Consider the following 67,785-nt stretch of genomic DNA (forward strand, 5'->3'; position numbering starts at 1 on the left):
CTGCTCTAAAATTAAAATAGTATTACTAGTTTAGTTCTTCATTCTATCCATGAATCAGCTGAACAGTTGTGCTCTTTCTGTGATTGGATAATTATTAAAAAGTATTTGAAAGTTTTATACAAATATCTTTGCTGATAAACTCATTGTTTTGACTAGACTTTAAACTCGGGCTTGTCTTGTGGGTTTATTATGTTTTACACAGTTGTCCTAGTTTCAGCTGGGATAGAGTTAACTGTCTTCCTAGTAGCTGGTACGGTGCTATGTTTTGAGTTCAGTATGAGAAGAATGTTGATAACACTGATGTTTTCAGTTGCTGCTAGTAGTGTTTAGACTAAAGTCAAGGATTTTTCAGCTTCTCATGCCCAGCCAGCGAGAAAGCGGGAGGGGCACAAGAAGTTGGCACAGGACACAGCCAGGGCAGCTGACCCAAACTGGCCAACAGGGTATTACCATACCATATGACGTCCCATCTAGTTTAGGAACTGGGAAGTGGGGGCAGGGAATCACCGCTGGGGGACTAGCTGGGTGCTGGTCGGCGGGTGGTGAGCAATTGCACTGCGCATCATTTGTACATTCCAATCCTTTCATTATTGCTGTTGTCATTTTATTAGTGTTATCATTATCATTATTCGTTTCTTCTTTTCTGTTCTATTAAACTGTTCTTATCTCAACCCGTGGGTTTTGCTTCTTTTTCCCGATTTTCTCCCCCATCCCACTGGGTGGGGGGGAGTGAGTGAGCGGCTGCGTGGTGCTTAGTTGCTGGCTGGGGTTAAACCACGACAACAGTAATGTGTACACATGTGTAAATATCATACAGATATTTCAGTGATAGACGTTTCTTCGAGGTATCAATGAGCAGATCCTGTTCCTTACTCCTGAGAAACTAAATCCAAAGGTAAGAGAATGGTTGCTAAGAGCAGCCTTAGGTCTCTAATGACTGGAGTGAAAGACTAGATTTTCTTCTGAGATGTGATGTGACTATGGACTAGGATTCTGTCCCATCTTCTGATGCTATTCAACCACTTTAGATAACCACTGATGCTTATCTAGTGCACTGGAAATCCTGTAGTAAAATAATGCTAATATAGCAGTGGTTCTTAAGCCACTTCTGGAGCTGTTATTAAGGATGCAGGCAGAGGAATGAAGGTATCACCATACTTGTTGACCTTTGCCTGCCATCTAGGTCTACATCTCCACAGAAAGAGTTAAGCTGCTTTAGTTAACAGTAAGGAAAGAACAAAAGCAGTTTTAACACCGGTAGTGTTACTATGTTGTAGGTACTCATCTAAGCATTACGTTACACAGTGTAATTGCAGGCTGAATTAGGTCACACTTTGTCACATGGCTTATTCCAAATTGAAGTTCCTTCTGTTTTTGTCCTTCCAGCAGCAGCAGCAATGTACTTTAATAAATGAACAAGCTTGGGCAACATTTCCAGAAATGTCTAAAACTACAAAATTAGTCAATAGCAATTCATGCAGCACATGACAGAAGTGCTATTATTGTCAGGGAAACTATAGAGCCTGTGACTACAACTCATGATTTAATCTGAACAGTCAGTTGAACATAGAACAGTTGTAATAATATTTAAAGCATAATATCCGATATATGTAAGAGAGAGAGTCCAGATTCGGATGACTAACAGGAAAAAATAACTACTAGGACATTAGGGACATGAATTACTTTTAACAAATTTTGTAGGCAGTTCTTAAAACTTGCTTGTACACAAATCCCTTTCTCCTGCGGGGGATCCAGTTACTCAGTTTAGATTCTAGGCAAAGAGCTTACAAACTGTCTACAAACAGGTCCTCAGGTGATAAAGCATGGAAAAAGAGCAGTGACTTAGTCCAAGTGCTTTGTAGCGGTTTGAAGAAACTACTGTGAATCCCAGAAGCAGCTAGTGGAGCACGGTGCTTAAACTAATATGCTGTACAAAATTAGTTTGGGTGCAAGTTACAAGGATGCAGCTACACTGCCACTGGCTTCAGACATACTTCATTTGCAGTTAACTGAGCCATATTTGGACTGTTTTCCACTGCACAGCATACAGCAAGTCCTATGTTTGCACAGTCCTTAGCAAAATGGGACCCTACTCTTGATTGGCCTCTATACCGCACAATGATACTAATAATAAATACCAGAGAAATAAATGATCATTTAACGCATTTTATATATTTCCTCCAACATGCAACAGCAATACTGATATGCACATCAGCACAACACAAGCAGATTCTGATGCATGCTATATATTTTTAACACAATGGCCTTGATCCAGACATTTCTGGCACCATCTTCTACTGTCTTTCATCATTTTGCAGTGAAGTTATGTAGGGTACTCTAGATTTGAGGTAGCTGTAGAATTAAAATTAATGTAGGATAGAAATCTAGTTTATTAGCACCCATTAGATAACTGCTGTGCAAACAACTGTTAAAAAAAAATAAATCACTGAATAGATGGAACAAATAATTTTTGTCCCAGTCTTCATAGGCTGTGCTGCAAAACAAATGCAAATCTGGGAGAGAAATCTACTTCCTCTGCTGCCTGCTTTTTTATGCTTTAAGTTTATAAATAATTGATTTTGAAAAACTAATGTCACAAAATAAGAATAATTAGAATTCTATTAATGTCATTCTTATGATAAAGTACTTGAGTTCTTCTGCAAAAAACAGGTGAAGTAAATTCAGATGTGGTAGAGGTCTCACCAAAAATTAAACACTGGTACTGAATAGAGCAACATTTCTTATGACCTCACCTGAAGGGGACAGAAAATAATGAGATTGGTGAAGGAAAACTACTGTTAACTCCATTTAGCTGAGATCTGGTCAACCTTTTAAATTGTCCCCATTCTTATTGTGTCTTAAAATGGTGCTGAGTAGTCCCAACCAGGACTTGGCATTAGAGAGACACTAAGATTGTCTCCTACAATTTTACAGACGTCAGAGCAGGAATAGAGAGAAAGGAATGGACTGGGGAGAACTTTTACAATGGGTCATAAAACTGCTGTTAAATCTGTGGGTGGCATTTGCTAACAGCGTAGCCTGAAGTGACAAAAGAAAGGGAGAACTGATGAAGAAGGGGTATGAAGAGAAAAAAAGAGCAAGGACAGAGAGAAGGAAGTGCGTGTGCCAGGCAGTGAAGTGAAGCTGAAGTGACTGTAAACAACCAATCATCAAAAAGAAAACAATGTTCAAAGTAAAACTACTGGGGGAAAAGATCATATGCTGATATCGTCAGTGGGTGCCTGATAATTCTTGCTGAAGCTGCTTCAGTAGCTTCATGTGCCAGCCTTGAGCTTCAGACAGAAGAATGACTGCCTGTTACAACAAGGTGAACCGTGTGTGTACTTTCAGGATGTTTTATCTTCACCTGCCTTCAAATACAAAAGAAAGATGGTGTCAACTTCTGTGCCAGCTTAAAATGATTCCTATTGATAAACTTCTATTAGTCATCTTCAGATAAGAGTAAAAAAAACCCCACTAAACAAAAAAACAGAGTCATGATTATAATTTCATGCATATAAAGCTATGTCTATGATTTACTACATACTTTTCAGGTATAAGAGAAACAATATTCTCCTCCCCAAACATCTAAGAGATTAAGACAGACAGCAGACAGCTCTCGGCAGAGGCCAACAGAAGGAGCAGCAAAAAAAAAACAAACCCAGGAGCAAGACTTTTTACTTGGGTAACTTTGCTAGGAAAGAAGTTTTTTGAAATACTTTGAAGTTCACAGATTTGGTGAAGAATCATGGGAAGATGTTGCTTGACATCCCGAGTGTCTTACCTGGACTACTAACACATTTTCTTCCCTGGACTTAGAAGATCCAGCTCAACTCCTATGCAGGCAAACTGCTCCTGCAGAGTTTTTTTTCTCTAGATCATTACTTCAGTCTCAAATTTTGCTTGCCAAGCTCATTTAGTACTGAGGCAGGACTGTTTTGCATATCATCCTTCACACTGTGTCTTTGAGAACGTTGAAATTAAGCCCATGATGCCAGGGGTTGATGCTTTGCTCTCTGCTGCCATGAACGATCAACCTGGGTACATGGTAAAGGGTAGCCACTTGTTTGTGCAAGTGATTGAAAGCAGTTTCACAAACAGAGATATCTGGGTTGTCTGGAATAGCATTTAATATGAAAAGATAATTACTGTTGTCTTCTTTGTTATGCAACTAAAATCTATGGAAAGAGAATCATATCACATCTCTCAATAACGTACAACTGGGTGGTAGAAACTGTGTTGACCTAGACGGACAAAAATAACTTTGGGAGGAATGGAGGAAGGCTATGGATCATGTGCTGATTTGTTTAATGTTGACCTATCTCTATGGCAGAGAGTTTAACAGGTTCCAGTAAGGACTTGCACCCAGCATGTACAGCTGTAATTACTGTGGGAGGGTTAGAAGTCCCTGTGTGTTCATAGGCTTTGTGTGGTGTCTGTTCATAAAAGCAGTAAAGCTTCTCTCAGTAGCTACAGACCACACTTCCTAAGCATCCTTCCAGTGCCACATTTAATAATTAAAAACAAAAAGAGGAATGGGATACACGGGGTGGAAAATAGGGCATCTGAGGTTTCACTGAAGAAGTTGGTTAGACTTGCGAGTAGAAAGAAACCAAAAAGGTTGTTGGCTAGGATGCTGTGAATGCTTTACTTATTTGTATAAACCTGTAAGTGAAGGGTGTTTTCTTCCTTAAAGTGTTAATTTTGTAGGCATACTCATGGCTTCCAAGAGGTGAAGTCACATGCCTCATAGGTTCAAACTGTGACTGGACAATTTTACTAAATACTAATCCATCGAGGATTATTAAACTCAGTGATACCATCTCTAGTACAGGGTGTTCCTGGGCCACAACTTCTCAGAGCTGGAGAGCATTCATGCTTGTCTGGTTTACTATCCTTCTTTGGTGACTATTATTAATGCTGCATCTTCATCCAGATACTCACCCTTAAATAAACCTCCCCTCCCTCTCAAAAGAGACATCCCCCCAATATACTTCTCTTCCTTCCCAAATAGATGGGGATTGGGAAATAAATGTGGGAGAAATCAGAGAACAACAAATGAAAGGAAACGGTCTCAAGCTGAGCCAGGGGAGGTTTAGGTTGGGCATTAGGAAAAATTTCTTCACCGAAAGGATTGTCAAGCACTGGAACAGGCTGCCCAGGGAAGTGGTTGAGTCGCCATCCCTGGAGGTATTTAAAAGACTTGTAGATGTGGCACTTAGGGACATGGTTTAGTGGTGGACTTGGCAGTGCTAGGTTAACAGTTGGACTCGATGATCTTAAGGGTCTTTTCCAACCTAAATGATTCTACGAAAAGAGAGAGGAATGAGGAGAAATAGGGTAGTGCACTCCCCATAGCAATCACCATTTTTGGAGCAAGAACTTTGGCCTGATCCAACACATCTGTTCTCCTGGCGTAGATACAAAGCCCTACCAACATAAATTAACTTTTGTTTTTCTCAGGAATGGTAGTATTTCGTTTTTCCAAGTCGATCAGTTGATCTAGTACAACAGAGGTGATACACTTCCAGTCTGCAACAGGCACTGCAAAATTCAAGATAAATATAGATGTTGCGCTCTGAATCCCACTTGCTTTTGACACCCAGTTAAACAATTGAGAGCAATAGATAATTGTGCAACAGGAAAATGGTGTCATTAAAGGGTGAAAGACAGGCAAGCGTAATTGAACAGGAAGCGTCAGAAGGAATTTCTACGTGGTCCATAATTTTGGATGCCATGCATCCACAGCAGTTACGCTTTTTGCTCCCACGGTAGTTTTTCGGTCTCACCGGTGAAATGCAAATTCGGAGGTCAGAAACACACCGGCCGCCAGCTTTATAGATTGGGTTTGATTTCACACACAGAGCTTTCTTCAAGGTAGAGTGCCAGGGCACCCAAATACCCGTTCGGTTATTCTGCCGGGAATCCAGGCTGCTCTGCCGCCGTACTGACGGTAAGATTCACCCTCCCTCCCCGCTCTGAACCCTTCTCCTCAGAGGACACCTCCTCGGGTCAGCGACACGGCGGCGCGGGGGGACAGGCCGGCCTCGGCCTCGGCCTCGGCGGGTGGCGGCTCCCGGGACGGGGCGGGCCGGGCGCTGCCAAGGGCGGGCCGAAACCCGGCGGCGGCGACGACGAAGGAGGGGGGGGAGGAGGAGGAGGAGAAGGAGGAGGAGGGAGAGGGAGGCGGCGGAGGGGCGGCGCCGCGCCGGAGCGTGGCGGCCCGGGCCCTCCCCCGCCTTCTGGGGGCCGCTGCTCCGCTCCGCTCCGCCCCGCCCCGCCCGCTCGCTCGCCCGCCCGCCCGGCCCGCGGCTGCCGGGAGCGACTCCATGCGCTCGGGCCGCCAGTGCGCAGCCGCGGCGGAGCCCAGCCGGGGAGGAGGAAGCGGCGCGGCGCGAGGGGAAGGAGGCCGAGGCCGGTGGAGGTGGCGGCTCATGGCGCCGCGGGCGGGCGGATGAGGCGCGGGTGTGCGGGCCGCTAGCGCTCCCCGAGGCGGCAGCTCCGGTGGGCGAGGCGCGGCCGGGCCCCTCTTGCGGCGGCAGCAGCTCCGGCGGTGGCAGGTCCGGCTCCTCGTCGCCTCCCTGCGGGCTGGTGTTATGGCCCCTTGGGGGAGCGCAGAAGGCTCCCCGGCTTGGAGGTCAGCGCAGCTCTTGCTTCTCGTCGTTTCCTGCTGCGGTAGGTACCGGGGCAGTGACGCCACCCGTCCGCCTCCGTCTCCGGGGCCGGGAGGCGGCCGCCCGCCGCGGGGGAGGGGGACCACAGGCGGCCTTTCTCCCGGCGGCGCGGCGGCCCCGGCCGCCGGCGGGGGGGGCTCGGCCCGCCGCGGGCCCTGGCGCCTTCCCGGGACCGCCGCCGCCGCCGCCTTCCCCGCGGCGGCCCTGCTGGTGTCCCCAAACTTCCCCGCCCGCAGCCCCATTCTTCCCCCCCGAGCCCGGCTGCTCCAGGACTCGCTCCGGGTTTGTTTTTTCGTGTCCGTGGGGGTGGGCGGAAATCTCCTCAGGGAAGTCCTTAAAACAGAGGCTGGGATTTGGCCCAGCTGCCCTCGGCTTTCTCTCTCGCAGATGTGTGTTGCCGGGAACTCCGGAGTTGGCGTGGGGCCGCGTAAACAAACCAACCCCAAATCCTCTGAGTCACGAATAATCGCTGTCTGTGGATAATGGGGATGCTTGGGAGATGTTCCACGTCCGGCCGGGCCGGGCCGGAGGCGGCCTGGTGTCCGGGGGCAGGACGTGCCCCTCAGGGGGCGGAGGGGCGGCTGGCGCCGGGTGATGAGTTTGTGACACATCAGCGCAGGCCTGGAAGCCCTTCCAGGGACCTTTGCTTCTGCTCAGCCTGCTTCCAGTTCGTTCCCGAACGGCATTTCATCTGTGGTTATAAACCCGTCTTTACACAGAACTGCTAGTGAAAAATACTTGTGTAAATGTGTTAGGGGGTTGGTTTGTACGGTACGCAGGTGGCCCGGTAATACAGGATAGATCAAAATGCAGGTACTTGACAATGAGAGTCGTCGCATGTTTTCTCACGGAGTTGTGTTTGTTTTATGAACTTGAGCGTAGGTTGTGTCCGTGGGCCCCTGACGTGGGAAGCAGCCTTTGGCACGGAGCTGGGCGTGTGCCTTGCTCTCAGGAGGACAGCAACAGGGCCCCGATTTAGCAGTTTCTTAAGTAGGTGCCTTTGCTTTAAACATGTGATTGAGCATATGAAAAATTTTGGGGTTGTCTGTGCAAAGGCTTTGTCCAGCCCATGCCTGTGCTGCAGAGATTAGTGCAAACTCTTAAGTGCAGATGTACCAGAAAAATTTGTAAGAACATTTCGTATTTATATGAGTAGAAGGTAGGCTTCTTCAAACAGAACTACAGTTATGCCAGTACCTGTAACTGAACAGTTACACTGGTATAAGTTAATTTTTGAGAGGGCCTACTCACATGAACTGAGGTACTGACCGGTCTTTTAAATGCACACAAAGTCAAGGAAAATAGTTTTAATATCTATATAGGCTGTTAAAAATTTGATATGTCTTAAAATGAAAGTACAGCTGGAAAGGAGTTCGCTTATGGTAGAGCAGGAACTGGTAGGGAAAATCTCAAGTCTGGATATATCAAGTTGTCCTTATGTTTGTATACTTAATGTACTTCATAAATTTAACTTCTATGTGAAGGTTTTTAACAAACTTTGTATTTGTTTATTATATTCATGACAGAATTGAAGTAAAAAGTAAAAATTATAATTGTCGTGATAGACCTCATCAGCCTGACTTGAGTAGACAGATTCAGATTGCGATGCTGTAATTTGGGCAGTATTGTCAGCATTTCCACTACAAAAATTTAAACTACAAGCACAATCTTTAGTTAGAGAAAAAACAACCAAATAAAATTCTTGCTAACATTTTTCATAGAACTTTAATCAAAGCTTTCGTAAGTTCAACCAAGAATGAAGGCTCCATAAGTTTCTTTTGCCTTGCTGAGAAATACATCACCATCTGTTATTGCCACTGCTGGAAAGAAGCTGCTTCCAATTTGGTCAGTGTGCTGCCTCATCCTCATGAGGGATTCGTTTCTCCTAACAGTTTTTGTTACAGATGTCTGAAGTTCTGACCAGTTTCACTGCTCAAAGGAGAGGAACTTTCTCTTCCCCGGGCTAGAGCATCCTAAACAAAAGCAAGCATTTGCTGTGTAGTGTAGCCCTATCTCAAGCTGTCATTTTGGTTTGTCCTGTTTGTTCCTTTTGGGAGAAGGAAGTGGGAGTGGGAACTATTCCCTAATAAAGCGTTTTACCTTCCCGTGCAACTGCTTTTGGCTCTGCCAAACTAAACTAATTTAATATTGGCATGAATTTGATCAAGGTACTGCTGACAGCAGAGCTCTGAACTGTGGTATTGATCCTGAGTGGAGCTTTGTAGATAAGCATTATGTTACTGCATGTTAAGGCTTTGAATACAGCAGGCAGTACTCAAGGTAAATGCACATTTGGAAAAGCAGTGGTGCATCACTTTGGTTGCCTTCCGTTATTCGGTTGCACAGCTGAAATATCTAGAATTTTCCACTAATTAAAATGCTAAATTCGCTAAGGTTGATATGTGGGCATTGAGCTCTCCAGAGAATGTTTCTCTGTTTCCCTGTAGTTAGTGAATTTTTCAGACCTTCCTTCTGATGATGACTATAATTATAAAAATTTGAGAAGGAGGAATACTGATGAGTGAAATATTGGAATAGCACTGACTAACGAGAATTATAGCTTGGTAGGGTGTTGGGCAATGGTATTTGTTTTTAGTATGTCTGTCCTTCCTGTTGGCTTGAGAGTTTTATATCCAAGAAATAATTGATTGTATGTGTCTATATAATCCTGGCATGGCTTTTACTGGGACAAATATGAAGGCATTTCTGCATATTTCAAAGGCCATAAAAGTTATCTGAATTCAAAACAGAACCATATGTGGCACAAAATAGGTTTTTTAGGTAAAAAAATGTCGCTTGAGAAATTGGTCCTGTTCTTGAGGGCAGTGTTTTTCAAACCAAAGTTTGATGGTTGATCAACTAGAAATCAAAGGAATCTTAGAATCATAGAACCATAGAATAGAATCATAGAATCATTTAGGTTGGAAAAGACCCTTAAGGTCAAGTCCAACTGTAAACCTAGCACTGCCAAGTCCACTACTAAACCATGTCCCTAAGTGCCACCTCTACATGTCTTTTAAATACCTCCAGGGATGGTGATCTTACTTGTTTTCTTGTTAAAACAGGAGCTTGGATTAGAGAACTGAATTCCTAATGTTACCATTTTGTTTGATTTTTATTTAACCCTTGGCAGGATGATGGCTTATATCTTACCGGTACTGTGATGCAGCATTTTCAGGACCATTTTAGGGAGGGATTGGTGTTCTAGAGCAGAGGTTGAGTTATGAAAAGTCTCTGAGGTGGCACAGTGCAAAAGCTAGGACATGCCTTCCTTTGGAATGGAGTTTGGAAGCACGGGTACTTGGCTTCTTCAGATTTCTGGGAAGTCGATTTTTTTTGTAGTCTTAACTATACTTGTCACCCTGATATATTAATTTGAATTTCTGTCCCACTGAACATTAAGACTACAGGAAACTTTTATAGTGTTCTGTACAGTTGGTAGTAGTCAATGCAGTAGTACAGTACGTAAATTTCTCTGCTTCTGGCTTCACCAGATGTAAGGAGTATCAAAGAAAAATATTTACAGTAGTAGGACAGCGAGACTAAAACAGTTAAGAGGTAGAAGTGGGAGCAGATAGAGATCAGTCTTCATTCTCATTATTTCCAGAATGGGTTTGGCTTTAGTGACTACTTCTTGAAGTACTAATGGCTGAGAAACATTAGCAGAGGTCAGAAAATGATTATTCCCCAAAACTGTAGTTGAAACAGTGTTGTATGTTACTACTGAGACTGCAGTGCTATTGACATTATTCTGTCCCATTAAAGAAAGACATATTACAGTTTCCTAAGCTATGAAACACTTAGTTTGGGGTTAGAACCATTCCAGGTTTCTGTGGTGCAAATGTTGCTTGAGATTACAATGAGACTGTATATAATTCATTGTTCACTTGGTTTTCAGATAAGGCAGGTAAATTGTCATAAAAGTTCCCTGGTCAGGACCCAAATTTTACTTACATGTCAGTTTGCTAATGATGGTATGAGGAACAATAAATAATTCTTAAGGTTCATTCACCTTGTTTGAAAGAATAGCTTGAATCATGTAAGCAAATAAACTCTGCCAGACAGTTTATTTAATTTTCTAAAGAAGTTGAACTATAAAGCCAGAACGGACTGTCCTAAAGGAATGGCTTGGCTTAATAAATTATTGTACCTTAAACTCCTGAATGTCACTCTTTAGTGATACTTTTGTGATACACTGAACAGATATATTTTGCTAAGCTGTAAATTGTATTATTGGCAAAACCGCTGCATTTAGTTTATTAGAATGGTTTTGTAGTCCTTGAAGTGAAAATGTCCTAATTCTAGTGGCATAAAAATTTATATTGTCTAATAAGCTGATGATATGTCAAGTTGTGCAAGTACATACATATTCAGCTGGCTGTTCAGAGCAACAGTTAGGTCTGTGGTCAAAGTATCTGTGAGGTCACGTGGACAATATTTATAGTGTTCGTTCGAGGGGAGAAGAAAAAAACCACACCCTAGACAACCTCATAGCAAAAAAAGTTTGAAAATTTAATCTAAGGTAGTTGGTGTGATTGTTATTATGTGGTAAATGAGAACATTGTCAGCCAGAGGAAGAGCACAGAGGTACTTGTAACCAGAGTCGGGACAGAAGCAATCTGACTCCATTCCTGTCATCAGAGCAAAGCATGTAATTAGCATGGCTTTTTCATCTGTTTCTGTCATTGCTAGGAGAGGAAGAGCTCTGCTGGGTTAGTGTTGAAATGGCCCTACAGGTGAATCTGTTTGAATTCTTTGCTTTAGTCTCTCCTATTTTAATATCAAATAGATGTAAACTGTATGGGTATTGTTTTCAACTAAGCCCTAAATATATTGTTTTATACTTGTCCTGGCTAAAACTTGCAATTATGATCAGTCTTGTGGTTTGTTAACAGATCTCAAATTTGTAAACTTAGTGTCTTTATGTTAGGTACATCCCCCCCCCCATCATTTATCTTTTACCATATGCCTCCATTTCCCAGGCTGTAGACATTCTTTTCATACTTAAGTATAAATTACTAATTTCCTTACAGTTTTTTAAAAATTCCTGAGTATTGTTTGTACTGTGTAAATAGTGTAGTTTTGCTTTCCTAGATGTCTCTGCATTTTCTAGTTTTAGTGTTCCACTGATATTGTCCCAGATAGTTAATGATGTTAGATACTGGAACAGCTGAGGTATCTAGCTAGGCATTAATTGAAAGAGTGTGATTTGTCAACAACCTGGGATTTTTTGGCTTATATGCATTTCAGAATTACTAGCTGTAACATTTTGCAGTACTGGTTATTACCGAGGTGTCAGTTGGTCGGCAAGGTTCAGCCTGCTTAGTTTACGTGGTTATAAGAAGCTCTGGGTACCAATCCATTTGATATACTATGGAAGTTGGTTGTAGATCCGTGTTCCTGTGTTTATCCCCTCAGTAGAAATAAATGCTCGAAGTGGTTTATAGCAGGCTATATGATACCATACTCTGAAGAATTGTGTTGTTGTTAATACATTTTTTTGTTGTTTTCTACACTTGATTTTTTGCTGCCCTTGTTACTTTACTAATGCTTTATTACATGAAGGTTTACAGTTGCATTGAAATATATAGTATTGATTCTTGTGAGGATCTAAGTTTAAACTACTAAATTTAGCGTAATTGACAGATCAGTGCAAATACTTTCAAAAGCACTGTTCTAAATTGTGGTTCTGACTTGTTTCTCTGAACAGATGCTTTAAACTTGGATACACCATAATTTTTGCTACATTGTTAACATGTTGATGATGTCTTTTTAGCAAGGCAAGCATGTTTAGTAGCTATCTGCTAGATTTTTTTTCCTGCTATTCTATTTGACACTGAGTTTTAGGTTATGAGGGAATTCCTGTATAACTTTCTCATCTGTTTTGCGAGGAACAACTTTCTGGAACTAGTCAGGAAAAAAGAGTTTAGAATCTTCTCCTCCGCCCCCCCCCCCCCCCCCCCCAGCTTAATTGTTACTGGATCAAAAGTAAATTAGCAAGCAAGAATAAGAGCCCCCCAAAATTGTAAGAAAGCTTACAAGTAGTGTGTACTTTGAAGGGGGTGGGGGGGGCAAAGTCACATGAAAACATTTGGTTTAGTAGCTTGAGTTGTCGTAAGATGGTCTCTCTTTTCATTTAAGCATCTAGTGACTTGTCAGTACTTTCCCAGATACCTTTAGTTGGTTGTGGAATTTTTTGATGTGCAAGAAAGCTGAACTTGCTCACTCTTGGTGAACTATAAGATTTCCGCAAAGCAATGAAAGAGAAGCAGTTGTGTTTCTCTGCAAGTAGAAAGTACACTTAACTGTGTATTAGGATGTGAACTGCATCTTTTCACCCATCTGATTGTGTGTCTGTAATTCATGACTACCCTTCCCTTAACCTCTGTTTCCTCCACTAAGTGGAAGCCCCCGGGACTGACTCTGGGTAATCAGAGCAGACTTTTTAAGCCAGTTGCAGCCAGAAAACAGTAGAGTGATCCTCTAACAAGCAGTGCGAGCACACTTAGGCATGTGGTGGAAGGCTATAATGAAGTTGCTTGTGTTTAAAAGTTGGGAAAAAATGACTCTGCTAGAGGCTCCTGTAACTTGGTTTCATTACTCCAGCTTTGCATGAACTTACTGGGAGATATAGATAGGTCCCTCTGAAAGTACACATTGTGAGAGTAGTTCTTCCATGAGAAAAAAAAAAAAAAAAGGATTTTGTTTTTCCTCTAATATATACAGTGTTACCAGTAATAAGTTTGTTCTAGTCAATGATGTCTCTTAAAAATTTAGTGATCTTACTCATTGAAGGAACTGCTGGCTCCTTTAGAAAGAACTTTTTAGTAACTGAAGGTGAGCAGTTCAGAACAGAAAATGGAAGTCTTGTTGATGAGTCTTGAAGAGGGAAGGCATGCGCTTACATTCATGTGCTCTGGCTTCTAGATTTTAGCTGCATATGAGTTTTCATAAGGCTTTGGTTAGTGCTTTTTTTTTCCTACACTTTATAAAGGGTATTAGAATCCAGTGAATTAGTGCACCCTGTTAGGGTGTTTTCTTTCTATTAAATTGTATTTTGAGTATCTCAAGTAAAAGAAAGTAAAAGCTTCAGTTAGGGATATTGTAGTAACTGGGACTGAGACAGATAATGAATAGGTCACATGCAGTAAACAAATCCATATACATGTTTTCCTCTTATCTCATAGTTTTAAGTGGAGGCTTTAACTCTCCCCTCTTTTTTTTCCTGCACTTCGGACTCAACAGAGTAATTTCCAAAGAGGGAATGATTCTAGAGTCCTAATTAACATGCTGTTTTATTCATAATACTGTTGTATTTACTCCAGTCTGCTCTTCATATGACTAAGCAATTACATTTTTCCATTTGCTCTCTTCTAAAGAAGTGCTCAGAGAGAGTGCACAGGGATTTAACTCAAAATGCACGTCTAAACTGTATGGAAATGTTTGTAACTGGACTTGGGAGAGTACATATTTTATTTTTTTTCCACAGTTGATAATTTTTTTAAAAGTATGGAGAAAGAACATTGCTCCTTTCCATGATGTAAATATTAGTTTAAATATTCTGAAAGAGATGCCTGTTGGTGAGTCAGGAAGATGAATGATAAAATAATCAGTCACATGTCTCTTGATCACAGCGACATACAGCTGAAGTACTGACTGGGATAGATTTGGGTAGTTGTGTAATTAGTAGAAATGGCTTCCCTCGTCAGAGCACCTTCCATTGTTCATGTTTCCTATCTAAAGGTACTGAAAGAGCAATCAGTTCCATGGGTAGAGTTCAGCTGATGTCTCTGGCTAGAGATATTCATGAAGACTCGATTGCTGGCATGGCAAGGGAGGGAAAGATTGGGACATCTTGGGAGGGCATGTTCATGGCTAAAAGAGGCAGAAGCGTTCCTCAGTATGGAAGAGGGAGGCAAGCTGTCTGGGAGAGCAGCTATTGTTTAAGGCTGTGCAAGTGGAAGAGAGGAAGTGAACCAGCCTTTTTATTTTAAGGGATGTTATGGTGGCTTGGTGAGCATCTAATCAGTCTAAGAGATCACTCTTACAAGTTAACAGCAAGCAAGAAAAGGTATTTGAGTGCAGGAGGAAGTCGGGAATCGCATGAGTTCTCACTCTCAGGCCTTCCAAGTATTCTCAGGCATGGGGATGTTACAGAAACATTAGATTCTTGCATTTTATGTGTGCTTTAGAAAGTAAGTAGATGAACAAACAGATTTTTGAGCATTTTGTAACTCAGTGTATGGCTTTCATCAATGTTTTGAAACATCCTTTTTTGTCACCCTGGTGTGCGTTCCACTTTCTGGCTGATACTGGCATTTGGCAATTGTGTGCTCTTTAGCCGTTTTACTGCTGGATGTACCTGGGAGCTCTATGTTTCTAGAGTCTAGTTACTACTGACCTCCCTGTTGCTGCTGATCCAGCTAACGCTGTTTCCAGTGCTTGTTGCCTAGGTGTTGTCTAGCTTGTCTCATTTCAGTCCCCAATTTCAAGTTATCTGTTGTGTCTGTCATCTGTGCACACTGTAACAAAGCTTCAGTGGTATCACAGTTCTCATGTAAATAGCAATCCAATATACCAAAGCTGAGCGATAATGTTACTAATCTCTTGCTAAGTCCACAATACTAGCTTTCTGGTTTTCTTCATCCATTGTGGAAATCTGGGACAGTACTGCCTGTACAGCCCTTTTGCCTTTATGCTGTAGATGAATAAGGCTTGGGAGAAGGACTGTAGCTTTATCCTCTTGCCTTAGGAACACAGTCAGCTTTCCCCATTATCAGTTGGAACCACGCAGCTTGTGTGTGGTGCCTTTGGGAGGCACCGCACATTGCTTTGGGAGGGTCCATGAGGAGTTTTCCTGGAATAAGAGATCCTGTGTTCTAAGTGTGCAGATTAGGAGTAGCAGTGCTGCTAACTGTCCTATGCAATGAAATCTCCTAGGGATGACTCCCTTGCAAGTCAGATCTGTCCAGAGTGAAAAGTTAAGGTCATGGCTGGGGAGTTGAGAGACCCTCCTCTGCACTCCTAACTAACAGAAAGTTCTAGTTGTGCTTGATAGTGACTTTTTGGAATGAGTATACTCAGCTGTACGTCTCTCTTAAAACGTTAATTAAAAGCATGGAGGCCAGGGAGATGTATGTGGGAATCAAGTGAGTAAGTCTACGTTTGAATCTTCCACCAGTTTTCTGGAGTTGTCCCTAGTTTGTGCCTTTACAAAGGAGGTGGATTTGAACTCTGGATGTAGCCATTTAGAATGTTCGACATGAAGGAATTCAGCATAAAATGCAATAGCTTTCCGAAATTATTAATGGCCAAAATAACACTGAGTTTAAATTTTTAATCTGAGATCCTGCTTGCTGACCGTACTGCACATTTGGGAGCCAATGAAGTGCTCAAAGCACCTAATTTGAAATAAGCATGCGCAGTTTCTCAGGCATGTGTGTGTTATTCGAGTAAAGTGATCACAACAAACAGGTTTTTTCAAGGGAAACGAGTTACTGTGATGGGAAGGAGGTCTGAACTAGCTTCTAAACTTGTGAGTTGTTGAACATAGTTTATAAATTATTGCTATGAACGTAAGAATTATGACATCAGATTCTTGCTAAGCAACTCCTTCATGCCTGTACTGAAATACTGTGTACTTTGATGTATTTTTGAAGTGTCTGAATATATTTTAATTTATTTAGACATGTAATCAGAGTTTGTGTTTTGCAGTTTATGGAATTTTATTGTTCTGGGTCTACTTTTCTCCCTATATCTGGAAATCTGCTATTAAACAGGAAGGACGCGTACTTAAATGAGCGATATACTTCATTATATAAAAGCAGATAAATAGAAATGCGAACATGTAGGCATTATGTCTGACATTGATCTTGTACTTGTCACCATGCTATGTCACATTTTTGCTATTTTAAAACTCAGTGCCTCCCTTTAAAAAGGGTGTAGGAGCAAGTGCTGAATTTTGTTAGCAGGTTGGCTTTTAATAGAGTAGAATGTCTGCCTCTATATGTAATTTTTTACCTTTTATTTTACAGCTGAATTAGTGCATTGAAGCCTAATTTACCCATTTTCCTATTCAAGCTGCATTCCTTAAAAAGGAAACCCATAGCTCTTTGAGCCTTAGAACCTTTCTGTGGCAGTATAGAGCGAAGCATCCCCTGTTGTAGCATGGTCATGATTGTTTTTTTAAAACAATATTGCCAAGTACTGTATTCTTCAGTTAAATTTCTCAAGAGATAGGATTTGTGTATTTGTGTAGGGCAGGCTAAGAATTTCTGTCTTTAATCTACAACTTTGTTTCCTAAGCCAAGACTAACTCTCTGTGCTTAAGGTTGTCTCCTGTTAGTTTTGTTGACCGTTGCCTTAGCCCTCCCTTAGTGACATTAGTCACTGACTTCATCCATAATTCTGCGTCAGCAGAAGTTGACAAAATCAAGGTAAATCTTTGGTTTTCCAATGTGCACAGCATATGATTTTGTGTAAGTACTACTAAGTCCTGCGGTTGCTTTGAATATGTATGTACATATTTGGAAGGGGGAGGATGTGGAATTTTAATCCATGCTCAGCCTTGATTTTGCTGTGCTTTGTTGTGATCAGTTTAAATTTTACTGCTGGCATCAATAAGATCAAAGTCAAATCAAACTGAACTGCTTTTCAAAATGTAAAATTGTTACCTGCAGTTTGGTAATTATAAGCAATGAAGTTAACCTTAGACCTTAGGAACTTTCAGTGGTGTGTTTATTAATTCAAAATTATCTTTATAAAAAGCTGCATTTGAAAGTTTCACCCACCCAAGGATTATTGTAGGACATTTATCTCTGTTGTAGGTGGTCCACCTTAGAAACCTATACAATTTGTTTTGCTTTGAGAGGACAAAGACCAACAGGAATGCCATCTGTACCATAACTTTTAGCCACAGCAAGCCTAACAGTTACCTTCTGGGAACTGAACCAGCTAAAATACTTCGAGTGAAGTATTTTACAGCTCTCTTGAGAAATCATGTTGTCTTGGTGCCCCAACGCTGGTAATAACTGAATCCATGTAAAAGTTGTCTTGTAATGTCAATGCTGAGCCTCTGAGTACTTTTGCAGACAATCCAGAAAGGAAAATCAAGTAAATAGTCAAGTGGATAACAATCAGTGGTGAAGTATAAACAGTGTAAGAATTTGCAAGTATTCTGTCTTCACTGTATCTACTTTATCACAAATAAGCCTTGCTCTTCAGTTTTGCAATCTACGGCAACTTGAAAGTACTCCCTAATTTTAGAAAGTAGTATATGTATATAATATCAATAAAAGATGAGGAATGGGAAACTCAGATACCATGAAATATTCCAGACTTCCTTTATAATTCTTTCCCAGAACTGTACCTCTTGTAGTGATACCCTCTTCCTTTTTTGAATAGCCAACACACAGCGAAACCAATGCCCTTAAACTGTGGCTTATTATTATTCATTAGGCAGAGCTGCCAGTAAGGAATTGTAAGGGATGTAATCTGCTTTCATCAATGCACAAGTGTAACAATGCTTTTCATGCAAATTGAAAAGAAGCTACATCCAAAAGAATACAACTGCCTATCAAGTTTGGTAAATGGTATTAACATAAAAACTAGTATCTTTTTCACATAGCTATTTTTCCAAAGCATTCTTCATCCCTTTCTTCAAAAAATCATTTTGTTTCATTCATACACAGGTTGAATCTGAGTGTCCCAACAAATTGCTGCTGTTTGAGTTTCTTTCCCTTGTTGGCTGTTACCTCATTTGTGGCATCTCTTTGTAAAAGAACACTTGTGTATCAAGCAGTGACTTGCTGGTACAGAGCTTTCTTCTTGAAGATAGGCTTATACCAAAAGAATACTATAAACCTAACTCGCATTTAAATTTACTGTGCTTTACTGATATGACACACTTGGGAACAAACCTTCAATGAATATTTTTCTTTTAAAATATTCTTTGTGTAGTTGCTTAAAAGCTCTTTATTATCTGAGGTTTAAGTATTAAGACAGACTAATAACCCCTCACACTGGCAGTATTCCTGTGAAGTATTGTTGTTTGCAGGGTACAAGCTGAAGCACAGAAAATAAATAGCTGCTCCATGGTTGTGCATGACTAGAGTTTGTTAGTCCATATTTCTGGTCCTATGCTGATTTTGTGTGTGAGTGTGAAGTGGGGAGTCTTGGTTTGGCTTAACTTAAGAAAAAATCAGTGTGGGAAAAGGCAGGCTTGTTAAAGGGATGAGAGGCAACAGGAATGTGACTTTACTGATCTGAACTGCTCTTCAGAGACGTCTCATCTCAATTCTTGGTGTAGGCAGACTATTCTGTCCCTCGGAGGGAAGATAAAGGATGAAGAGTGGTCCTAAAGTATTTAAATGCAAACAGCACCCTTTTGGCAAAGATGCAGTTGCTGAGTTTTTGTTGTGGAACTGGAAGGAGGCTACTTTGAGAGCAGTGTGTCTGTTCTCCTTCATTTAAAACTCTTAACTGCTATCCTTGTCTGTTTTTACAAATGTGATTACCAACTAATTTCTGTCATCCCCCAAATGCTAATCCTCTTCTGCTCATAAGAAACAGAGTCCATTGTATAATTCAGCTATTGTTTCTTAAGTGAATGGATGCAGACTGCTTTAAAAGGTTTAGTGATGATCTGTCTGCTGCTGCCACTTAGAGCTCCTTCAGACCAGCTATCTTTTATTGGAAGTAGACAGGTAGAACATTTTTTTATCATGGATTATTGTATTCTGTGTGGAATCTCGTACATTTTGTAACAAATTTTACAATGAAACACAAGTAGAAATGTATAATTTTTTTTAAAAAAAATCTTATTAACTGGATTTTGGGGACTTACTCTTCTGCTAATGTGGTAGAAATAGTCCAAAGTCTTTGGAAGTTGTGGGGAAGGTACAGATGTGCACAACTGTTCTTATGCCATGTGATCCATGGGAAACTAGGCTCAAGTTGATATTCACATCACCAGATAACAGTGAATATGTGCAAAGTAAACAACTGAAGTGGCTTTTGGAGTATCGGTTTGTGAACTGGATGGACAAAGGGGTGTGCAGTAGTTATGCAACTTGACCTTCAGTCATCTGGTGTATATCTGAATGATTCTTGGCAGGGATTTCCTCAGAGGAAGAGTCAAAACACGTTTTGGTATAGTATCCCATATATTAGTAAGATTTTTTTAGGAAGATGGAGTGCAGAAAAAAAGTAAGGTGTTAAAACTGTTCTCAGGAAGGAAGTTAATGACTCATGTAAACGTGTAGTGAGAATTGTTTTTTTGGTCAAGAAAGGAATAGATGAGAAGAGCTGGAAGAGCTTGTGACAAGGCAAAAGTGGATATAAGGTGTACTGGGTGTAGAGAAACATACTGGAAGGTAATTATAAATATGAATGTCAGGGTAAATGGTGATAAGGATTTTGGAAATACCTGTTAGATCACATTCTTTTCTCCAAGGTGATCATTCCTCTTATTATGTTTAAGCCTCTCTTCCTGTTTGTGCTTTTGTCATAGGAACTCTGTCCGAGAGACAGTGCGTGCATGTGCATGTGTGTACACGCTCACTCATGGCTACCTGCTTTTCCCTCCCTGGGGGAGCTGGTGGTTTGGTAAGATTTTTTTAGTATACTGCAGTGTGAGGCTCTGTGTGTTTTCTTGGTGAACACTCCAGGACCTGGAGGGGCTGGGGAGCATGTGCATGTGTGAACCCCCTTTCCTAGTTCTGGTGGTAAGGACTGGCATGTGGGTAAGCCTGAGAACAGGGGTTATTGGGCATTGGCAGCCTCACGCTGGTGGTGTGGAAGCTGAGAGGGATGGTACAGTCCTAAGTATGGCTGTGTTTCGGTAAAAGGAGGCAGCTTATTTCTTTGTCATTCATCTCCATAGGGCTTTTTCATTAAGATAGTAACATTAGGTGGAAGCGAAATAGTAACATTAGGTGGAAGCGAATGGGCCAATTCACACCTCTCTGTAAATATGCCTATTTCAACTATCTAACTTCTTGGAAATCTGTTTGCTCTTTTGAATTGCTGTGGACTTACATCTAAAACATGAAGGTTCAGGGTGCGATGAAACACCAAACTGGGGTTTATTTGACCCTGAGATAACCAAATAAAGCATGTATCGTGAATTTTACAGACATTTGCAATTTCTTCCAAAGTGCTCTGATGGTTCTGGGGCACTGGGGTTGCATGTATGTGGTTGACAGAAGGTCAGGGTAGGAACATCTGTACATCTTTGAGAAGGAAAGCAGGATGTAGTTCAAATTGTGTGTCACAAAAAAGAGTGAGGTAAAGCTGAAGGATGCAGGACTTTCTTGCATGCTTAGAGCTACTGTAATGTAATAAAACTTGGGATTTTGTGACCTGTACCACGTGAGACTTTTTCTTACTGGCTCTATTGAGAGTAGGCACAGAAAGTGCATTTGGGGTCATACAAACAGCCTTTATTGTACACTATGGCATCTACAAGTCATTGTGATCTTTTAATTTCTGTAAAAAATATCTCACCTTGCAAAAAGCCAAAACCAGAATCCATATAGTAAATTATCTGTGTGTCTACTTCAACATGTTAAAGTTTTCCAGTGGTAATTTGTGTGTCTGAGGGATGTCATTTGACAGCAGGGAAATGATATGCTTACGTGTTTTGAAACAAACTTTGTTCTGCTCTTTTTGACTAATGTTACCTATGCTATGGCTGCCTTGAAAGCGCACTGTACTCTGCTGAATTGCAGCTGCCTAAACTGGCTGTCAAGTCAAATGCTTGTTCAACTCTACAGAAAGGATTTCTTTGCTTCATTTTGTGATTGTGGAGTCATAGTATTATCCAACACTCTTGTTTCTAATTCCTCATAGTAGAAGGTTGTGTTTATCTTTTTTAACTACCGGGAATCTTCATGGCAAGAGGCTCCAGGACGCTGCAGTACTATGCAATGTGAAAAGTATTCTGGCTGTCAGATGTGCACTTCTTTTCATCACATATAAAGGTGGCAGTGTTAACTGTCTTTATATTGCAGTTCCTGTTTTACAACTGTTCTCACGTAAGTGTTCCTGTCTCTCTAGCTACCTCCAGCACAATTAATGTGATTCAGACTTTCCCAAATGCTTCCCAAAGTTTCCATTTTGGGAAAGGGACAAGCCTTTACCTTTGGTGTTCTGAATTTTGAACTTTGTTCTCAGTGATTTGGGGGAGAGAGGGAAGGTGAGGCACCATGAGTAGCTATTAGCACAGGATAGTTATAAGTCAAAGTAATGTTTCACTTAGTTTTACTATCCTGTTGTCTGCGGTGGTTCTTTAGTACTGATAGTTTTATCATTTACTAACATTACTCAAGTTTAGCCATTCTTTCCTTTGTGCTTCCCACCACGTGGGTAGATCTGTCCATGGGAAGCACAAAGCCGTCATACTTGCTTTCTTCAAACCTTCTTGACTCTGCTGTGGTTCCTATAAAGCACTGCTATTTGATTATGTTTTGGCACCTGGTAGGCTGGGATTTCCAGTTGTTTTATGTATTGTGCTTTTTTAATTGTGCTTTCCTGATTAAAAATATAACATACACAGTTTTCACAAAGCAATGAGAGCTCTGTGGAGCAAGAGTTGTTTTTGTTTGTACAGTACCTGACAAAATAAACCTATAACCATGATAAAAGGTTATTTGTGCTGTTATGAAAAAAATGCAGTAGTATGTTACTGTGTTTTACAGATATCATGAGCCAAATAAAGAAGACTAAACTTTTTGCAAATTTATTTTTAAGACACTGCATAGTGTTTAAAATAAAAGGTGTTAAACTCTTTTAAAAGTGTACTCATACTAACATGTGAGGTACAGCACCAGCGTCATTCTTGCAGGACAAGAATCACAGGATTAATATTTACACCTGTTTGTCTATTTTTTTGAATTATATAAATACACATAGACTATTTCTAGACTTTTTAAAGTATCTGTGGGGCTTCCTGAAGTTTTCTATTTTAGAATCCATGACTTGAATCAATGCAGTAGCTGTAGCAGAGTTTTCTCGAAGTGTACACTTCTTGCATAAAACATTGGAGAGAAAATAAGTTTTACTGGATTATAAATTTTACAGGATATTTCCCTTATCTTTTTTTTTGCTTTGATGAAACTAATTTGTTTGAACAAAAGAATGTAAAAATAGCAAGGCTGCCACGTACAGAATTCTTACACGGGTGTTGAGCGTACTCATACAAGTATGTGTGCACACATGTTCGTACCAGGAGTATGCCTTGGCTATTTTAAGATCTGATTATTAATTAAAGAAGTTACTAATCTGAGTAAAATCAATTTCATATCTTGCAGGCAATCTGTCTTCTATTAATGTCTGTCTTTTTTGAATAGAAGCAATTCACAGTGCATTTTGAGGAATGCAGTATGTTATGACTGGCAAGTTATAGCAAGTTCGTATCTTATTCTTCCTAAGTCCTGAGGATATTTAATAAACAGCACAGTTTAGGCAAGTCTAGAAAATTAGTGTAACTAATTAATAGCCTTTGCTATTGTAGTGATTGAAATTTTGACGCTGACAAGTAACAGTAGAGAAAGAGCTATGTGGATTGAATGCCTTTTTAGTAGTGAAAATGGAAGCATCTACGTATTGTGGTTCCCTCAACTCAGTGACATCTCCACTTCTGTCTGCTATAACTAGAGCAGATCAAATTATTCATAATAAATAATGAAATTAATTTTGCACGTGGGTGTTTTCATAAGATTAACAAAAAGCATTGTTTTACAGATGTTGAAGGCACAGGCAAGAAGTGCATTACCTTGGGAGCTCTTCCCTCCTTTGGCTGTGCTTTTTACTGTGTTGTTGCAGTCCATATGAATGATTGCATGCTGACTTAACACTGTGCAAGGTTACTTCTACACTTTAATTAGTTCAGTGAAGCAGTAATAAGGGACAGAGACTCTGTCCTGTATCACTGGAAGATAGCTGGGCAGACTGCATGACATTTTGTGTAAGTTCAGTTTCAGTCTGAATAGGTGTTAGGGGTCTAAAAAGTTTGGTTGCCAGACTTTGCATAAACAAGTCTGCACAAGTATTTGCAAGGTCTGTGGTTTCTGTGAACTTTTTTTGTAAATTAAAGAAAACAAGCTTTCTTGGGAACTCTGCAGTGCTTTTTAATTCTATCAGAAAGAAACCAAAACACATTAAAGAATATAAAAGGTCATCAAAATCAAAGTTTTATTCCTAGTAATAAGTAGCAAGAAGGGAAGAAAACAGTTTTATCTTTCAAATGAAGATATTTTTCCTAGATGCAATAAACATGCTGTGCTTTTATGATTTTTAGATTTGATGTATGTGCAAAACGTGCATGTAAATATACTGCTGCTTCACTACCTTTTCCAGTAAACCGTTTGCATCCAATTCAGTTTTGTCATTACAGTGAATGCAGCTGGGATCCTTTGCAGTTACTTCTAATTTATTGTTGTTACCTTCATGAAGGCAGAGCTGAAGCTCAGCAGGTATATACTCTTGACTCCAGTATTCCCTGGTTTGCTCAGGCCAGTGTTCCAGAAAGAATCTAGCAAATCTGGAAGTTACAGTTAAATTTCTCAATCCCCTGCTTTTGCTCTGGTCAGAAGTATAAAACTTCCTCCTTGATTACTGCCTTAATTGTAACATCTTAGCCCTTCTGTTGAATAAAGACTTAAAATAAATAGATTTTGTAACTTCATTTTATGAATCCAACAATCTTTCTGGATTTTGAAACCATTGTTCTCTGGACGCATCTTAGGTGATGATTTTTTTTTTCCTCTTTATAACAAGACTAGTGTTTTTCTTTTTCTCTTCTGTTTTGAGTTGTTGGTCACATGAGATGTAGGCTCCGTAATAAAGATGCAGCAGTGGAGCAGTGTTTTCCTTCTTTTCAAAAATCCTCGTGATTCTCTCCCACCCCCCAATATCAAGTACTCCTACACTACTTAAGTCTTTTTTGGAAAAAAATCAGTTGTAAATCTGAGTCATGCTGTCATCTGGAACTAGAAGCTTGGATGTTTTGAGGGTTCCTGGTAGGGATTCATGGGGTAATAGCAGATAATATTTTCATTTCTGCAAGCCTATAATAGATTCATGATGGCTGCAGTTATTAGTTTATGAATAATGATTTTGTTTCTTCTGTTAGCACTTTTTCAAGACAGAATAGAATAAAATCATTTGAAGGAAACAGCATAACCAGCAGTATTGTATCTTAAGAATATCTGACCTGAAGCCCTGCTTTTTCCATCTAACTTCAACAGAGGCCTGAAATCTTCTGGTTGACTGGAGATGTTTGGGGTTTGTTTTGTTTTTTTTAAATACAATATACCAGCTGTATGTAGACTGTTGCCTACTGCCATTTGTTCCTGTAGTTATAAGGAATTAAGATGGGAAATCAATCTAAACCTGCATGGAGCAAAACCAAAACCAGTTTTTTTACTGCAACAGTGATTTAAAGAAACTGTAGTAGATAAAAGTATGAAGCGTGTGAAGAGTATGAATCAAATCTGAAATGCTCTTCCCCCTACTGTATAAGCACCGTGCAGCCCACACATTGAAATTTTCCCCTAGTCTGGCACTTCTCAAATGTGAAATACTTTCAGTATCTGAAATGGAATTTCAGAAGAAAAGAGTAGTTACTGCAGTTGAACATGTACAAAGGCTCTGAACAGTCCTTTGTTAAAATAATTGAATTTTATTATTTTAAACATAGCTGTTTAAAATAGAAAAAAGCCAAAGTTTCTAGCTAGGTTTGTAAGTAATACGGCGGTGGAATGTTTTCAAATAGAAAAGCAAATTGTTAGGTTTGCATTCATGATAGGTTCTAATCAGTTAAGAATAGGCACCTAAGCCTTATAAAGGAGATAGTTAATTTAAGGGTGGGTAGGCAGTATACTTGCCCTTGCCTCTCCCCCCCCCCCCCCCCCCGCCCCTGCCTCAGTTTCTGGTCTACTCCCTTTTCCTCTGTTTCCTTATCATTTTTTTGAAGTAACTTGAGGTCTAGCTGTAATTTAGAAGACTGTATTTGCTGTTTGAACTGTTTAATTGGTTTTAGTAATCTGTTTTTTTCTTCTACTCTGTTTAATCTGAAATGCTGCACTAGATTACCACCTGAGAACATGTACAACTTGCAGGCAATGGGCAGTCAGGTAACTTCCTTTATACCTGGCTGGGCAGAAGAATAGCGTTTGACATGAATAGAACTGCTTATGTGCTTAAAATCAGGAATCTTGTTGAAGCTGAGCCAGTGTCTCTGCTAGATTTCCAGTTTCCACTGCTTGCTGCCAAGTATATTAGAGCCGTCTATAAATAGTTTGTGGAATTTTTGAGTGAGAATAAAAAAATCAGGTTCTTTTCTGTCCCCACCTTTTCAAACTACAACTGAGAATCTTTAACTGGGGGGGGGGGGGGGGGGGGGGTTGCTGGAACTTTCACACAAAAATTCTTCTCTTAAGTCAAGTTAGTTTAGTTATTAATTTAAAATTTTGTATTTTAATGAGAATAGACTCAAATAAAAATTGTCTTGTGGGATTTACAGGTGTGACCAAATTTTTTTTCACCTGCAGCATTAAATCAGAGTTGCTGTAGTTCCTACTCTAGCTTCTCTTTTGCAACCTAGGATAAAGGAACCTCAGGTTATCTTGCTAATTTGGTGTGCAAAGATCTCTTTCAAAAGTGTTTCCTGTTTTCTCTCTTGTGAGAGTCTCTCCTGCTGGTACACCCAGAGAAAAAGGTTTGTGCTGCATTAAACACAGTCAAGTACAGAACTGCTGGTTGCTTTGTATGTTTGATTGTCAAGAAGGAAGAGCTGTCCCTTCCTATAGAAGGAAGAGTGGAAAGTGACTGAGAAGCCACACCTATAGAGCAGGAATGCGAGAGCTCACATTGTAGGCTGCAGTGTCTTCCAGGTGTTTACTTGATGTATCCCAGTGGTGCTGAGGGCTGTGTTTGGATACTCCAGCATCATCTGGCTGGCAGCATCTATGTCAAATTTGCGATATACTAGCATCTCGTAATGGTTTATATGGAATTTTGTAAATTTTGTGTGCTGCAACAGCATTCGCAATTGGTGGAATACTAGTGAATAATGTGTGCAGTGCTTAATGAATCCAGAAAGAGAACTTGTGTTGCTCACACTAAATGACTGTGGAGACTCTGCAGCTTATACCTGAAGTTGAGGTGGAGCCTCCCTGGCAGCACTGGAGCTGCAGTGAGCAGAGAGGACACTTGGAATGTTGGGTGGTTGGAGGTGTCTCTGCGTTGGCACACCCCACAGGCTGGCAGAAGTGGATTTGTGGAGTAAAGTTAGGCTGAAGTTGTAAAGTTTGCACCATATACATTTTTGAAGGTTTTTCTTTGGACTAGCTATAGCGTGGTCCAATGGAGTGACTACCCATTACCAGTAGGAGTGTGTCTTCCAGATTAGTGTCATCTAAAAGGAGTCCAGTTTGAAGGTTCCAAGGCCACAGCATAATGTGAAGTGGAGCAGATCAGGAAATTCAGAAGCATGGTCCTTATGTGAAATAAAATACTAATGTAGACAAATCCCAAGTTAGCACCATAAAATTATCAGGAATAAAGGGTATTTTATGTTTTGGCAGAGAAGCTAACAGATCTGTTATGACCTGATCATTATATATTCTTCAAATTCAAAGCATTTATTTATGTAGTGAACTTTTTAGAGTACCTGTTTTAATAGTCAGTTTTTGAAGAACGAATGCACTTTGGGGGGCGGGGGGATATAATCTTACAATGCTAAAGAATGTAAAAGAAGTAGAGTATTTTTCCTTAGAGATTTTTAAGTCAGTGTTATCAAGATTATAGGAATAAAGGTATGTGCTGTTGTTCACTCAAGTACTGATTAACTTTGGGTTTAGGCTCTGTACAGTGAATGTAGATTTGGAAACTTCGTGGCTGTGTTTTATTCACCAAGAGATTAATAAAGACCTGTTTTTCAAAAGTACGATGCAGCTAGGTGTCATTTAAAGTCCCTCTGTGAGGAGGAAAGGACAAGTAAGAATGAGGGGGTGATACAAAAATCCAATGTTGGACAACAGGTTTTAAGTACACAGTGCAGACTTTCAGCAGCATCATACCCATTGTTTTATGCCCAAGAAATAATTTTCTAAGCACAAAATGGTAGATATTGGTTGTTGTAAAAAGTAAAAATAAAAGTCTAAAACCTGCATAAAACAATTCCATTGCAGAATTGATTCTCTAGTTCTTGTCTTAGTTTTCTAAATAAAACAACATCACAGTTGGTCTAAAATAAAAATGGTAATACACAAAACAACAGCATTGGGTATTGTAAACAGATTCTGTGCTCTGTCTGTTTTTACAGTGAAATTTTATGTGCTTATTTCCTGCTTTTGTATCATAAACACTTTGAAATAAGCCACTATTTCAGTATAGTTTAATCTGTTAGTCATTTTTATTGTTTCCTTAATTAAAGAAATTAATTATGCCATTGTAGTATTTGAGTATACAACACTTTCTCATTTCATGTGAACATTCACTTTCACTGTTTGAAATTGTAGGTATATTTACTGTATCTTCTTTGTAGCAGATGTTCTTCTGTTACAGGGATTTGGAATAAATCTTGTCACCCTGTTGCTCAGCTTGCCTTTAGTAGAGAATTCTGACTGTCTGCACAGCAGTAAGGCTTTCTCTCAGTTTTCCTGTCTATTGCATGTGTAAATTTATATTAAAAGAAATGGTTATTTAATCCTTCCCTTACCTGAAGGATAATTTACATCTTGCTGCACAGCTTAATCCTGTTTTACAAATGACCACCTGAAATTCCTATGACTCCGGTACTTAATGGTAAGGAAATATGAAAAAGAACTACATATAGCTAGTTAACGCCAAACTGTTGATTAAAAATAAATAATACAAAATTTGTCAATAACTCTTGCAAAGATTCTTTAGCTAAACTGGAGTTTATTGATCGGTTAATGCCTAAAAGTCAATACTGGCCCTTCTCATGATGCTTTTTTAATTGCCTTTTGTCATGAAATACATGAACTTAAGCAAAAGCATGTGTTGCCCTTTGTCAAGGAAGTAAGTAGCAGTTAGGTGTACGACAGAAACTTCTGGTCAAAGATGCAATGCACTATATAAAAAAGAACAATAAAGACATGACAATATGAGATGACTGTGGATCATGAATCTTATCTTGAGTAGTTAATCCAAATACATACTGGTGCACAAATGTGTTAATTTGATTTCATGCATATCGCTAATCAAAAGAATGCAGTGATTGCAAACTAAGCCATCAGAAGGCAGGAGATAATGGTGTCACCTGTAAAGGCTGTGACTGGTTTCTGTAGGAATCTGGGAATGACACTGCTGCTTCACTTTGTAACTGAATATAGAGACATAACAAATGTTGCCTGGCTTCAGTGGACTGTGTACTCTGAGCTCTGCCGCACCTTAATTTAAAGCATTCCCTGTAGCAATAATACTGTTTATTTCATGAACTGTTCTGGGAGGGTAAGTTTCAAATGCTTAGACTGCTTTTTTTTTTTTTTCTTTCTATTTGCTCCACTTTCAGTTCCTTGTCTCTCATAATGTTGAAGTTGCACGTGTAGCTCTGTTCCTGTCTTCTGAGGAAGGCAAAGTCTGAATTTCTGCAATACAGTTTAGCAGTGGTGGGAGAACACATTTTGCATAGATGAAGAGAAAGTGCAGGAGAAACCATATTCTCAGAGACTTTTCTAGATTATAAAGGTTGAAAAAACAATTCTAGTCCCTTTCATACCTTCATGTTCATTTGAGATTATAGAAAGTAGTTTTTCTCTTGGTTGCATAATCTCAGTTTACTGTGTACTGCTCCTTCTGCGGTAGAGGAGTTTGGCAGCCGTATGGCCGTATACCTACGGATACATAGCTCTTTGCTGTTGTTACAGCATTAAATCCCTGCAGCTAATGCATTTAATTCTAAATGCACAGTAGTTTAACAAATATAGGTGCAAAGTATTCAGGAGATGAGGAGGTTGTAAATAATGAGCCAAAAGTCTGAGGAGGATCCTACTTAACTTTTTTGGTTCATTAACTGCATGTGACCTACATGTAAATAATGCAATATAGTGTTTTGGGTTACATACTGAACAAATGTTTTCATTATAGAATGGTTTGACTTGGAAGAGACCTTTAAAGATCATCTCCTTTATCTGGAGGAGGGTGGTAGTACTTGTTTTTCTGTTGGTCTCCCACATGCCCTGCTCTGAGCTGTAACATCTTAACCTTAGATTAACCATAGGTATGACGGGTAGGCAGTTAGCCTTTGCTGCACTTTTCTCCCACAGACTCAACAGATGAGTGTGACTGTGGTTCAGCCTGACATACGGTGTCTTCAGGTGGAGCTTGTTTCTGCACAACTGTGCTTAGATACTTTCAGGAAGTGTGGGGGGGTGGGATGGCCACGGGCTGGGACTGTCACAAAAGATGCTAGCAAAAGGGGTCATTTCCAAGAAGCATGCTGGAATACGGCAGAGGCATCATGGATGTTTCCAGCTCCCTTATCTCTAGATCAAGAAGGATGTTACTATTTTTGGACTAGGGCATCATAGGACCATTGCTAAGTGGCTTTTTAGTGAGGTGATATATAAGGCAGCACCAATTTGTTCATGGAACAAAAGTAAAATTCTTATTTTAGTGGTGTCATCTGCACTTGGTCTATTAGAAGCAAAACTTAGTGAAGATTAATGCAAGGTAACTTCAGCTGACAAGAGGCAGTGTAAACAAGCTTACTATTTTCTTTGTAAGGTACAGAGGGGACAGGAATTTTGGGAGTAGGATGAAGAAAGGAAGTTTGGTCATGAAGTACATTGTCTAAAGCAAAGCAGGTTGAACATGTACCATGATAAAGGGTGTTTGGAAATGCATTATATACAGGAAGTGTTGTTGATCTCTTCCTGGTAATTGTGGTTCAAAAGAAATGTCCTGTCCAGTCTGCTTGTGGAATATTCATTATGCACCACAATACCTTTTAACTCAAGGTAGTTTAGAAAAAGCTCTCTCTTTGTAGCCATCCAGTTACAGCAGTTCCTCAATTTATACAGTTCTATTTATGGGGGGGGGGGGGGGGGGTAATTTGGCTGTTAAAGCTAATGGCAGAGGCTTAATCTTTATATCGAATAATTCAGCTTCGATGGAGATACGTCTGTGTGATTTTTTTCGTGGACAGTAACTACTTGGTCTAACAGCAAAAATAGAGGTAACTTAAATGTGGTGTTTGCCACTATGGATTTTTTTTTTCTTTTCATTTTTCATTTCAACAGTCAAGTTAATTTCTCTCTATAATACAATCTGAATTTAACTGAGTCCCAAGATACATGATGTTATTCCAAACTGAAGTTATAAAATTCAATTTTATAATCATGGTGGACAAAGTTGCATGTACCAAGTTTTTGGGGGCGCACTTTTACGGTATTCATCACTTCACTGTGCATTCATATTACTAGTTTTAGTCAAATTGAAATTAAAATGGGGTTTTCATTTAAGAGTCATTATTTGCTACCTCAAATATATCAATATTTAGGTAAACTTCTTGTTCTTTGTCTGAAACCTCCAAGTTCCTATATCTGGAATGGAGAAGCTTATCTTGTTTAATCAGAATGTTTGGGCTAAGAGGGACACTTCATTATTGGGGGTGGTGGGGTATCTGTTTGGCTATGCTTTTTGAAAACTGCATGAATTTGAGTAAAACTTAAAGGAGAGGCTCATTTCAGGACTACAGGCTTAGTTTTATGCTCTGAAGTTATATGCAGATAATCCTCTGAGTCTGATACTGATCCTGTTTTGAGAGCGAGCTCTGCTGTGTAGGCTATGGGGAAGGAGGGATATAGGGGGGTAACATCCTAAAATGAAGGATGCTGCGTTGTGGTTAGCCTCAACATTAGTCTGAGCGTCACTGCTGCTGTCTGGGTTTCAAACATATAGAACTTGGCAGCTATTTCTTCCAAACATGTCATGTTTTTCAAGTGTGAAAGCATTGGTTTTTCCACACACTCCCCTTATAGTCTTCCTCTGCAGTTTGGTTGGTATTGCTGCTGCAACATTTTCCTTGTTGTCAGCCCCACTCCCCTGGCCTGTGTTTATTTTCCTATCTGTGATGAAACTGAGAAGATGTTAGTGAGTCAAATGCCTTCAAGGCTATGGTTTTTATCTTCCACGTAGTTTTGTTCTCCTCTCCAGATTCTGTATAGGAGTATAGAGCTCATGGCTCTTGGACCAGGATGTTTGGAAGTGATGTTGAGGATGTTGGGTTTTTCAAGGTGAGGTGGGGGGTGTTTAACATAGTTTCATATAGACTGATAGGGGAGAAATGCCACAACTGCTAGAAAACCTCAAGGCAAACCTAGCATTGTCTTGCCTGCTTATGTGGTCAGTCAGCTGTGAGACACAAATCAAAAGGAGTTAATTCAAGTGTTTGTAGAACTACTAGTCTGTTTCTGCCTGACCCTAAGACAAGGCAGCATCTCAACCTGGAGGATTTGACTGGGGTAGAAAAAATTGACAAAGGTCAAAGGGACTGGCTTTGTGCTGTGAAAATAAAATAAAATTTTATAGATGAGTCTTTGAATGTTTAAGAGATTTTTGAAGTTATTCAAGACAGAAAGGCACCTCAGAAATTGGAGATTGTTCCATACTGTGAACACACTCTATAAAGAGTCTAACTCATTTAATAACCAATTGGCAGATTTTTTTTTTTTAATTGCAGTCAAGGAATCTTTAAAGATACCAGCAGCAACAAACTCGTGTGCATTTAAATAGAAAGCCATTAAAAGTACTTTCCATACTTTTGTTTAACCTATAGGTTACCAGTAGTTTAACATATCTTGTATCCTATTTACCAAAGATTCTTTTTTTTTTTTTTAGAAAAAAACATAGTAAACACTTGTTTTTATCTTGAGCCTTGTCCACTTGAATTTTTTAACTTAAATGCAGTTGCTGACCGTATCTTAAGCTTCAGTGCTAAAGTTGACATACATTTCTGTTTAATACCACTTAAAATAAGTGATCCATTTGTCATAAGTATTTATAAAAGGACATGAAGGAGATGGGTATAGTCCTGGTTACACAAGTGATTTTTTTTAAGAAGTCACAAAAAAAAAAAAAAAGTGATGGAAGATGTCAGGTTTTGAAAAACAAACTTGGTTTCTTGCAGGCAGAATGCATTAATGCAGGAGCTTCTTGGTGTGTGTCTTCCAGTGCTGTGCTGTCACATGTACTTAACTAGCTCCTGTAACTGATGTGGACAAACTTTGTGTCAAGTTTTGTTAGGTAGCACCTGTTTCAGTTTAAAACTTCAGGTTCAAATAGGAATGAAAAGTAAATATTTCTTTAAAGCATCAAGAAATATGAAAGCTTACTAGTGACCTAAGAAAATTTTTTTTTGTATACTCATACTCTGCTGTATTAAATAGATAGACTAACAGGAATTTCAAAGATAATTATGTTCCCATATCTTAATGGAAATTACTGATCTGCTATCTGATATATTGATATTCTAGTGGTCTCAGTTTATATGGAACCATGTGACATAATTGTTGAGGTCATATAAGGATCATTGCCTAAAAATTTCTTAAAGGATTCAGCAGTTAGTAATGCTTAAATGGCATCTGAACTCACTCTATTTCAGTGACAGTTTCCAATAAAAAAAGGAAGTAATAATCTGAGAGGTTTCTAAGGTTCAACTTTCATGTAATGAAAGATTATTGGGAAGGAAATAATTTTTTAAAAACCACCTTATTTTGATACTATAGTACTTGGGTCTGAGTTGAGGCTTCATCATCAAACAGTGCTTTTTCTGGCTAATCACTGATGTTAGTTTGACAATAAATCTGACATCACTTTACGTCAAGAGATTGATTGTTAGATCATAAAGCATATTTAGATGGAAGATAATTAAAGTGTTCCATTTTTTTGATATTGACTGAAGTTTTCTTAATTTAACCCACTAATTCTAAGTCAATGTGTACAGCATTTGGATGTGAGTTCCTATTTTAGTCAGCTTCTTGTTGTTCCTGATGTATAGTTTTTGTGAATTTTTTATATATACATTGCTTTTCTTTCCACCACTACAGTGTTATGTCAGTATTTTCATGGTTTATTATTGTATTTTTATCAGAACTGATTTCATTAAAATTCTGGGGGATTTGTTTTCCTGGCCTTTATGTATAGGCAGCTTGTCTGTAATTCAGATTCCAGGGACATCAATGGAGTGCCCAGATATTGACTGCCTTCAACGTCTTTGCTTCAGGGTTTATCATATTTCAAAATGTTTGTGAATTCCTTTTTTTTTTTTTGCCATGCTGTTCGTTTTCAGTGTTCAATAACAACTACAGATATGTTTCTATGTGCTAATAACCCATTTTTGAAAATACCAAACCAGAGATAATCCCTACTGTAATCTGAAAGATTAAATACCAGTAAGCTACTTCTAGCTTAAAACAAGAGGTCTTGAAATGTGTTAATGTTTTGCCTATGTTGATGGAAATAATAGAAAACAAGACAATCAAAATGTGCTTCTGTGGAATCAGTTACAAGTAAAATCACTTTACAGCAAAGACAGTGTTTATTTTGTAAATTTAGAGCTGTTACTGAAGACGTGAAATCAGAGCAGCAAACACTCCTTAGCATGTCAATTTATAAGCAAAATGGAGAAATTATTTGGAGGATAGCTTTTTAAAACCAATAGGTATATTTTACTTTTGAAAATAGTTTAATTGGAAAACAGTTGCTCACTAATACAGTATTTGAAATAGTTTTTGTTTTAAAATACTTCTGTCTTTTGAATGTTGAGGGGAATTGTTACAGTTGGAATTTTTTTTAAAATTGGGGCAAAGCAATGTGGTATGTAAATATATGCAGCAAAATTAGTTCATTAAAAATGGGGGGAAAAACATGTCACTTTTAAGAGCCCAGTAATTCAACTAAAAAAAAAAAAAAAATTAGACTTGCTATTTTTTCTACAAATTCTGATCATTGGGTTTCTAACTATTGTATCTTTAGGAAGTAAAAAAATTATGTCTTTTTGCATTTGGTGTCAACCCTGGGAGCAATTTCTGAAACATTTTTATTTGTAACCACTGCAATGGCAGAGTGTTGAGATGATTGCTTAGGTGTATATATTCTAGGTCAAGTTTAACAGTCTTTAGGCTTGGTATAAAAGGAATTTGAGTTTTCTTCATATTTAAGTTTTCTTCATATTTTCTTCAGTATTTAAGGTTCTTGTTACCCAAACATATCACACTTATATTGCAGCACTGGTAGAACAACTGATCTCACATGTATGAAAATCTGTGTGACATGGCAAATCTTAAATATTACAAAAATTTGAGGGATGAAGAGTTGTGGTTTTAAAATTTGCTTAGTGATGTATTTTACATTTTAGATTCACTGCCTGTGTTCAAAGGAGCTTATTTATGAAAGTAGCTCTCTCCTTCCAAAATGCCTAGAAGATTTTGTTAAAAATTTGTTGTAAAGGTTCAAAGAAAAGATGTTGAATAAAGAAGAGGAAAATGAGAGCTGTTCAGTGGGAGAAATATGCACAAATACAACTTGATCTGTTACATCATGTAACAGGGCTACCACCTGTCAGCAAAAGTATTTGCCTTAGCAGACTACTTTTACTTTGGAGGAGTACAAAGTAGTATGAGATTTGGAGGAATAACTTTCTTGTCTCTAACTCTTGATGACCACATGGGTCTTGTTCATCTTTGCAAGTACGCTTAGTTTTAATGAACACTGATGGGGAGTTACTCTTGAAGGTAGCTAGTTCCTGGCTATATCTGAAACATCTTTCTGGATAAAGGGTGTAGGCTGCAATTCATCATGAAATAGATGGATGTCTTCCCCTGGATGTCTTTATTTGCATAGTATTTACTTACAAATCTTGATTGAGGAGAAGATGGGGAGGATGCATTGAAATAAACCTTTCTTGAAAAGAAAAAGAGCATCTGATACAAAATCATGCAAAGTCTACCGTCTGAAGTTTCTCAAAACTTTCTTACTGTCAGTCTCTTGTTCCTTAACTTTCTAGTATATTTAATTGTCCTAGTACACTAATGATGCTTGGGGTTTTTTTTCCATTGTATAGTAACTTTTTCTCTAGTTTTTCTTTTAAGTTTTATCATAAAATGAACGTAGGACCTTTCATGTTTAATATTAATTAAAATAACTTCAGTTTTGTTCTTTCTGTTCTGTAAAAGGGTATCTGAAGAATTTTTACAAATTTTATCTTGGAAATTAGCTTATTCATTATGTTTAATTTTAGGAAATGGTGCTCTTGCAGAACATTCTGAAAATGTGCATATTTCAGGAGTGTCAACGGGTAAGTCATTTTTTGTAATGTTTAAATTTCATGCATGACTTAAATAGTAAATATTGAAAGCCACCTGGTATCTTATGAAGAGATATTTGGCTATAAAAATTATTACTGCCTTTTGCAGCATGTAATAAGGAATGAAGCAACTGGAACATGGAAAAATTCTCATAAGATAAAATTGATACCTGCATGCTCATGAACAGATTATGCCTTTCTAAGTGGACTGCTTAATTATTTTTCCATACAAACATTGAACTAAGAGAAAAGTTGGTTTAAGTTGAATTGATATTTTCTTTCCACAGTAAAGTTTTTGTGAAATGAAATTTATTGAAATGTAATTTTGGACACTGCTACTATCAAATAATATAAATCCAGGAATTATGCGTTTCACCTGATTAGATTGAAGCAGTAACTGAAACTACTGTACACTTGACTGCACAGTTTCCTTAATATAAGAAAAAAAGAATTTTAGAACTCATGAAACTGAGAAACTGATGAGATGCTGGGAGAATATGGGGTATAAAAGCAGCACACGTTGCTCAAAGGTTGCTACATTCTCTTCCAGTACTTAGGCCTCTTCTGGGCAGCAGCCACGGTTGGGACTATTCTGTGTTACTGATATGACTGTATGTCCATTAAGGCATTAGGTGATACCAGTGTATAGTCTTTGTTCTTCAGATGTTAAGCTGTGTCAGCTAAGCTGCTGGTCATGTTTTATGATACAGATACTCGGAATATGTGCAAATGGGGAGATAAACACTGTTCTTCAGTGGGTAGAAGAATGCAAGCCTGATTCTTTCAATAGGGAAGCTGCCACTAATCCCTGGAAATCAAACTGATTTTCACATCCTTCTAAAATAAGAGTCAAAATGCAAACTCGTCCTTTTTGACAACAGCTTGCACATCTCACTGTAGTTATCTTTTCAGTATCACTTCAAACATTACATTGCTACTTGTGGACATGGTTAAGTTTTTGGATAAATGTATTGTCAGTGGATGGTCTCTCTTACACCATACCACCTTCTTTTTCCCTTTGATTGTTTCCCACTCAAAGACTGTCAAAAGTCTAACTATAGATGATCTTTGCTATCCATTCTTGTGCTGTATCATGAAGAATGTTGTTGCTTTTCAACAGTAGTAATGCGCCAGGTATCATATATAGTACATTTATGGCACACTGTAAATAATAAATAACACAGGTACTTGCCACTATGGGAGCCATTGTTGCTGGAATCGGATTGTACAAGAAACAGACAGCCTAAAATCTAGCTATGCAGTTTTCAGGATGTGTTTTAACAACCTTTCACCCCTTTGTTTACTGCAACAGTAATGTCACAGGTCGCAATACAGGCAGAAAAGCATCTGCTGGGTAAGAGGTGAATGGAATTTTTGACTCTGCTTTCAGTACTTTGGCCAGCATGCTTGAATAGGCAGTGCCAAGAAGAGGAGAACACAATGTACTTTCTATGCAAGATAACAGCAGCTGGTAGACAGACCTTTAACTACTGAGAAGAAAGATCCAGTGAGGACTTCCATTTAAAAATAAATAAATAAATAAAAAAGGTTAAAAAAAGTAGTTCTGGCGGTCTTGTGTTCTAAAACAGCTTCCCAGCTGGGGAAAAATAAATATCATACTCTTAAAGTTTCTATCTTGATATAAAGTGAAAATTCCTCACTAGAGAATTTTGAGATAGTGGGGATGGGGGTGGTCTGTTAATGAAAACCTGAAGAAAGCATGTAGACAGACGCAGTGGCGTTTTTCTTACAGTTCTTTGTATGTACATCTTGGGTATATGGTCCAAGTATAAAAGATGGGGATGGATTTAGATGATTTTTGAGTTCCTTTGAAACAGTCTGGATCTCCCAAACATGTTTTTGAACTTGCAGATTATATATTTCATCAAGCATACCTGGACAGCTTTATATTTATCAGAACAATTTTAAGCAGAGTTTCTGTAAAATAGAACCAAAGACATCTGGCCTTTAATCTTTCTAAATCCAACTTTAACTTGGTGTTGAAATCAAGCAAGCGAATTTCTTGGACAGTTGCTACTGAGAAGGGATTTAAAATGAAATGATTGTCTTGATGGTAGATTTCCTGTCATGCTGCTGCTGTAAGGCTACATGACCTACCTTACTAAATTATGTTTTAATAGCACAGACCTCTGTGGTCTTTGGTATTTATGCTTCTGCTGTATATTATATCTGCCAAGTTACAGGTACACCTCTAATATATGAGCATGCTTTTTCTACCAACAGCAGTAATGGAATGTTGTCTCTTGCATATAAGCTATCACTAGAGAACAAGTGTTTATGCCTTTAAAATCTGAAAAATTGAGAAGTATTTTCAGGTCTGTCTTTAGGGTATGTTGCACCATAATTGTCACAACTGCAAAACCAATCCCTCTGCCCCCTCTGTTTTAAAGAACTTCTACACTGGTGAAAACACTAGTTCACAACAATTAAAAAAAACAAACCAAAACAAAACCATAATGATTCCTTTTTGCTGAGCGTGTCTCTGTATTGCAGAGCAAAGGGCATTTTAAATTAAAGCTTTTCAGCTTGACCTGAAGGCAAAAATTCCTGTGCCTTCCTCCCCTGTAGTTCTCCAAATAAGACTTTCAGTGGCTCCTGAGAGTTACAAATGCAATAATTATCCTCCCTATTCATGGTTTAGACTTTATCACAACATTATTCTCTTTTTATTCTAAGCTGTTTTAAACACCTTCAGATCATTTATCCAGCTGCATTCATGTCCTTACCGTGTCCAATATAATGCATACCTTATCATCTTGTGGTTCACATTGAAAGCTAATTCTTTTATCTTTTCAACTAATCTCCTGGCATTACTGTGAAGATAAATCCCTAATCTCCCTTTCCCTGCTTTTCTGAAGTGACTTTTTTCTTTGACATGTTGTTCGCTGTTACTACAGGTACTTTACTTCTCTAGATCTTGCTACAGAATTTTTGCATAGGTTTCTTAATTATTTTCTTGTTATAACTTGCAAGTTGAATTTCGTACTGTAAAGTTTTCATTGGCTCTCTTCTGTTTACCAGTCAACACCCCATAGGTAGTTCACGGCCATGTTCTGTAATGTGGGGTCGTGAACAAATTTCAGGAAGAAGGGAATAAGGAAAACTGTTGTATGTGGTTTTAAGAAGTCCACAAGAAAATCCATACACACCAGAAAACCATGTGTGCAGCTTATTCTCTCAGCAGGTTTTTTTGACGATTATTTTGCACTTTAGTCTGTGAAACATCTTCAGTCCTAATTATAGTATTGCAGTCTACTGAACAGAGTTATATTATAGCAAAGTAACAGATTTGCATATTGATTGTTAATGAAATAAAGGCTTACAAAGGAAAGAGTTTTAAGCATGTAGGAGATGGATGAGCAGAACTGTGCCAAAGAATATAGGGGAATTGAGAGGAATGTAGGCAGAGAAAACACCATGTAGAAATGGTTGTGCAGGAGGGATTTGTTCCACCCAAAAATCTTAGAGCCACCAGCATGAGATTTGAAAACATCTTGGACATGCATCACTGTGTGTCTTTGCTTCTTTATGATGTAACCTTGTCAGTTTGTTTTGTGCTTCTGCCTCGGTTGCAAACTCATCTCCTCTTTTTCTGACTCCTGATTTTCATTCCGCAGTTTTCTTATGTATTTTTAATACTTCTAATAAATTATTCCAAACTTAGTCAGTTTTCCTGTAATTTTAAGTTCCTATAGCCATAACTGACCTATGACAAATACCTGCAGGGCCATTAGCAATTGAAATTAGAAGTGCAAATTCTCCACAACTTAGTGTAAAGATGTTTGCTTCTATTGATAGATTTCTGGTTTACGCACTACAGTTGAATTGGTTTTTTGATTCCCATGTCCTTCTTGACCATGTTTACAAACACATGAATAAAATGGATGTTACATTATATTCTCAAAAGCTTTAGAAGAAACATCCTAGTTAAGCAGAGGGTCAGGAATTGATTTTGATGGGCTTGCTATTGTCTTTATAAAGTAGATTCCTTTAAAAACCGTTCTGTTTCAAAAAGTTATCCTTGATTTTAAAAATCTTTCTGAGAAATTATTCTCTCTGAAAATGACAGCACTTCTGAAGTGCAGCTTCTTACACAGATGATCTTGACCTTTATACACTTTTTAAGCAAATGGGAGATTTCTGTTGTCTCCCAAGTTATAAGATTTCAGTTCATGGATGTATACCAAGTACACAAGTACATTCAGCTTATCTAGCTAACCTGAAGTTAAGGAAGCTGTAATTCCCTTTTCAAGTCCATTCCGTTTTGTTTTTTGAACCCCCATTTTGTCATATGCACACTTTCTTCCGTTTGGTTTTTCTCTCTTCTACAGCAGAAGTACAGTATTGTTCACTCCACCCTGTATTTTAGTGCCTGTGATCACTGTTGCTTCCTCATGCCCTCCTTAGTCGTCTTCTCTCTTCCCATATTAGATGGTGCTGGAAACGGTCATATTTTGCCCTCAGCTTTTTAGTGTTAGCTTTGGTGGAAACAGAGAAAAGGCCATCTTAAGTAAAAAAAATATAGAAAATATAGGGATATGTCTGGTATTGCAAACAAAGGCTAAAAAAACTGAATTTGAGTAAAACTGGAAGTTTTCATGGTGCCCTGAAAATACTATCTTTGTTATACAGGCTTTCCATGTGGAATTTCTTCCATTCAACCTCATGTAACAAGTAAAAGTTACTGCTTGTACTACTGCAGGGATTGGATTGAGTAGGTTATAGTTGTCATGGTGCGCTGTGCCAGCATAGGAATTTGCAGAGCTAATTGCATAGTAATTTACAGTTGCTAGCAGTGTTTGGAGGTTTCTATTTAATAGACATGTGGTGTACATGTATTTCTAGCATGCTTAAGTTTTTGGAGGTGAACTTTGTAAAACGGAATGAACATGTGTTGAATGGAGTATTTTTATTTTGTAGTGTAAGGTTTTTCTTTGTCAGGGATATTTTAAAAGCTTCCTTACAGGTTCTCAGTGACAAAATCTCCTATGTCAGTTTGTAAATATCTAAAACCAGGTGAATGTTGTAATAGCATAAATTTCACCTGAAGGCAATTTATTTTAAGCTGAGTACTATTTCAGTAGTAACCAAGTAGTGCATGGAATTGCTTGCCAACATCTGCCAGCTTGGTACAAAATGTTTTACACATTCTTCTACTTTTTTGCACGTTTTTGTTTCGAACCTGTTAAAACTGCTATTTTACTTCAACATTTAATTGTGAATAACCAGTTTTTCTCTCCAGTCCTTCAGTTTCTTGTCTGAACAGATGTAAAGTATATCCAGATCATTCACACAGGAGCACTGTTCCAAAATATCATGGTATTAGAGCACCACCTATAGGGTTTACTCAAAATTAAAACAAGGTTTCCAGTGAATAGTTGATTGAATATTCAAATAAAATAATATCTTTATTTTGAGACTTTTTCATCCCTAGATATTAGGAGAGGTCCTGTGTTCTGTAGCTAAATTATATTAATACTTAACTGTGCAGCATGAATGAAGCTCTAATAAGAAACGTGAAAAACTATTAAAGCAGTGTTTTCTTACAGCTGTACTTGAAAACATTAAATTTACTGAGTTTTGTTTCTAGATTTCTATATTTAAGCTAATACAGAAAATCCAGGCATATGCCAGCATTTTTGTCTCTTAATCCTTTTAAACCTATTTTTAGAAATGTATGTTATTCCATATAGAATATTTTTAAGTAATAATAATTTAAGAATATAGCTTTTTACTGTATTAGAGCTGGACAGTAATCTCAGGTCCCTGTAGTCTTGAAAAATTATCTTAAAAGCTTAATTGTGGATAAAAATAGAAAAAATTAATAATCTGTTTACAAATTACATTATTACAACTCTTGCACTGTTACAAATGCAGTTCATTCTTCATCATGTTTGTTCACTGCATCAGTTCCGATTTGTTATTTTAATCAAATACATATTCAAAATTTTAAAAATTCTAACAGCTTTTGATCATCAGACAATAATGAACACGCTTCCTCATTTGTAATAGTTCTTGTGTTTGAACTACTGTGCATAACTGATTGTGCTACCAGTAAACTTTGAGAGCTTTCAAGTTTTGGACTAGCAGTGAGGAAATTGTAAAATAAGAGCATAGAGGGCAATTAGTTTTAATGTGTTTTCTGACCTCTGAAACTTCCTCATAATTTCAAGCTCTGTAGCAGAAGTATTCTGGCCTTCCTATTTATGTGATGGTTGTGAATATGCTATATGACAGGTGTTGGATATAAGGCTGCTAAGGGGGGGAAAAAACCCCAGCAAAACAAAACCACAAAACTAGTAAGAACATTACTTGAAATAAAATCAGCAGAGCTGGGAACACTTCAGTGAAAGGAACAAGCAGCTGAGTTAAGGCCAATGCAGAAAGCTACACCTATAATAAAGTAAGAATACAAATGGCTGAGTTACTTCAGCTGCATAGAATTAATCCTATAAATATAAGCTTTCTAGTCCGTTATCAGAAATATAGTTATGCAAGTCCGTCTCAAGAAAAATCTCTTGTGAACCTAACTTTTAATATCTATAAATGAAGTGTGTTGCAGTAAGTGTTCTTTGCCTTCCATCCATTTGGAATCATGTGTTTGAAGATCGTTTCCATGCCAAGGGCTGGAAGGGGGTATTTAAGTGATGGCCAGGCACTGGGTCTTCCTGAGACAGGAAATTTCAGCTACTTGATTATTTAGCTTTAATTTATTTTTCACCTTCTAATGCGTTTGTCAGTATGAGGTGTAAATGCATGGTTAAATTGAACTGAATCTTTGTGAAGGCTAAAAATAAAAATAGGAAATACGAAATCTTTCACTTCAGTAATAAAGTTGTCAAAGTCTGTATAGAATAATCTTTTTTAATCTGTAGTACTAATTGACATTAGTATAAAAGTCTGCACTGGCAACATTGGAAAACATCTTTTGGCTGACATGTTCCATTATGAACTCCTTTAGACATGTTTTTATTGCTACATCATCTAATTCAGTGTGATATTTTCCCTGATTAGTGCTGATTTTTTTTTTTTTTTTTGTCCTACTGGCTTTAAAAAAAAATATGGAATTAATCAAATTGCTTTCAATATATATGTATTTTTTAGCTTGTGGAGATATTCCAGAACAAATTCGATCACCAAGTGGGACAATCACAAGTCCAGGGTGGCCCTCTGAGTATCCTGCCCGCATCAACTGTAGCTGGTACATCCATGCAAACCCAGGGGAGATCATTACTATAAGGTAACAGTGCTCCTGTATTAACCATATGGATTGAAGAAGTAGTGCCTAGACTTTTTTAACTGCCAGTTGCGTATGTACCGATTTCTTCTTCCTTCCTGTAAATGTAGAATTTCTGTTTTGTGTGTTTTCTGCCTTTCCGTTCATCTGATTTGCTCTCACACAGCCACATAGCATTTGTTTTCAGCTGGAGAATTGGCGACTAGAAAAAACTTCTACATGCTTATTCATTTGATTTCTTTTTAATGTCTCTGAAATATAGGAATTTTGCATTTAAAAACGTGTAGGGGAAATTCTATAATGCTTCATTGCTGTGAAGTTTCATGGTGTGCTTAAAAATGACAGGGTGCAAATAGTAAATCAGTAGATATGATTGCAGTTTTGGAAATGCTGAGTTTTGGTGCAGGGAGCTCCTCACAGTTTCATGTATCTTGTAACTTCTCTGAAGAAGTAATGTAAAAAAGTTTTATCATAGGTTCAAGTTCTCGTCAGTTCATTCCCCATTACTGCCATAAGGGAAATCTAGGCTTGTTTTTACTGTCAAGATACAAATTAGTACTGCTTCATAGGCTGATCATGAAACTACATTAGCTGAAGATTTACTTCAGTTTCCAGTACAGACTTGCTGACCTAAGAAGCAGCTCTTCATTATGAAGTATTTGCTTTGACATCAGTTACTTATTTAAAGTACTGCTTTTTAATTTAAACAATCTTTCTACTAAATATTAAACTGCCATAAATGCAATGTAAAGTAGGTAGAACTGTTCATCTACTAGTATGCTTTCTAAACTTTTTCATACTGGTTTATTTTTAATAAAACTTTTTTTCCTCTCACGTTGTTTTTTTCCACTCATACATTTCACATTTCATTTCTGGTTTACTGCTCTGCTGTCTGTACAGACCTGTTTTGCCCTGACTGTCTCCCATTCACACTTCATTACCATGACAGTCTGTCTTACTATAGTTGTAGCCATACCATGACATACCTGTTGGGTAACCAAGTAGTGCAACTGGGAGAAAATCTGATCTGAAATCATAGTTTTGAACAATTTAGCTGTATTTGTAATGTCAAGTCATATCATTGGCTAGGTGTAGCATTAGCTAAAGTTCTGATGAAATTTGGGTTAAATAAAACCACTTAGTAGCATATGAAAGTCATGAAATGAGATTCATAAAGACAATTTCATGAACAGAATTTGTTTGTTTGTTTTTAGATGAAGCTTGCTTAATGTGTTTTTTGTAGCAAAACTGAGCTGCTTTAAATAGTGGATGCAATATTTTGGTTGAGTGAATGGATTCTTGCTGTCCTCATAATGTAAAAGCATCATCACCACAAGGTTAAATCCTATTTTTACATGGGTAGAGAAGCTGCTCTTTTTATTTCAGACCAAAAAAGAACTTACAGCTAATTTCCATTTTTATGTGTAGTAATTTATCAGCTTGGTTGTGTAATATCCAGTTAGTTCAGTAGCAATTTTTACTTTTTTTTTTTTCTCTTTCCTTTCAGCTTTCAAGATTTTGATGTTCAGGGATCACGACGATGCAGCTCAGATTGGTTAACAATTGGAAGCTACAAGAACATCGAAGGGTATAGAGCTTGCGGCTCCTCCATTCCTTCACCATATATCTCTTCGCAGGATCATGTTTGGATCAGATTTCATTCAGACGATAGCATCTCCAGAAAAGGCTTCAGATTAGCCTACTTTGCTGGTATGTTTCAAATGATACCTAGTACAGTTTTATGGTTTCATTTTTTGTTTCCTGTTTCAAGAACTACTTACTTGTAGCAGGGTACAGTATATGTATTTCCTGTAGTCACTTCAAGGCTTATTGAAATCAGGGAAAATAAACATTGTGTAAAGTATTTTGATCCCATGCACAACTTGAATATTCAAAGTGGGAATCAATGATTACAGTAATAAGCAGAGTGAATGATTTGGAGAGGAAAAAAATTCACTATTAATACTAGGCAACTGGAAGGTTTTTTTAACAGTTTAAGATTTGAAATGTTTTCATAAGACTAAAATTAGTTTGTTAAAATAGTTGGGTAGACTTCTGAGTACCGTAAATACGGCAGGAGAGGGAAGAAATGGCAGGATTTCTTTTACATTTCTCATAGAAATTGCATAATTTTTTCCCATCTCCAGAAGGTATACTATCTTTAAAAAAATAAAAAAACCCCACATATTAATATGATGGATTATCTAGCCAAGTACAGACATGGTTCTGTACACACAGAATTTTTCTTGGATAGTTCAAGTATGCGATATAAGCTAGTTACTAGCAGTAATAGTTTGAGACTGTTTTGTGGGCAATTCTTGCCCTAGTAGCTGTTGCCAAGAGAGAGGAGGAAGCCAGTCATGGGTAAAGACTAGTTCCAAACTTCTTCTTGGCCTTAAGAGGTATTACAGTTTTATGCAATAGCATGATTTTGGTGTTCTACGTCCTGAACGTCCCAAATACTGGATTATATTCTTCTTTGTTTTCATAACAGTTTCACGTTCTCTTGCTCCCAATATATGCCTATATCCACTCTCTGGACTGGTCCAAATCTCTGTGCGCCAAATTTTAACTCCTCTCCATAAAACAACTCATACTCTTACACCTATCCACTGCCACCCATCTTCAAAACTATTCCACCAAAATTCAGTAAAATGAGTCCTGATCTCCTCTAGCCTAAGCCATATTTGTTCCTGGTCTGTAATCTGTACTCTTTGTAATGACTTTCTCCACCCTGTCAGCGTCTTTCACAAACCTGAAGTTTCCAGGGGGGCTTATCTCTCTCTATCGCCTGTTTTCAAGCTTACGAAAAAGTTCCCTCTACGGTTCAGCTCCTTGCAGCTTAGCAAGTCTTGGGAGAAGTAATGTAGCCTTGCATTTGATGCTGGCTCAGCTTTCAGGGCAATGTTCTACCTGTGCTTTGCTTGCCATCTCACCAAAGATGATGATGGGGGTGGGAGCCACTGTCTAATCAGTCATGCTCTACTACTGTTTCTGCGAACCGCCCACGCGCACACTGTTATCCGGTGTGAGGCATCGGCTTCTGCCCTGTTTATCTCCCTCTCCTTGTAGGTGCAGGGGGAAGGCAGCATTCCGGCCTGAGGGGCTTTGAGAAGGAAGGACATTTTGGATAAGGGTGTGGAATGAGCAGCGGAGGCAAGCCACAAGCTCAGTAGAGTTTTTCTGAAAAATCCTTTCTTCTCTTTTCCTCCAATCTTGAAACAATTTCATGATGTAACCCCTCTTGGAAGAAGCTGTAATGTTTTCAACAATAAGCAGTTTTTTCTGTTACTTGATTTCTTCTTGTTAGTGCCATGGAGTAGTACTTGGTTTAGAGCACTTAAGACTTTATCCTATGTTTTTAAATGTCTTTAAAAAAAAAAAACGTTTTGTTTGGGGGGGGGAGGGGCTGGTTGGTTGGAACTGTACTGAAACTTTGGTTTGAGCTTGGTCCCTGCATTTGATATGATACTTAGGAAGTATTTCACAATTGAGGTGGAAACGTAGTGTTTCAGTGATCAGAGTAGTCTTCTAATGTTCTAAACTGGCCTGTGTATAGCAGAAGAGTTGAAAACCTGCTTTAATAATCATCTGATCATTTTCACTTTTGAGTGTGAGAAGGAGACTTCTGAAATACTAACAACATTTTTGTTGTACATTCAACTGTGCCATTATGTTGTTTGATTTCTTCTCATTAGCATCATGCAGTAGTGCTCAGTTTAATGTCTCAACAGACTATTTAATTCAGTGTTGTTAAGGCTACTCTCAAAGGTGGCATGTGATCTCAGAAGAAGGGGAAAAATAGTAATACTTCAGTTACATGGATGCAAGTTAGACCTACTTGTGCTGGAATGGTAGAAACAATACAGATTACAAGCCCATAAGGGACCATTAGGGAGCTCCATGTTTAAAATCTGATATGGAAGATAGGCCATGTAAATTGTTTGAATTAGTTCTTGTTTAAAGTAAATAATATCTTCCAGGTAAATACTCATATTTCATTTTAAACAAACAAAACAATAACAACAAAAAAAGCATTACAGTTAGGAAGGGTACTTGACTAGAAGGTAAATTTGTGTCACTTTACTTGTCTGTCTTCCCTCTGTCTTCCTCTCACCACTTTTAATTTATCAGCCTTTTTAGTTATGGGTATCAGAGTGGGACAGAGTTTACTAATGGTGATGTAGAGTGGAAAATAGAGTTAATGGAAGTACAGAGGTCTAGGTTCACTCTAAATGCTTGGAAGGATTGTGTTAGTCCTTTGGTTACAACTGTACATGGGTTCTGCTAATTATCTTGTACTATCCTGAAGTCTTTTGTGGTACAGCTTCCAAAGATATTTTTTTGTACATCTCTTATTATTTTAAGACTCTAATTTTTGATTCATATGTAAACTTTCCTGATGTAATGACTTCAGGATCAGTGATTAAAAATGCTAAATCAGGATAAGTGGGCAGGTCTTTTCTGGGTTGTTTAAAAGACTGCAGAAGGAAGAGCTTATGTTGAAATCATATCCTGGTTTGTTACTACAATATTGCCATTAGTATTTACAGGTCTATTTTATAGCTTTCTACTCAACCTCTTCCAGGCTCTGCAAGGTAGAAGCATTAAGCTAGAGTATAATCAGTACTTGAACAAGTTCAATGTCTCTTCTTAGGCGTATTCTACTGTATTGCCTTCTACCTGTGGAGCATAGTCGTTCAATTTAAGCAGGACAAGTCTAGTAGTTCAGTTTTACAAGTTTCAAATTCAAGGCCAAGGTTCTAAGTATTTGCCATACTAATATTATGAACGATGTGTATGTGTGTGAGTGAGTGTATTTTATTTATATATATATATATATATAATACATATATATATATATATGAATACATATATATGTATGTAACAGAACAAGATGATCATACCATTTATACTAGATCCCTGGGTTGTTTTAGTGAAATAAACATTTTCTAAAACTTAATCACCAGCAGCACATACATTTTGTTCTCCTTTCACTCTCTGTCAGCAAATTTTTTGGCTTAAACACTCTTCAGCAGTGCTTATAACATTTATCATTCTTGTTGGTTTCATTTTTTCCTGCATTCATTTTTTAAAAACCTTAGCATTTTTGAATTTTTTAAAATGCTGACATTGCACCTTTTAAAAAAAATTATTTCAAGGTAGAGTATTTCTTTTTAATGCTTTCTAAGCTACTGAAAGAGCAAAAAGGAGAACAGAGTGACTTGACCTATCACAGCAGATTAGTTGCAGCAAGGGAAATTCAGGCTAGATATGAGGACTTTTATCACTTTGTGTGGTTAAGCACTGGAAATTTGAAAATACTTGATTGGACAAGGCCCTGAAGATCCCAATCAAACTTCAGTTAGCCTTGCTTTGAGCAGATGATTTGATTAGGTGACCTCCAGAGATCCATTCCAATCTGAATTGTTCCCTTGTAAAACAAGATAGAACCTGCTTCTCCTGGGAAAGTCTATATTTCAGTAAGTTCATCATGCTGTCTTTCCTGTTTCTTTTTTAAAACCCTAAGTATAGTGGTATTTAGATTTAGTATATATTTGTGTAATTTATTTCCTGAATTACTGCTGTGTAGGACCATCTGCATTGCAGATTTTTTGGATTTTTTTTTTTTTTTTTTTTTTGGAGGATTGACCACAGCAGTTTGTTTTATAGGCCATTTTACAGTCTGTACTGTCATTTTTAGAAATTGCAGTGATTTTAAATGATACAGCGGTATTTGACTTGGCTAAATAGCTTGCTTCCCAGCTATGCTTCTGTGTTTAACATGGTTGGAACTTTAATAAATGAAGGTGTGAAAAAAATATTATTGAATTTACAAGTGTGCTAGTAGCCAGTAGACTACATTTTCTTAAATAAAGGTGTCTCAACTTCCCATGCCCCCGTCCAGAATAAAAAAAAAAAAAAAAAAAAAGACACCACCACCACTTTTCTATGTTCTCTAGACTACTACTTGGATCCTTAACTTTTAAAGTATAATTTTGTGTTCAGGCAAGCATGTATTTCTGCATTTGCTGCACTCTCCTCTTAGTGGTTGGAGGAGAGGCAGGAGCAGTGGGAAGAGGTAAGGCCAGAACAGAGGTTTCTCTTTGGTTGGTGGTAATAGGTAATCTTCAACTGTCAGCTTCTCTCTTGCCATAAATCCTTTGGTACAAAGTAGAAACCTATGAAAATAGGAGAGAGGTCTGACTGCTTTTACAAGAAAGAATTTGAGGAGGTAACTGGTACTGCAGGATAAAATGTTTCTGTATTTTGAGTGATAGAGGAGAAAAACAGTATTTTTCTGAGTTATTTTTAGCACCTTATAAGCCAAATTTTTCAATCACTATAAATGAGCATTGTTTTGTTGCTTGGGTTAAAGTTATTTGACTGAAAGCAGCTAAGGATGAGGCTCATGCTGATGTGCTGACAGACTTTTGACTCGAAAAAAATGTTTAATCTTGAAACTTACTGAAAGCTGTGATGATTTACAGAGACTTTAAATAGTTATTTTGCCATTCTGAACTACCTGGTGCAGCAAATAAACGTGACACAAACCATAAAGTGCTAAATTCTAAAAAGAGAATGTTTTTATAATTTCTTTTTTTTTTTTTTTTTTCCTCTCAGGGAAATCTGATGAACCAAATTGTGATTGTGACCAGTTTCATTGTGCTAATGGGAAGTGTATTCCAGAAAGTTGGAAATGTAATAATATGGATGAATGTGGAGACAACTCGGATGAAGAAATCTGTGCCAAAGCTAATCCTCCGACAGCTTCTGCCTTTCAACCTTGTGCTTACAATCAGTTCCAGTGTCTTTCTCGCTTCACCAAGCTTTACACTTGCCTTCCAGAATCTTTAAAATGTGATGGTAACATTGATTGTCTTGACCTAGGAGATGAAATAGACTGTGATGTGCCAACATGTGGGCAGTGGTTAAAATACTTTTATGGTACTTTCAGTTCTCCCAACTATCCTGACTTCTATCCACCTGGAAGCAACTGCACCTGGCTGATAGACACTGGTGATCATCGCAAAGTAATTTTGCGATTCACTGATTTTAAACTTGATGGTACAGGTTATGGAGACTATGTCAAAATATACGATGGATTAGAGGAGAATCCACGGAGGCTGTTGCGTGTGCTAACAGCATTTGATTCTCATGCTCCCCTTACAGTTGTTTCATCCTCAGGACAGATAAGAGTGCATTTTTGTGCTGACAAAGTGAATGCTGCAAGAGGATTCAATGCCACCTATCAAGTAGATGGCTTCTGTTTGCCCTGGGAAATACCATGTGGTGGAAATTGGGGTTGCTACACAGAGCAGCAACGCTGTGATGGCTACTGGCACTGTCCAAATGGAAGGGATGAAACCAACTGCACCATGTGCCAGAGAGATGAGTTTCCCTGCTCTCGAAATGGTGTTTGCTACCCTCGTTCAGATCGCTGCAACTACCAGAATCATTGCCCTAATGGTTCAGATGAAAAAAACTGTTTCTTCTGTCAGCCAGGAAATTTTCATTGTAAAAATAACCGCTGTGTGTTTGAGAGCTGGGTTTGTGATTCTCAAGATGACTGTGGTGATGGCAGTGATGAAGAGAATTGCCCAGTCATTGTGCCCACTAGAGTAATAACTGCAGCTGTCATTGGGAGTCTTATTTGTGGATTGCTGCTTGTCATTGCACTGGGATGTACTTGTAAATTGTACTCACTCAGGATGTTTGAGCGAAGGTAAGTAGAACAGATCGCCTTGAGAACTTAAAAGATATGAAAATATTTTAAAAATTTATGGTATACTTGAAACATTTTTATTGACATACAGTTACTGTTGCGTGTGATTTCTAAAGGTGTTGTTCCTTCTTCTTTGACAGTAAAAAGAGGTTAGTTAATCATAAAATCATAGAATATCTCAAGTTGGAAGGGACAGATGAGGATCATTGAGTCCAACTCCCTCCTCCTCGCAGGACTACCTAAAGCTAAACCATATGGCTAAGAGCGTCGTCCAGATGCTCCTTGAACTCTGACAGGCTTGGTGCTGCAACCACTTCCCTGGGAAGCCTGTTTCAGTGAGTGACCACCCTTTCAGTGAAGAAAAGGGGATAGAAGTATTCTGATTGCTTAACTATTGAGAGTTAAGCTTTCAGATGTCGTTACCAAAAAGAAAGTGTGGAAAAGCTGCATTTCTGTAATTAAATACCTCAATTCTGTATTTAACACTTCAATTCTGTGTTTAACAGCATGTTTCTTCTATTGTAGACTATCTCATACAAGGATTACGCATTCTTCAATTTTTATAAAATAATAAAAGCATTTGTCATCATTTTAACCCCAGCGAGCAACTAAGCACCATGCAGCTGCTCACTCAGTCCCCCCTCACCCAGTGGGATGGGGGAGAGAATTGAAAAAAAGTAAAACTTGTGGGTTGAGATAAGAACAGTTTAATAGAACAGAAAGGAAGAAACTAATAATGATAATAACAACATTAATAAAATAACAATAGTAATAATAAAAGGATTGGAATATACAAAACAAGTGATACACAATGTAATTGCTCACCACCTGCTGACTAATGCCCAGCTAGTCCCTGAGCGGCAATCCCTCCCAGCCCCCCTCCCCCAGTTTATATACTGGACATGACATCGCATGGTATGGAATACCCCTCTGGCCAGTTTGGGTCAGCTGCCCTGGCTGTGTCCTGTGCCAACTTCTTGTGTCCCTCCAGCTTTCTTGCTGGCTGGGCATCAGAAGCTGAAAAATCCTTGACATTAGTCTAAACACTACTTAGCAACAACTGAAAACATCAGTGTTATCAACATTCTTCTCATACTGAACCCAAAACATAGCACTATACCAGCTACTAGGAAGACAATTAACTCTATCCTAGCTGACACCAGCACAGCATCTCTCATGGTGCCTTTTATATTTGGCCCATGGTGGTTTGGTTTTTTTGTTTGTTTTTTGGGTTTTTTTTTAGGAATTTATTGTTAGGTTGGTTTTGTTGTTCTTGTCTCAGCTGGACAGACCCATAGGAATGACTGCAAGGACTTAACTGTATATTCTTTGTCAATTAAATTTCAATTAAATTAATAAAACTTCATCTGCTGAAATTTATTATTTCAGATTATAAACTTCTGATGTAGTTTTACTGTTAAATATATATATATACACACACACATCGTAGTCTTATGTATTGTGAAATTTCTTTTCTCTTTGAAAGATCATTTGAAACTCATTTGTCAAGGGTTGAGGCTGAACTGTTAAGAAGAGAAGCTCCTCCATCCTATGGACAGTTAATTGCCCAGGGTTTAATTCCACCGGTTGAAGATTTTCCTGTTTGTTCACCAAATCAGGTAAGATTCCAAAATAGCAGGCAGACCACTTTAAAATTTAAGGAGGCTGAAATAAAGGTATTTTAACTTTCATCTGCATTTTTTTTGTTCTATAGCATTTCCTTTTCTTCCTTTCAGGCCAATACTATAATATTAAGGATTAACCATTGGACAAAATCATGATACAGTAACACCACACTGTTCTTTGCAGGCTTTTTTTCTTGTTAATGAATGCCAGTAATGCACACTATAGAATCCCTCTTGCATGAAAAGTAATAGATTGGTAGATCTAGTTGTATGTTCTGTATTGATGTTATCGTATAAGTTAAGATTGCAAGATAGCACTTTGAAATTTGGGAAAGAAGAATTGAGACCTGTAATGCAAACCGTAGTTCATATCCACTGTGCATATGTGTTTAGGTACGATCATGCCCACTGTGCATAGAAAAGATGATTGCAAAGGTAAGGCTGTCCTATCATATAAAATTAACAGGAATGAGTAACAAAGTAAAAGCTAGTAAATGGGAGTTAATAGTGTCTAGCCATCTTGATTCTCAGATGGATCATTAGCACAATTCTTATTTGGTTGATGAATGAATTTCTATTGAAACAACTTTTTCATTAAAAAAAAAGTGACTTTCAGTTATAATGCACTTTTGTGAAATAGAAGAAAAGTCTCAGTCTAAGAATCCTGCTGTATTAAAGTTGGCATTAACTTGTTTTATGTGTTGCAGTTAATACAGTAAAGTTTACTGTTAGCTACTATTGCTGAGCACGTAAGAAAAATAGTTACAAGATGGTATGAAGGGGAATTGGTTTCTTTAATTTGAACAGAACTGATCTCATTACGCTTATTCTGCCATAGATTTCACTTATTCTTTCATGCATACATGTTCACAAGCAGCAGCTGTCATCCGTCACAGAGGATTTTGCAGGGGAGAGGAGGAAAATGAGTTGCAATTTGCATGAGAAACTTAGAAAACATATCAGAAAGAAGACATTGTAAAGATTTTTCAGTAGCTAAACTAGCACTAAACTTACTAATTAGCTTATTAATGAATGCCCATAATGAACATGTAGAATTCTTGTTCTTATTGGATGGGTTATCATGTTTATTATAAAGATCAGTATGTTTGTTTAAAAACAATTCTGTACTTTTATAAATTTGGCTTGTAGTCCTCTGTTGTGAAATTAAGCTTCACCAGTTTGTGATGCAGCTATGCTCATGAGCCTCTTGAGGTAGGGATAGGTCGAGAAAGTCTGTTAAGACAGTGAAATTGTTATGCCAAGATGTGTAAGTCCTCTAGTATAGGTAACTTGGAACAAACCAATGTTTCCTGCACACCCCTACCCTGTATGGGACACTTCAGGTTTGGTGCACATGAACACGTTTAGGAATCATTACAATTTTTAGACAAACTTAGCTTGCTCAGACCTGTTTTTCATCATGAAACCCCCCAAAGGTAGCCTAAAGATCTTGGGTTTTATTAAAATGAAATCTCCTGATAGAGAGGACAATTCTGGAAAACCCAGACATGTAGTGGCTGCAGTCAGAGATTGGTACTGGAGCTTGTAAAAAGCTGTGCAATTACTGACATTTTCTTTTATCTTTAATTTGACTTAAATTGAATTAACCACTGTTGCTTCAGATATATTTTAATTTTTTTTTTCAGAGCTAAAATATAATGGCATTTGAAAGACTTGCTGAAAGTGGCAATTTTTCGTAATGAGACATAACAAAATGTAGTTGCTTCACAGTCTTTCTATGTAACCATGATTTCACAGTCCATAAAAATACTGATGCATGTACAATAGTTTTGAACAATGAAAGTGTGTTAGTGAATTCGCATTATGAAGACCAGTATTTCAGATAAGACTTGTGACCTTGAAAACTTAAGTAGCTGTACTGGGAAATTAACTAGCATAAAAATAAGGAATAGTAGGGAGCAGGCCATCACCTTCAGAAATAATGAAAAAGTCATTCTAGAGCATTGATGCTTCCATGATAAAAATTTATACTCTTATTTAACCAAGGAAGTTGCATTGTTTAAAAAATTGTTTTTCAGAGGAGAGAATATCAGTAAAAGCTTAATGTAAATTGAATTCTATGAATTATAAAGCTCAAATTAAATTTTTAATATGGTTAAGTGTTGGGGGCAGGGAGTCAGTATTAAGTTAGGATGTGTTCAGCTTTCTTTGTTTTGAGCAATATATCCATCTTAAGATTGCAAATCTGTGTAGGACTGAAGATACCTAGTTGAGGTTTCCTGGAGGTTAGTAGCCTCAAGCTAGAGGAATCTTGGTTGTTCTGATTTGTATGTAATGCTTTCCTTCTAAAACCGATACATGCCTTCAGAGCTGGATTTTCAAGGATGAGTAGCAATCTCGCCAGTAGTTTTTGAGTAAGGCTACTGAACATAAGTATTTATATGCTTGAATTCAAATATCATTCTATGAACTATTGGAAGGGAAGAGGGAGGTTGTGCATGAGGTATTGTTTGGATACTGTTCTGTGTATGCCCAGTGGCATCTGAAGGATTGTAGAAGGGAGCTGAAGGAGACAGCATGAGAACATTGAAGTTCAGTGTTTGTAAACAAAGCGAAATACATGCATATATGTTAAGTGTTTAATTGGGGAAAAAAACCAGGCTGTTCTGAAGAATATTCTATATTTTTGCCATAATCTTCATTAAAAGATGCAAATATGGGTTTTATCCTGTAATTAAACACATCAGTGAATGTTTTCAGAATCATGGGCATCTGGCAGATCTTCTGCCCTAGTGTTTAAGAATTGAGCTACTTAGCTGAGGCACTTTTTTCTATAAGTTTGAGTAAGGGACACCCAAGTCAATGGTGTTAGTATGTTTGTGTTACCTTACAATTTAAAAGTTATACAAGGTTTTAAGCAGAAAAATTCAGGCATGCATTGTTCTATAGGTGAATGACTAGAAAATGTATACCAGATTTGGGAAATGTATGGTTTAGAACATGTAAGATAATTTTAATTAAACAGAAGCATTAAAGCATTTTGAAACTGGAATTAACTGATTATGCCAGAATAGGAAAAAAATCAAACTACAAGCCTCTGTTAGAGAGGATATTTAATTTAGTCTCTATTCTAGGCAGCCCCATGGTAGTGGATAAGGAAAGGTCACCTCTGTTAAATCTTTCTGGAAGATTTAGTTTTTAAATCCTAAACTTTTTGAGGCATGTTTCTATGTACTCTACTTTTAACATTCACAGTGACTACTTCATCTTCTTGGTAAGATTGTATGTAACATATCTTGCATACCTGGGTCTGCACGGGGTCTGTGGATGTACTTTTCTGTAATCAGTGTTCCATATCCAGGTTATAGTGCCTTGGTTTTTACTTTGTCTTTATTTAGAGGTCCTTGATTTGGGCAGAAATGTACCGTATATACTTCATTTCTCTTTTATTCCCCTTTTTCTACCATATGTATTTCTGCTTAATTTCCCTGTTCATAATATTTTTTCTCAAGAGAATCTAGACTTTTTTCGTGCCTGCTTTGTTTTTAAAACAGCCTATTGCTACACACACCAGATTCTTAATCTTAAAGAGGCAACATTTTTTAATATTTAAGACACTACATTTAACTTTGTGGTTATATGCCATTCTGCACAATAGTGGCCATTCTTTTGTTCAGACAGTGCCAACATACTGTCAACACTTGATTGTTGCTTGTCTTCTCATTTAGGCTTCAGTTCTGGAAAACCTGAGACTGGCAGTACGATCTCAGCTTGGATTTACCTCAATCAGACTTCCTATTGCTGGCAGATCAAGTAACATTTGGAATCGAATTTTTAATTTTGCACGGTCACGTCATTCTGGATCATTGGCATTGGTCTCAGCGGATGGAGATGATGTTGCCAGCCAAAGTACTAGTAGAGAAGCTGAAAGAAATAATACTCACAGAAGTCTGTTTTCAGTTGAATCTGATGATACAGACACAGAAAATGAAAGAAGAGACACAGCAGGAGCAGTCGGTGGTGTTGCTGCCACCTTGCCTCAGAAAGTCCCACCTACAACAGCAATAGAAGCAACAGTTGGAGCGTGTGGGAGTTCCTCTGCTCAGAGCGGCAGTAGCGGTAACACGGATAGTGGAAGAGAAGTGACGAGCGTAGAGCCCCCAAGCACAAGTCCCGCACGTCACCAGCTTACTAGTGCGCTAAGTCGTATGACTCAAGGCTTACGCTGGGTACGCTTTACTTTAGGGAGATCAAGCTCAGTGAATCAGAACCAAAGTCCTTTGAGACAGCTTGATAATGGGGTAAGTGGAAGAGAAGAGGATGATGATGTTGAAATGTTAATTCCAGTCTCTGATGTAGCATCAGACTTTGACATGAATGACTGTTCAAGACCTCTACTTGATCTCAGCTCAGATCAAGGACCAGGGCTTAGGCAACCTTACAGTGCAACACATCACGGTGTAAGGTCATGCAGTCGAGATGGCCCCTGTGAGAGCTGTGGCATCGTACACACTGCCCAGATACCTGACACTTGCTTAGAAGCAACAGTGAAAAATGAAACTAGTGACGATGAGGCATTATTACTCTGCTAGGTACGGATTGTTTAGGAAAGATTGTGTACAAGTTGGAGCAATATCTGTCATTGTTTTGTACTTCACAGTTAAAACTAGTTTTTAGTTTAAAAAAAAAACCAGGACAACATTATGTTAAAACTATTTTAGCCTGTGTGGTTGATTAAACATTTCTTATACTGGATGACATTATGGAACTATTAGAGTGAACATTTTAATTGCTCTGAATACACAATGTGTGTGTCCAGTATAATCTGATTACTCTTTAAACTGAAGATATCCCAGTTAGTTTGAAATTTAGTTTATCCTGGTACTGTAGTTCAAACCAAAAACATGGCTGCTCAAGACTTATTTGGCTGCCTGTTTAACCCCATATTAACAGGTGAATTTGTACAGAATTATTTTCCTTTAGGAATTGACTCTGTTGTATTATTGCCAACATACTTGTAACTTAATATACTAAATACTGGTAAGGATTGTTAATGTAAAATATGTACTTTCCTTTGAGTTTATACAATACTTTGTCTAAATATTCTTGAATTTCATCATAATGTGAACTTATTTAAAGGGAGGAGAAACTTTCTCCAGGAGCATTCTTTTTCTTTCAGAAGTACAAAATGCAATGATTTGTGAAATTTAGATGCAATAGATAAACTGGTGGCAAAAGCTTTTATAGCATTGACTTTCCTAAACTGCAATCTAATATGGTACAGCCAAATAGTATGTAAAATCCCCAGTCATTAGTCTTTTCGATTTGAAGTAAAAAAGGGCCGAAGATATTACAATATGTGTTAGTTCTTTAAATATCCAATATGTACAAATACACTACAGAATAAGTTCCAACTGGTAATAGATCTTTCCCTAATACTGTAGGGTATAAAGCTTGTTTGGACTCAAGGGATTTGCACTAAAATCATATTAAGGTCTCTAATGAGCTTAGTGCACAAGCACTATCACTTTAAGTACTATTATTGTCTAATATTGCAATGGCTATATATTTCCATGGCTCTTTTCTTGGGGTGTTGCATTTTTGTTGCAATTGAATTTGCTTTACTAATTCCCTATTTATTCGTTGTATTTAAAAACTGGTTTACTTGGTTGCAGACTGGTTGTTCAAAAAAAAAAAAAATCCCTTTTAGTGTATTTTTTTGTGGTATTACATGTTGGAGCAAAAGAGATCAGTGGGAAAAAAGCTCATAACTTCCAATTTTGTGATAAGCAGGTTAATATGTGGCTACTAGTGTGACAACAAGAATCTACACTTTTAAAAACAAAAATGTCAACTACTGTTTTATTTATTCTTTGCCAGTCTGTTTTCAGTAGGCTTAAAGATCCAGTATGAAATGTATTTGTGTGTGATTGTATGCTATTTATTAAATTTTAAATACTTTGTTGAATGTCATTTTAAAGCATGTTTCAAGTCTCGTGCATTTCTGTCGTGTTATGCTGTCGGGCAGAACTGACTAAAATGTTTTAATATGTATCAAAATTAAATTGAATTTTTGTTATGTTTTTGAGGTACTTTTAAAGATAAATCCAAGGTCTGTCTGGCTTTTTTTTTTTTTTTAATATCTTCATCTCTGAAGTACAAATCACATGCAGAAGAAACAAATAATTGAATGGATTCCAAAGTGTATATATCTTCTCCCTGTTCTCTTCATTCACAGACACTGGGATGAGAAAAATAAACACTTTTACCATCTGGTTGATTTTATTCATGAGAGTTAGCAGGTAAATTCTGAGTTCAGGACACGGTTATGTAGATTTGTGCTTTTGAGGAACCTTATGTGCAATACAGTTATAAAAGTTTTTATTATAATGACCCATGTGGTTTCAAGTTTCAGAACAGATCACATCACACTGGTACCAGATCAGGTACAGATTGGCCCATAATTACACATACTTGAGTAAAAGTCATCAATGGCCATTTTTATTCACATTGAATAATATCTAAATCTGTGGGTAATCTTTAGTTTGATTTCAGTGGCATTGCTTATAGAGCAGGCAACTTTGCAATATGAACATGGTAACACACCCTGAAATATATGTGAACAGTATGTCCTGGTATAAAATACTGGGTTTTTAAACCTTCCTAACTAGTTGTCATTAGAAAGTGGTTATGGAAATGTTTGTCCCCAAGGCAGATACATTTTGAAGAAAGAGTCTTCATAGAATACCTTCAGTGTTAAACACACACATAGTGATCTAAATTTGTTCCATTAGATGCCCCAAATAGCATGTACCTATGGATTCCATATTGCAGATGTAAAAAGAACACAATGTTTAATTTGTTTTAAAGGAGAAATGCTACACATTTAGCTGAGAAGTTGGATTTGATTGAGAATTTGGAAAATTGTAAATAAAATTCATATTTGTATGAGGCTAATTTGTTGCAGTGATTTTTTTTCTTGGTGATTTTAAAGGGAGTGGTTGATTTTTCTTTTGATTAATGTATTAGTGATTGGGTTTGGGTTTTTTTTTTTTTTTTTGCTGTTTGGTTTGTTTTTACTGAGACTTCCATTAAGTCATATTACTTTGTTTTGTTTGGGTTTGTTTGTTTTTTTTTTTTATTTTGGAGAGCTTGAATTTGTGTTTTGTTTAAGTGATTCTTGATTTAGCTGTGCTACAATGCTAGGGCATTTTGAACAAAAGTCAGAATGATTCACTGGAATTATCTTACTTTCTGGAATAAATCACTTTCATCTGAAAGCTTTGAAGAATGCAGGTTATTGTGAGGCAAGCTTTCTCCTCAGGTAAAGCCTTCTAAGCATGGAAGGAGTTTGTCATTGTTCCTTTTCACATATCACACTTTTCTTGTCATTTGATTTGCATTGAAACATAAGGGGGCTGACTGAGCTTCCAGTGCTGCAACGGTTTGTTTTGTTTCCAAAGTCAAGTCCATTTTCAGTAAAAGTTCAGCAAGTATTGCTTTCAAAACAGGTTCTGGGACAGGATGCTGGAATTATTCACAGTATCTTGTGTTCCAGTTCCTATCCAAATGCCAAAGCAAGAACTTGTGGCAAAGCTTGGGTTCAGTCTAGGGAAATCACAGTTCAAGTTTGGGTCACAGATACTTTTTCAGTGAGTCTTTACATTAAATACTGCAGATCAAAGTTAATCATGGCTTTTCCTGTTGGGATGAGTTTTTGCTTCCTTTCTGAAAAGTGAACATTCATTTACTGGCCTGTTTCATTCTCCTGCAGCTATTCGACTGCTGCAGTTGTCCTGAGGAAGTACTGCACATTTCCCATAAATCTTGTTTTAAGTCAACAGCTTTAATCTTTGTGTAGTTGTGATAAGGCTTTTTGTGGAGTGTGTTCTGTCGGTTGGTTTGTGGGGTGTTTTTGGCTGCATCTCTTTTCTTCCTCACCTGGGGGTTTCTGAAAATAACCCATTGGTAACTGAACTCCTCCAGGACATCAGCTACAATTCAATTGCCCAAAATGGGGTATGTTCTGAAAGGACAAGGGAGAAGTTTGCCTTGTCCCTTTGCCAAGTCATTGCAAGTATGGAGAGGTAAGCAGATCAATAGTTAAAACTTCCCCTTCTATCCTCTTTTGGGATTTAACTACTGTATTTAGCTTTCCTTCATCAAAGTAAATTAAAGTCCATAATTATTGTACTTGATAGAGAGAAGTGTTATAGCACAACATTCCTTTCATGTCAATGTATTTGTCCAGTTGAGGCTTCCATTCAGATCCAGTACCACACTGTGGTCTCTCTGGTGAATAGTAACTTGGGGGAAGAGAATGTAGTATTTGCTAAATTGAAGTATTGTCTAACAGTTTGGGTAGACAAGACTTCCTCCATCAGCGATGGAGGAAAGAAGTAGCTGTATAAGCAATCTAGGTTAGTGATTCCTAATTGCACTTTGAGAACGGGCATTTGGGGAAAGCCAGCATTAACAAAATGTATCTAATCTCTGTGAATATCCAGGCACAAATTAACACTTAATATTTACACACACACACTGAAATCTAGCAGAAGTTTAGCTTTCAGCATTAGTTCCTCCTTGTGACTAAGTTGCATCACATTACCAAAGTACCAAAGCAAAGATACAATCTGAAATACTTCACTTGCTTTCAATTAGAAAGATTATTCCACATGACAGTCACCCCCTATGCTGCTTGTGCAGGAAGGAAAGGGATGGAACACAGGAGGGAAAAAAAATTAAGGTGAAAAGATGAGTCACTGTATTTTGAATTTGAATGATGGGAGAGTTGTAATAAAATAGACTAGAAACTCTAAAGGAATATAATTATAATTATACGTTTTGCAAAGGGGTTTTTTTTGGGGGGGGGGGGGGAAGATAAGCAATTGTAGGAGGCCCCCCCAAGATAAGTCAAAATGCGTAGGACGTGTCAAATCAGGAATGTGTAAGAGAATGCAAGGAGGAGTTCTGGTTCAGGGTGCACTTCCTAACAAATAATAATGGTTTCCTGTGCAAAATGTAAAGGACAAAGGAATAAGCTTGTTTTAAGGACTAAGGAAAAGATGCCTGAAATAAGGGTATGTTGTAGATATTGCCTAGCAGGGGCAGATACCTGAATCTAGAGGAGAAATCTCAGATTTTGTCACAGCATTGTTGACTTGTGGTGTTCCAGAGGTAAGGCAGAATAATTAGTAGAATTGCATTCATACCTTTGCAGCCAAATAGTCATGTATCTAAAGGTATGCCAACAGAAGTGTGGACATAATTTCTAGCTGCTTCTCCAGGTGTAGAAAATTGAGCAAGAACAATTGGTAAAATTTAGTGTTTTAAACCTGTCATCTTTCCTATGGTCAGTTAAGAAGGACCTTTGACAGCCACAGTTAGAGGAAGCAGTTCTGGTGCACCAGATGAGAAACAAAGGCAGGAACAATATACAGGATAGTGAGGAAGGTCATAAACATTTCTGCAGTGGTGTGGCAAGGAACAGAGGTGTTCAGCTTTGCTTTGTCTTGGCTGGTATGTTGGGCAACAGTTGCAATTCTGACTTCACACTCCTTCAAAAGAGAGAGATTGAATTTGAGAATTGGCCAAAATAATATCATTTGCAGGTTTTTTCTAGATAATGCATTAGTAAAAGTAACAGTTTCCAAAGGAAACTAATCTCTGTGCTTTTGTGGTTATGTTTCTTGGAGTTAGAAAAATCCCACCTATGAACTGGCTTGTTTTGGCTGAAATTATCCACCAGGAAGCAACTGACAGATCTGATGAGTCTTTTTTGCCCAGAACACCCTGAGACCTAGAACTTCAATGCCTGAGTTGAACTGCCTTTATGGTGTCACAGATTTTTAGAAGGTGGCCATTTTACTGGACCCTTATTAAGCCACTATGGGAAATGAATAGTGAAAAGAGCATAGTATTAGGGTTTCTTAGATGCTCCTCTGCTGGGTTCCTGGTCTTTTTTTTCTCTTCCTTGGTTGTACTGTCTGTGATCCATCATTTGTGTTGAGCAAGTTCAAGTAGCTTAGCCTGATGAAAATGTGAAAGAACAGTCACTACCTATTGCTTCTTTAAAAAGTAGGATGGTCTTCAGCACACGCAACAGCTTTAGCTGCCTGCCTTCATGTCACAGATTTGGGGCCCAAGGCTGAGTGCTAATGGGCTGCAGCATCATTTCCAATGTATTTGGGGAAAGACTGGCGCTAGGAGCTTGGATGTGGCCCAGTACTTACACTAAGGAGAGCACATTTATAATTGTAGAGATGATGTGGAACTACAGGATTCAACTCCTTTCATAATATTTTTTGAGCCTTGTTTTATTATAGGAAACCAATAAGGTGTACTTGCTAGTTTTGGAAAGCATTTACAACTGAAGAAGCCTTTAGAGATAAGATTTTAAAATATCACCACTTGTTTGTGTCTGCAAATGCATCTCATGAAAGTAGTCAGCATCAGATTGTTCAGAAAACTAGTTGTTAAGTTTTGACAAGGGGCACCTGACTGTTCTCACAATTACAAAGAGTTTCCAGGTGCAATTACATGTAGATTTATTGAATGAGTATTAAATTCTCACTGCAGAAAAGAGGGGTGTGAATGTAAATCCAGGTGAACAGGCATTATGGATTCTTTATAGGAATTGCAGAGAAATACCTACTGAGTATTCAAAGTCCTTCTGACTTTCTGAATAGGGGAAAAGGTAACCATTTGTTCGCTTCTGCAAATCCAGAGTTCACCTCAAACTGACACATCTTTAGACCGATTCTCCAAAACCAAGTGCTTTATCCGGCATTACTGAAAGTCAGTGGTACCCTTCCTGTTAATTTTCTTGCGTTGAAAATCTGGTTCATGATCCAGTCTTTCTTCCTTGGAGTAAAGTTGTCAAAAATTGAAAATATGATTAATAATGCATCTTCACTAGCTGAGCTTTCTCCCCACTGCTCATCATCAGTCTCTAGTTTCCTTCACAAAGCATCTTTATTGTTTGTCCCAAAGCCTGTTTGTCTGCATCTCCTGAATTTGAGATACATCTCTGTTTCACCAACTTTTATTTGAAGCTTAATGCCAGTAAGAATCTTTGGGTTAAGAAAACGCTGAAGGCTGAGGGATGATAGAAGTGCTTTTCAGAAATAGGATATGGTAGGAAGGATGTGAAAATGGAAGCAAAGAGAGGATAAGAGTAAGATGGGATAATTACAGCAGAAGACAGAAATTAATAACATTTTATGCTGGGAGGTAGCAGTTAAATGTTCCCAGGGAGGTGGGTGAGTGTGTGTGTCTCAGAAGACTTTGATTGTGTCTTCATTATAAGACTTTTAGAAGATGTCCTCGAGGTCTTCTGAATGTTCCAAACTTCAGTTGTCCATTTCTTAAAAAACTATTCCTTAATTTGCTGAATTATTTTCTTTTGGTAAATAATAAATGTGGATTGGGTTTTCTTCAGGGTTCTTCACCTTAAAATTAAATCAGTTAAGTTAATCATTAGGTTACTGAGAAATCTCTTTGATCATACTTCTGTGATAGCTACACTAAACACTATTCCAATGTTTAGATTTCCAGGATTATTTGCTTTGCTGCAGACCACAAAAGCATTACCATAAGATTCATTTTCAGGGTTGCAACTGATGACTTTTCTGCAATGTCTCTCAAATCATTGAACTATTATGCAATATTTTAGAATGAGTAAATGTTTAACAGGAAACTTCTCTGCACAGTTGTTGTGGTTTAACTCCAGCCAGCAGCTCAGCCCCACACAGCTGCTCACTCACTCTCCCCTGCAGCAAGGTGGGGGAGAGGATCGAAAGAATAAAAGTGAGAAAACTCATGGGCTGAGATAAAGACAGTTTAATAGGTAAAGCAAAAGACGTGTGTGCAAGCAAAGCAAAACAAGGAATTCATTCACCACTTCCCATGGGCAGGCAGGTGTTCAGCCATCTCCAGGAAAGCAGGGCTCCATCACGTGTAAGACTTACTTGGGAAGACAAACGCCATCACTCCAAACATCCCCCCTTCCTTCTTCTTCCCCCAGCTTTATACGCTGAGCGTGACGTCCTATGGCATGGAATATCCCTTTGGTCAGTTGGGGTCAGCTGTCCCAGCTGTGTCCCCTCCCAACTCCTTGTGCCCCCCCCCAGCCTACTCGCTGGTGGGGTGGGGTGAGGAGCAGAAAAGGCCTTGGCTCTGTGTGAGTACCCCTCAGCAGTAACAAAAACATCCCTGTGTTATCAACACTATTTTCAGCACAAATCCAAAACAGCCCCATACTAGCTACTGTGAAGAAAATTAGCTCTATCCAGCCCAAACCAGTACAACAGTTCAGTCAGCCACTGATGACAGAGCAAAGATTTGTTTAAAACAGTGCAAAGAGAAGGATAAAAAGAGTAAAATTATTCATGCATGAGTGAAGGTTACAAAGCCAATTAGGAGCCAGAAGCCTTGTTGCAGCAGCAACACGTGTTCAGTGATCACTAAGAATTTGGGGCCAGTTGTCTTCTCACAGTATTATAAGGATTATTTCTGTCCCACAGGTGGTATTTCAGGCCACTTTTTCCAGGGACAGCTGAGCTTTGAAATATCAAATATTTACCAAATGTACATAAATGCAGCTGATGTGAGATTATCTTGTTGGTCCAAATGGACTAAATAAAAGGACTGCTTAGACAGAATGTTATTAACTACCAATAACCTATTTAATGTGTTCAAAACCACCTGTGGGATAAATTCAGTTTTCCTAGGCATAGTATTATAAGACCTGACACTCAATTACCTTGCCAGTTTGTGGGACCTGCAGCTTTGAGATGGGTATGAAGTTACAGGTAGCAAGGTTTAAGCACTTAAGAGTAGGATCCACAAAGTCTAAATGAGCCAGGAGGAAATGAGAGGAGGGGAAACGGAGCTCAAGCCCGATGCTGTTCAGAAACAGAGGTAAATAGGATTTTGAGCCATGCTATTCTTTGTGCATTTAGGTGTCAAAGTCACGTCAGCTCTTTCCTGTGCAACACATTAAAAAAGGGGAACTGAATACCCTGGTGCTTACCGTAGTCTGCTGTGATATGGCAGGCCTGCCTTCAAATCTCCCTCTGCCCAATTTGGGGGAAGGATTTAAGCAGGAACAGTTTACTACTGCCACTAGCCCAAGAGCATACTTGGAGGTGATTATCTAGGTCTGTTGTGTAGAAACTCATTTTGTGGAAATAACTAAATATTTGTTGGCCAGGGAGAAATAGTAAGAAAGTGACTATTTTACGTTGGCAGTTTCGGCACCGAGCTGGGAGATTCGGGGAGAAGCTTCTTTGCCAACAAATACTGAATGATTTGTTGATGCTGTTCCATGTGAAATCATTAAATACCCATTGGGGCAGGCATATGAACTTGACTGCTGCACGCCCCCCCGTGACTGTGCATGATCAAATGAACTTCTGTCTTTGCCACGCCCTCTCCTCACTTAACAAAAGCCATTTCATTTATATGAAGTAAAACTTTTGCACCCAAGACACACTCATCTCACATCCCCTGCAGTCCAGCTATTCGGGTGCCCATCTGCATGGTGTGAGAAATGGGTTCACTGCCTCAGCAGCAGCAGTGACTCTTAAGTATAGCCCCGTTACCCCATTTCAGTGCCCCCCTGGACCTCTTCTGTCCTCACTCTCTAACGTTCACAATTCCTGTCTTAGAGCATCATAGTTTGACTTCCCTCCTGCATCTTTATTCCCCAGCTCTTCATCTGAATAATCATATTGCTGAAACTGAACAGTTCCTGGCTCATCAATACCATTGTAATTGGTGAGCCACAGTGCCTGCCTGAATTCCCATCACAGTACCTTGACGCTTGCCTTTTTACTGGCTTTAAATGCAGCAGATGCGGTAGGTGCATGTTGCCCTTTCCTGCCCGTTCGACACCACAGGGCTGCCCTGTGGGCCTTGGGGCATTTCACTTTGTTGTTCTCATTCTCTGCTCTGCTTTTCCAAATGAGTTTTGACCTTTTCTGTTGCTGTGTGGTACGCTGGATGTCGGTGGGTCTCTGTCCCACTGCACAAAGGTGAGGCCTAAGACGAGACACTTTGGGATGAGGAGATACAAAGGCAAACTTCTGGTACTGCTCTCCTTCCTACCCGCTGGGAGAGAAGGCACAAAGGTGACACGCTGATGAGAAGGTGAGCATTTTCCAAATCTGGTGTCATTTCTCTAAGTGTCTTCTCGGTAGCGTACGTGTGCACCCTCTCACGGCCCTCAGAGACAACATTCTGTCTTCTGAAGCCCTCGTCGCTGAACTGGAAGAGCTCGAGGGGACGAAGATGCTGGTGCTCGGCAGATTCAGGAACACGCGCGAGCAGCGTCGCTGCCGAGTGCGCAAACCCCGGGTTACCGGAGGGGAGAAGCGGGAAAGGTCCATAGAAGCGTGTGCCTCTGGGACGGTGTAGAGCAGGTCCCTCCTCTGCTGCCGCTGCCAGCTTTTGGCTCATTTTCTAGCCGTCCGAATTTCACTTTCCCGCCTCTTTTTCCGGGTCTGTATCCTGCAAGGCCCCTCTCCCAGCCGGGGCACGCCGGCCCTGCGTGACACCCACCGCAGGCTCCCCGACTGCCCCCTTCGCCGGGATCCGGCCGCCTCCGCGGCCGCCGCCGCCTCCGCCGCCCCGGCCCCGGGGAAGGGGCGGCGCGAGGGCGCGGGCAGAGCCCGGCGCTGGCGGCGGGGGGCGGCGGTTGCTGCCTGCGCGGGCCGGGGCGGCCGGCGGTTCTGCGGGCAACAGTGCGGGGCGGGGGGGAGAGGGGACCGCCGGCCTGGGCACGCCGGGCGGGGGCGGCGGTGCAGATGGCGCACGGCAACAGCTACCGGAAGATGATTTTCACTTGGTCCTTCGACAGCGGCCACGCGGCCCAGGCGCTTGAGCCTTCTGCGGGCAGGGTGAGGAGGGGCCTCGGCAGCCTCCCGAAGTCCCCGGGGGGCTTCCCCCCCTCAGGCCGGTGTATCGTCCAAGTAGCGGCACTGGGGAGGGTGGTGGTTTTGGGCTCCTGAGGGTTGGGTGTCCCAAATCATCTTCTGAGAAACAGCTCGGGAGCGGTTCCTTGATCGCTGGTGTCCTCCGACGGTGGCTCAGTCCCCTGCAGCAGCGTGGAGCCCCACCATAGTGGCCTGCGGGGGCTCGGCTGAGATGGGTGCCACGCTTGGACCACCGCAGCCCTGCGCTCTCCCGGCCCCTCTGCCCAGGCA

At 38.7% G+C, this 67,785-nt stretch overlaps 1 protein-coding gene across 2 annotated transcripts; it reads left to right on the forward strand.

Moving 5' to 3' along the window:
- Positions 1-6,286: 6,286 nt before the first annotated feature.
- On the forward strand, positions 6,287-59,536 carry LRP12 (LDL receptor related protein 12). 2 transcript variants are annotated; one of them, XM_030012326.2, is made up of 7 exons: positions 6,288-6,675; positions 35,944-36,000; positions 43,135-43,270; positions 44,775-44,977; positions 49,892-50,993; positions 52,480-52,612; positions 56,308-59,536. In XM_030012326.2, the coding sequence occupies exons 1-7, from the start codon at positions 6,597-6,599 to the stop codon at positions 57,169-57,171; spliced, it is 2,574 nt and encodes an 857-aa protein (XP_029868186.1). In that variant the 5' UTR covers positions 6,288-6,596; the 3' UTR covers positions 57,172-59,536. The 2 variants fall into 2 exon arrangements, with proteins under 2 accessions (XP_029868187.1, XP_029868186.1); XM_030012327.2 differs by lacking the exon at positions 35,944-36,000 and having other exon boundaries at positions 6,287-6,675.
- The last annotated feature ends 8,249 nt before the right edge of the window (positions 59,537-67,785 follow it).

This window comes from Aquila chrysaetos, chromosome 4, assembly GCF_900496995.4.
Source record: "Aquila chrysaetos chrysaetos chromosome 4, bAquChr1.4, whole genome shotgun sequence".
Taxonomy (NCBI): Eukaryota; Metazoa; Chordata; class Aves; order Accipitriformes; family Accipitridae; genus Aquila; species Aquila chrysaetos.

Coding starts and splice junctions, on each gene's coding strand:
- LRP12 (XM_030012326.2), top strand. CDS start 6,597: ATGGCCCCTTGGGGGAGCGCAGAAGGCTCCCCGGCTTGGAGGTCAGCG. Junction 36,001..43,134: donor TATTTCAGGAGTGTCAACGG/GTAAGTCATTTT, acceptor TGTATTTTTTAG/CTTGTGGAGATATTCCAGAA. Junction 43,271..44,774: donor GGGGAGATCATTACTATAAG/GTAACAGTGCTC, acceptor CTTTCCTTTCAG/CTTTCAAGATTTTGATGTTC.